The sequence below is a fragment of the Bidens hawaiensis genome, unplaced genomic scaffold (genome assembly GCF_021521415.1).
Source record: "Bidens hawaiensis isolate Kalapana, Puna unplaced genomic scaffold, B.hawaiensis_p1.1 tig00065914_1, whole genome shotgun sequence".
Classification (NCBI taxonomy): domain Eukaryota; kingdom Viridiplantae; phylum Streptophyta; class Magnoliopsida; order Asterales; family Asteraceae; genus Bidens; species Bidens hawaiensis.
This window is the reverse complement of record NW_027501730.1, coordinates 1-70210: the sequence shown is the minus strand read 5'-3', so window position 1 is coordinate 70210 and position 70210 is coordinate 1. Positions and strand designations below refer to the sequence as shown.

At 34.7% G+C, this 70210-nt stretch overlaps 5 protein-coding genes across 6 annotated transcripts; all 5 read right to left on the bottom strand.

Moving 5' to 3' along the window:
* Window positions 1-30277: 30277 nt before the first annotated feature.
* Window positions 30278-43838, bottom strand: LOC143604581 (putative LRR receptor-like serine/threonine-protein kinase At1g05700). 2 transcript variants are annotated; one of them, XM_077081011.1, is made up of 13 exons: window positions 43527-43838; window positions 42939-43461; window positions 42395-42870; window positions 42160-42301; window positions 42004-42075; window positions 41852-41923; window positions 32876-32956; window positions 32635-32792; window positions 32343-32548; window positions 31320-31446; window positions 31138-31200; window positions 30844-31036; window positions 30278-30745 (listed from the first exon to the last, which is right to left on the bottom strand). In XM_077081011.1, the coding sequence occupies exons 1-13, from the start codon at window positions 43594-43596 to the stop codon at window positions 30379-30381; spliced, it is 2550 nt and encodes an 849-aa protein (XP_076937126.1). In that variant the 5' UTR covers window positions 43597-43838; the 3' UTR covers window positions 30278-30378. The 2 variants fall into 2 exon arrangements, with proteins under 2 accessions (XP_076937126.1, XP_076937127.1); XM_077081012.1 differs by lacking the exons at window positions 41852-41923; window positions 42004-42075; window positions 42160-42301 and adding exons at window positions 33038-33109; window positions 33199-33270; window positions 33357-33498.
* LOC143604583 (putative leucine-rich repeat receptor-like protein kinase At2g19210) lies at window positions 34021-35019 on the bottom strand. Its single transcript, XM_077081014.1, has 2 exons — window positions 34820-35019; window positions 34021-34749 (listed from the first exon to the last, which is right to left on the bottom strand). Exons 1-2 carry the CDS (start codon window positions 34896-34898, stop codon window positions 34214-34216), a joined length of 615 nt encoding a protein of 204 aa, XP_076937129.1. The 5' UTR covers window positions 34899-35019; the 3' UTR covers window positions 34021-34213.
* Window positions 40312-41777, bottom strand: LOC143604582 (LRR receptor-like serine/threonine-protein kinase IOS1). Its single transcript, XM_077081013.1, has 5 exons — window positions 41763-41777; window positions 41536-41675; window positions 41112-41432; window positions 40824-41016; window positions 40312-40692 (listed from the first exon to the last, which is right to left on the bottom strand). The coding sequence occupies exons 2-5, from the start codon at window positions 41627-41629 to the stop codon at window positions 40395-40397; spliced, it is 906 nt and encodes a 301-aa protein (XP_076937128.1). The 5' UTR covers window positions 41630-41675; window positions 41763-41777; the 3' UTR covers window positions 40312-40394.
* A 3600-nt stretch (window positions 43839-47438) lies between the features above and the next one.
* On the bottom strand, window positions 47439-56446 carry LOC143604585 (putative LRR receptor-like serine/threonine-protein kinase At1g05700). The gene is made up of 7 exons (XM_077081016.1): window positions 55551-56446; window positions 49186-49324; window positions 49032-49103; window positions 48872-48943; window positions 47878-47958; window positions 47625-47794; window positions 47439-47524 (listed from the first exon to the last, which is right to left on the bottom strand). The coding sequence occupies exons 1-7, from the start codon at window positions 55897-55899 to the stop codon at window positions 47439-47441; spliced, it is 969 nt and encodes a 322-aa protein (XP_076937131.1). The 5' UTR covers window positions 55900-56446.
* A 6978-nt stretch (window positions 56447-63424) lies between these two features.
* LOC143604584 (putative LRR receptor-like serine/threonine-protein kinase At1g05700) lies at window positions 63425-68142 on the bottom strand. Its single transcript, XM_077081015.1, has 13 exons — window positions 67947-68142; window positions 67363-67876; window positions 66810-67279; window positions 66484-66625; window positions 66326-66397; window positions 66165-66236; window positions 66003-66083; window positions 65762-65919; window positions 65470-65675; window positions 64447-64573; window positions 64265-64327; window positions 63971-64163; window positions 63425-63872 (listed from the first exon to the last, which is right to left on the bottom strand). The coding sequence occupies exons 1-13, from the start codon at window positions 68023-68025 to the stop codon at window positions 63503-63505; spliced, it is 2547 nt and encodes an 848-aa protein (XP_076937130.1). The 5' UTR covers window positions 68026-68142; the 3' UTR covers window positions 63425-63502.
* Between the last annotated feature and the right edge of the window lie 2068 nt (window positions 68143-70210).

Here is a 70210-nt window from a genome sequence, read left to right as displayed (position 1 = left end):
TGGCCAACAATGAAGAAGGATGTTATGGAATATTCAAGGAAATCTGATGCTTGTCAAATACATGGCAACATTCTTCATCAACCAGCGGAACCTATGTATCCTATCTCTTCTTCATGGCCTTTCATGAAATAGGGGATGGATATTGTAGGCAATTTACCCAAGGCACAAGGCGGAAAAGTCTTCATGCTTGCCATGACGGATTACTTCTCAAAATGGATCGAAGCAGAAGCATTCGTTCATGTCCGTGAAAAGGAAGTTATATCCTTTATCAAAAGAAATATTATAACTGGATTTGGTATCCCATCTGATTATTTTTGATAATGGATCCCAGTTTATTTGGAAAATAACAACTAACTTTTGTGACAGTTGGGGCTAAAGATGATCACTTCTACACCAGTCCATCCACAAGCTAATGGTCAAGTAGAATAAAGCAAAATAACTTGAAGAAGAAGCTAGGATCCAAGAAAGGCAAATGGGCTAAGGAACTTCCTTACGTTCTTTGGGCTGATAGAACAACACCTAAGAATGAATTGCAACAGGTCAAACACTGTTCTCGTTGGTGTTTGGAGCAGAAGCTGTGATTCCTATGAAGATGGTAGTTCCTACTACCAGAACAAGCATCCGTGATCCTTAGGCAAATAGCGAAAGCCTTATTCAAGATCTAGACATTATTAAAGAGCTCAGAGATTTAGCAAAGATCAGGATGGCTGCATATCAAAATAGGATGGTTGGGGCATATAACAATAATATAAGGATCAGAAGGTTTCAAGAAGGAGATATGGTCATAAGGAAATCCTTTCAAAATACGATTAATCCGGTAGATGAAAAGCTAGCACTCAAGTGGGAAGACCCCTAGTTTTTTGGGGTTGACCATAGTTTTTTTTTGGGCTTGACCCCAGTTTGTTGGGCTTGACCCCAGTGTATATGATTATTTGACTTCAAATCCTAAGATATTTGCATCAGGTATCCTAAGTCTATCTACAAGCATCATGGAAGTATTTATGGTAACTTAGGTCTAATCAGACCTTAAGGTATGATCTTTACTTATCAAGCTATAATCATTCAAATTATATTTTTGAAAAACATTATCCTCAAGGATCTAAGATCCTTAACCTTTATTTGAAAAGATAATTTATCTTTAAAACCTTTCAAAAAAATAAAATGTAACAACTAATTTTTCACAATGATAAACAATCAACAAATAGTCAAAAGATTATATTTATTATTATACCACCTTGATTTACCAAAATTGTTAACCCGGATTTTCCCATCTAAACATGGTCCATACACCCGGGTTAAAACAGGTGTTACTAGTTGTTCATGATATGCAAGAAGAATAATAAGAGGCGTTGGATATATAGCCGGGATGGAGGTCCCCAAGATTCTCTATAGATATATGATAATTATCTATAGCTTGCCAAATTTCACCTATTTTGCAGGGGGTTTGAATTTAAAGGCAAAATGACAGCTATGATCTTATCACAACCACCGTTTTGGGGGAAATTGTTAGGGCACAGAAATTTGATACAGTGGATATGTTACCTGGCATATGTTCTGGATCAGTTATCCATATCGTGTATTCCAGACACTATCAGGATCAAGGATCCTCAGTACTTATTATTGATTACTAATGATTGTTCTCTTTATGATAATAGTAACGCATGTACAACGGCTAATGACCAAGTCTAGCCTATAATTTCGCAATTAATGTCATTAAACAATGTGGTCAATGCATGAGACGGCTACGTTGAAGGAGTCGCTTGATTAGAGGATAAAAAACTAGGGATATTTGTTATCGATATTTGTTGATATTTTCTATATAAATAGGCTATGGTAGTCGACTAGAATACACACTCTCCTGTAACACTCACACTTAGTTTTTTCTTGTAATCACTGCCATAGTTCTCACTTGGTACGTGATAACTTTGATTGCTAATAATATCAGTGATAGAGAATTGTCATCACCCGGGTTTTTATGTCGGCGATCCTACACTGATCAAGGGCTTTTTGTCGTAAGAAATCCTCGTGTTCATCCTTATTTCATTTACATAATCGCCATTGTTGTTCAAGCACCCTACCTCACAAACTGATTTGGTTACATTTTCCTTAAAACTGATTTTTGACCAAAACACCGGTGGCTGGATCAGCTTTTGTGGGATGTCGATAGGATTTGGGGTAATCTTTCTTCCATTCTTTGCTCAGAAACTGGTTAAACCATCCATTAAACTCCTTCTCTGTCGTGAGTGACCCACAATTCTTCAAAAGTAGTTCATATCTTGATCGGACAGAATATGCATATCCTTGAAATGCATGTAGGTTAGGTCTCCATTTACTCATCTAATGATCCAAGTTCGACTGCTGGGATACCATTTGCAGAAAATAATAAGAGAATCATCAAGGTAGGGATACAAACGGTCTTGAACGGTTCGATTGTTGATGGAGTAGTGTGACACTCCAACTTGAGGCGGAAATGTCGGGGCGCGAACTAATTGTTCATAGCTCTCAAGGTACTATCATGCAATATTTAAAAATGACAATATCTATAAAATTCAATTAAATAAATCAAATAATTCCAATGCAAAATCTAGAAATAATATCATCAATAAGAATACAAATTTAAAATTAAGTTAAGTCATAATTAATTCTTCTAGCATAAATCACCCCTAAGTTATTCACCAATCTTGAAATCAATTTAACCTAAAACCTGCATATGTGTATACAATAAAAGTAGATTTGCCAACACAAGGTTGAGTGAGTAAACACCAGTTAATTCAATATAATATAATATGATAAAATGAGCAAATTGTCCCTATTAGATATACAATCAAGCCATAACATGTAAATATTTCAAACAAATAATAATGTGTGGGTCGTTGCTATGCGAATCAGGCATTGGTTACCATGAGTGAGTAATTGAGTTATCGGTGAAACCATTGTCATGTGATTGGAAGCCGGCCACTACGACAGTCGTATGATCATACTCATATGTGAATATGATGGACCTCTCGAATGCGTTCAACTATTCAAATTAACAAGTAGCAAGTTAGACACATAATTGATAGCACACGAGGTTAACAGTTGCTAATGTGAATAATAATAGTATGTAAATATTGTAAGTACACATATGTCCCCAAGAGTTTGGAAAACAAGTAAAAAGAAGGGGTGTGATTACTCACCTTATCAATAAGTCAAAGGAATGATTGAGTGCGATAAGAGCAACAAAATAAACGTCACGCTTGCCGAGATAGATCAACGGAAAATCCAATGTAATAATAATAATTGGAGAATACTACGAATTAATAAATGGACAATATATATTAATAATTATTTGAGATTGATTGGGTATTTGAGAGTTTAAATTAATTTATTTTAAAAATTATTTTGTAAAGGTAATTTTATTAGTAATAATAGAATAGATCATTAAACTTAAAAATATTAAATTTTTAATAGTTAATATATAAATATCTGTATATAAAATATTTGCCCAATAATTACTTTTTTCATGTAGAATATTAAGATATTTTTATATATTTTAACTTATGTATTATAAACTACAAACCTTTTAAAATCTTATTTAAAACCTTTATCCATTTATAAATACTTATTATATACTCATACACACACACACATATATAGTTTTAACTAAGATTCGGAAAGAAAACGACTAGTTAATATGTCGTTTTATAAAAAAACACTTATTAAACATTATTTTTATATTGATCATATTACATTTTATGGATTTAAAAATGAATTAAACAAAATCCATAAATAACATCCTACAAAAACGGATTGGAGGGACTCGAACCCGCACCCCCCAGCCATCAAGCGTCTTAAACAGCTTGCACCAGCCAACTGTGTTGGTGACTAACTCGTTTATAGATCAGAAAAAGAAATTTAATTATAATTGGTTCAAAAATCCCCAAATCACATAATACCTAACCATATCAATTGATTAATCCGGTTATTTTTAATTCAATTAAACTTAGGGTTTATGTTTAGGGATAAACAAAGAACTAGAAACAATATTTAATTACATTTTGCGATGTTATTTGAATGGTTAATTATTAATAACAGTGTCGTCAAGAACGTGGATCAAAAACTGGTATATGGAGGCTGATGTAATATAATTGATTATGGGGGATATGTTTGCGCCGTGTCTACGATGGTGAGGACGAGTTTAATTGTATTATAACAATCTCTAAAGGTATAATGATAATATGACGATGACAGTTAGTTATAATAGCCAATACGTATCGTTTTGATCTACATTACCAAATTAAAGACGTTGGTGTGAACGATTTAGGCATGAGGAATCATAAGCACATATCAACTCCTAGTTTAGAGCGAAGATTAAGGTTCAAGCAATCAAAACGGGTCACGGGTTTGGGTATACGGTTTAATGGGTTAATACATAATAATATAAGAGATTTAGCAACTAGGTACCTACACTATTGATGAGGATACAAATCAAGGTTAAAGTATAGTTTAAGGTTAAAAATGTATATGAGTGAAAGTTATTTATAAATACTGAATAAATATAATAAACAAATAATAATAACTCGATAGACGCAATATTTTTTTGATAAAATTTCCAGAATATCGAAACGGGTCGGGTAATGGATAAAAAATATTAAATGGAAAAATCCGAGTTGTTACATGTAGAATTTGTTCTTTCGACATCTCAGAGCTTCAGACGATTCAACAATGGTATCGTCACGAATCGGAGTATCTGGGTTCTGAGAATAGTTAATATCTTCATCATAATCTTTATTTTCCTTGTCATTTTCCACGACTTCTTGAATTGGAGACTCGGTACCTGCAATATCGTCAAAATTAAAAATTGAGGAGATCTCAGCCTCTAATGCATCATCTGCGTCTCTTATTTTCCTAGCGGGATCTTCCTAGACTTCCCACTTGACAATGGAATGGTTGTTATGATTTGGGTGATAGCGGGTGGTGTGATTGAGAAAATAAGTTGCGGTTAGATTTGAGTAGTCATGGTTATGGTTTGGGTGGCTAAGGGTGAGGTTAAGGCTAAAGGTAGGCTAGTGGTGAGGCAGTGAATATGGTTGACCAGAATGTGGTTCCACTAAGTGGTGAAGTAAAGGATGAGCTAAATGGGGATGAGATTGGTGAGGTTGTCCTAGGTGGGGGGGGGGGGTGGTGAAGTTGTTGTATGAGTGAGGTATGTTTTGGTTCGGTGTTGGTTATTTATTGAAGGGGAAGGCCATGTAGAGGTTGACTTTTATGTGTGGGGGATTGTTCCGGAGAGGTGATGGGTGAGTCATGAAGTCTACTAGAGGTGGGTTTGGTTTTGGATTTGGTTTTAAGTCTAGGAACATGAATATATTTGCCTTTAAGGATTTCTAAGGTGAGGGATATGGTGGTTTGTGAGGCTTGGTGCGGGTCGGCTCGGGTGGTTGGAGGTGGTTATGCCAAAGTGGAAGCAGAGGGAAAGATTACCTTAACTGATGTCGGCATCTTTGAAGGACCAGACTTCTTGGATTCCTCGGTCTTCTTCAAACGTTTGAGAGGTCGCGCGGGTTCCTTTTCTTCTTCCCCAGCTTGTGTAGAAGAACCCTCCAGCAGAAGGCTTGCTTAGAGCCTTCCTTTTCTTGTCATGCATCCTCTTGGTTTAATGTTTACCCTCAACCTCGGTGTCACTGTCAGTAGCCTTAGTACCAGGCTCATCATCACCACTTTGACCATCATCATCACCACTTTGACCATCATCTCCACTGTCGCCATCATCATCATCTTCCTCAGTAGTCTCTTAACTATTAGGTTTGGTCTCATCAAACAAACCGAACTTTGTACTAGGTTCTTCTCCTCGATACTTGTACCCACTTCTTCCCACTTCTTCAAACAAGCTCCAACATAGCCTTGAACACAGTTTGTTTCACCATCTTGACATGATAAGGATCATATGGTGGTAACACATTTCCTTCATAATTAACTTCCTCGGGATAGATTGGTCTTGGAACATTCTTCAATAAGTCATCCAGAATTAGTTGAACAAAACAAGGATACATCATCCAAGTGTTATTTGAAAGTACATTAGATTGCATCCACTTAAAGAACCACCCACCTTGTTCGTCAAGAAGGCCATCACCCCAACCCATTCCATCTTCAACTTATCGAACCCATCTTTCTGCTCAGACAAGCAACAAGCTGTGATGCGAAACACAAAACTTCCAATACGTTGGCAAATGTCTTTTTTCACATGTGTACCAAATAACATCGTACGTGATGTTCTGTACCTAACCCTCCAAATCCTTCTTCTAGATATGCTCATAATAATGATGTGAGGCATCCTTGATGTTTAGAGCTTGAAGAACAACATCCTCCGTAAACTTTAGCTTCTTTCTGATGAAGAGTTGGGATTCTGTGAAGAGTTGTGATAGAATCCCAACTCTTCACCATTTTGTCATTCGTCCAAAATTCCTCGATCCAACAAGTATGTATCTTCGGGTTAGCAGAGATAGCATGCATCAATGGACGTTCACGTAGCCCCTTGATCATTGAAGTAAATACTTTGTGTCTTTTCTTACGAGGAATGTCAAGATGAAAAAACATGTTGTGTTGCTATAAGAAAACATAAGACAAGTCATTTTGTAAGTCCCGAAACCAGATCTATGAAATAGGATATCAACAAACCAACGTTATTGTGGAATATAACGTAGGGCGATTCAAGACAATTAATAAAAATACGTAAAGAACACGGGATCTTGCTTCAAAACACACGTATTAACGTCGGGTGCTTAAGGACTTGATTACACAAACTCGTTCACCACAATGACGATGTGAACCGCCAACCCCAAACCTTAAACACATCATCTATATATAAGGAAACCATAACAACCTAGCCCGACATAAAGCCCAAAGCCCACCGAGATCATTAAAGGATCTCGGTTTGCATACATAGCCCAGACACAAAACCCATTTATCATAATACTAAGTACAAACCAACCAAAAGTATACCCAACAATCTCCCCCCTTGGTTTGTAGCTTCGTTCTTAATTGTGTTCCATGAAACCAATATTCGCATCCTTTAAACCACCTGCCCAAAATCCAGTTCTGATAATGGAAGTAGCCATACTGGTGTATTCCTTTGCAGCCATTTCAAAAATTGGATTAGCAATTATTTGAAATGTGCTGAGGGTCTTGATATCTCTTTCTCCAAATTTAAGCAAATCTCTCATATCAACAAACCCGTACTGCCCTTTACCCTTCTGTAAACGTATGACAACGATAGCAGTTTCACTATCGAACATCCAGAACCTCATATTATCCACGGTACCATCCGGAATGGCGTTAGGCACCGAATATGAGTAGCCTTATTTGTTGCAGGCCACATAACATTCACCATAGTCTTTCATGTCCTTAGATCCCTAACCCCTTAGCCTTCTTCTGAAATGAATCAGCAGTCTTCATGTTTGGGAACTCATTATCGACTTGACATCGCAGAAAATTCCGTAAATCAGAAGCTCGCTTATCATGAGTTGGGCTGTGGAATAGAGCGTTGATAAGGTCGCAGAGATCTTCATTCGTCCAAGATCAGAATTCTTTCATCTTGTTATAGTACTCAGTATTCCCAGACCTTCGTTTAACCCACCACATGTTCTTTTCAACATCAAAACCCCATGACATGACTCCAGAACGATCACCATATTTATCTGAGAATCCCTTCTAAAAAGTGACAATAAACTTGTCTGGATGATCGGACGATTCAACATTCTGATTAGAATTCTTCATAATGAGGAGCTTTTTCTGAATGCGATCCGATTGTTCAGCAGTCTTGGGTGGAATTGAAAGATAGTGCTCCAGTGACTCGGCAGCGTCAGCATGTGAAGAAGTTTATGCACTGGATCTCCCACTCTGATCAGTAGTAGTTGTCTTCACAACAGGAACTTCACTGCCCTTGAATTCGTCTCCAAATGTTTGAATAAGTTTTTGTTGGAGGTCTAGGTACATAGCAGTTAAGCCTCCATTGTTATACTTGAGCTCTTTGATCTTAGATCTTTGTCAGAGTTTCTAGCTTCAAGTTCTTGAATACGTACGTCCTTTACAACCGAATCATGTTCGAGTTCAAAAACTCGACGTTGCAGAGCTTGTACTTCTACATGAGCATCTTCAAGTACAACCCCCTTTCCTTTATTTTGCAGATAAGTGTCTTGCATGGCGAGAATCTGAGCAATATTCTCGGAGGCACTAGAGCTTGACTGGCCCTGATTAATTGGATCAGATAATCCAGATGGTGCATCAGTACGTGGGATATCGTTCTCAAAATCAAACTCACGAGAAATGTCGTCAAAATTTTTTTCTTGAGTTTGAGGCTCAACAATGGATGGACTTGTGTCAACATGAGTCACAGGAACTTCCGACCCATGTTGTTGTTGTGGTTGTTGTTGGCTTGTTGTTGTTGTAGCTTCAGTAACTAGCACACCGGGTCTTGGATCTTTCTTCCTTTGTTTAAGTGGAACAAGATCGGCGGCTGGTTCCTCAGGGGTATCATCATCTTCATTTACAGTGACTACTTGAGGAGGCTTCAAGGCAGTCGACTGTAGCAGTTCTTTGAAGCTCTCAAAATCCCTTAATTGCTAAGCAGACGGAGCATTTTCTGTTTCACGGTGTTCAGTTTCTTCATCATCTGAAATAACCTCAAATGCAGCAACACGCCCCTGAACTGGCGCCACCTACTCTTCAACAACCTGAGCACTGTCTTGTATAGTCTCTGTTTCGGAAAATTTACCGAATTTGACCAGATCGTGAAGGCCCTGGTAAACAACTTTTTCCCCTTTCCTTGATTGTTTCATCAACCCAAAGGTGTTGGGTCCCATCGATTTCATATCCAACGTCTCGACAGACTTTATAAGATAAAGATAATGGGAATCAAAGGTCATCTGCCGAAACATGGGATACATAAGAAACATCTCCTTTTCCTTCCCCTTCAAGTCACTTATCATTTCATCGAACATGAACTTGGAGTAACTGTAGTTCCAGTCCATGATCAAAGCAACTACCGCAGACATTTGAGTGTGACTAATCTCATCAGACCCTTCTTTACGTCCCGACACGCAAGTGAAAAACATGTGGATAAACAATCTCCAGTACGGATGAAAGAGCTTCTTGATTGCAGGAGGATAGGATCCCTCGTAACCCATTATTGTTAACACCTCAATGATAGCATCGGTTGAGTATTCCGTTGGGTAATCAGGTTGATCCCCAAATAACAGAACCTCACGTATAATGGCCTCCGAGATGACGACCGGCTTCTTCTGAACCTAGGAGTCCATAGTAACAGTTCCACCTATTCCCCGCTGGTTGATTGAAGCATGATTCCAGAAATCCGTGATCATTTTCTTGCATATGACAGGAATTTTTTCATAAAGCCTGAGAAATCCTGCAAGTGTTGAGGCCGACGATCATGGACTTGAACTCCTTGTATGCCAAAGGAGGATCAAACAAGTGTCCAACAATATTTTAAGTGTCAACGAACTTTAGTGGTACCTGATCAGCCATTACTACAACAAGCGAGTCAAGCTAGCAGTAGTTTATACAACTTGAACAACAATCATAAGTTTAAGGATATGATTTTAATTCTTTAAACATTTAGGACCAATCTTGACATAAACAGGTTACAAGGACCATAAATGAAACATAGTAATTATTTAATAATAGATTTCGGTCCAACAAGCTATTTTCTTTCCACACAGGTGGATTTCGGTCACTAGAAGTGAGTTTTCGGTCATAGATATGATTTCTTTGTCCAGTCCCACCAAGAACCCGAGTTCTCGATCAATAATGAGAGATCTTGGTCAACAAGAGTCAACCGAGAACTCTTGGTTTGACCAAAGGTTTCCGGTCAAACCAACAGAAAAAACCCTTTGAATTCTGCCAAGGAACTCATGTCATCTTCTCCAAAAAACCGATAACGCCATAAATGTGACCTGCAAAAACTCCTAGAGTTCCAATAATGGCATTAACTAGAACAAATGTCCAACATAATAAGGATTCTTTGCATCAATCGTCTAACAAGGACCCAAACAATTTTCTAAGTCATAGTCAAACCAGCACACTATCAAATACGTCATATGTCGATCCTTTACCTGTTATCGAACACAAAGAAGCTAAAACACGATCAGACTTGATTAGGATACCAAGAGATTAGGGTTTTCGGCTAGAGATATGAAAAGTGAATGTGAATTGGAAATAATGAGAATAATGGATACCCAAAATCCTTTATATTCCAAAATGGATGGGCCGAGAACCCAGATAAGCCCAGCCAACAGAGCCCAGGTCACAAGATTAAGCCCAAAACCAAGTTAGCATACCAAAACTTGATAAACTCAAAACCCAAAAAGGTTTTAACCAAATAAAAAATAGCTCATTTTGAACATTTGTTTCAAGGAGAGTAGTTTCGAGATGAAAACTAAATTTAAGCAAAATAATAAAATAAAAAAAAATATGATAAAACAAAAATAATACGAAACACCGGTCTTCTTGTAATTTAGCGAAATTTTGGGATCAAATTTCAGTTATTGATAAAATCGCGGCCTTTATGAAAAGATCCGAACATGGAATCTTACTGATTGAGGTACTTTCACAAGGATTTTGTTCAACGTTATTATGACATAAAGAAACAGGTTGATAGCATGTATAACAAACTTAGAATGATTTTCATTGCGTCAGTGATATGGATTAGGTTCAGTTATGCATAAATCTCATATGGACATCACTTATGGACCTGTGATGCCTCCTATCTCTTCTCAAAGCTTATTTAGCTTTCTCCAGATCACCCCAATTTGACTACAACCCCCTAGGTGCTTGATCAAAACTTTTAGAAATAAATATTGTTAAGCTTTAAGGTTGAACGTTGGACTTACAAGCCGTCCTGACTTACATGCCTTTCATTCAGGGTGTTTAGGACTTACTTGAATGCCCCACCCCTGTAGTACTAGTTTGACCCTTTAAGCTTATGAAAACAAAGTTTGTAACTTATAACTATATCAATTTTTCTTTTTGTTATAAAAATTAAGCAAAACAACACAATATTTTTGGTGATCAAGACACTAAAGGGCTCGTGTATGACTGGGTAATTGCTTTTCTGCCTATCCTTCGGAGAGATGTATATGGAGACATGCACATTTCTTCAAAATGACTCTCCATAGTAAGTTTAGCATATTTAGTTTATATCACTTCAACTTTTACGCATCATGGAAAGCTACCATACAAATCAATGACTGTTCTAAATCCTTTTAAGCTTAATAACTTCACCCATTATGCACACAGAAACAATTTTTCTATCAAATTCCAAATGTTGGATCCATTTTTATTTGAAAAATGTTTTGAAGCTTCAAAAAGCTATTAACTGAATAACCATATCACTTCCTGGAGAGTTACAGAAGACACAATTTTAAAACTCAGTCACCCCAGTCACTCTTAGTTTTCAGGTAAATGGCTATCCCGTATGTCCACAAGTGGTTAACAAGACCAAACACATATGAGAATACATGTCTTTCCAACTTACAAATACCAACAAAATTATAAGTGAAAGAATTTAAAAAAAAAACAAAACTACATCACAATCGTCCCAGATGCTTTCAATCTTTAGGTGAATGACTATCCCGTGAATCTATGAATAGATGACAGGACTTAACATATACATGTATATGTCCTTCCAACTGAAGCAACCGACATAATTCTAAGCGAGATTAAATAGGCAACCTTTAAAAAAAACACACTCTTTTTGAAAAAAAATTCTCCCCCTAAATATGTGCAAATTTATAAAGTATGTACAAATTTATTCTCAAAAATACTCAATCCTCGAAACGTAGCATTTTAAGAAAACCCACAAGCACATTAAATCTGGCTGTTCCGACCGGTTTAGTAAATAAGTCCGCCACATTATTATCAGTGTGAACTTGCTCAAGATGAATTAATTTTCGGTCGTAACAGTCGCGAATAAAATGTATTTTAATATCAATGTGCTTAGTTTTTGAGTGTTGAACTGGATTTTTAACGATTGTCATGGCAGCATCATTATCACAAAAGATAGGGGTGTCAAGAAATTCCAAACCGTAATCCAACAATTGATGTTGCATCCAGATAACCTTTGAGCAGCAAGCTAACGCAACAACATATTCATCCTCGACAGTTGATGTAGATACCGTTTGTTGCTTCTTGCATTGCCATGAGATGAGATGGTCGCCCAAAAATGGCAGTCGACAGATTTGGATTTCCAATCGATGTAATCTCCATCATAATTGCTATCAGCAAAAGCATAAAGATCAAAATTTGAGTTTTTGGGATACCAAATACCTAACTTCGGTTGTCCCTTCAGACATCTAAAAATACGTTTAACAACAATTAAATGAGAAAGTTTAGGGTTAGCCTAGAAGCGAGCACATTGGTAGACAATGAACATGATACCAGGACGACTGGCGGTGAGATACATCAGGGACCCAATCATCGATCTATAGTACGTTTGATCTACGGGACTTCCTTCAGGATCAGAGGACATGAGAGGCCTTTCCGCCATAGGAGTGTTGGCACTCTTGGAATCTTGAAATTCAAATTTAGCTAGCATATCTTCAACATACTTTCCTTGATGCAGGAAAATTCCCGTCGAACTCTGACAAACCTGCAACCCCAAAAACGTTGTCATTTCTCCCAACGAGCTCATCTCAAACCCCTTCTTCATTACTTCTTCAAATTCAGAGTACAACTCAGCACTAGTAGACCCAAAAATAATGTCATCCACATAAATCTGAACCAAAATCAAATCTTTCCTGACAGTTTTAAGGAACATAGTTTGATCAATGGTCCCTCTTTTATAACCATGACCCAGAAGATGAGCCGTCAATATAGCATACCATGCCCGAGGAGAGGAGCCTGATGAAGCCCATACAGTGCTTTATCTAACTTGTAGACATGAGTGGGATTCTTAGAGTCTACAAACCCCGGTGGCTTATCCGCGTAAATCTCTTCTTTAACTTCGCCATACAGAAACACGATTTTAACATCCATCTTATACACCGTGAAACCCATGAATAACGCATAAGCCAGAAAAATCCGAATGGCCTCAAGTATAGCTACCGGAGCATAAACTTCAGCGTAATCTAAAGCTTCAACCTGACGAAAACCGCGAATGACTAACCGTGCCTTGTTTTTAACAGTAACTCCCGTGTCATCTTGCTTGTTTCGGAAAACCCATCTCGTATCTAGCGCTTTATTTCCTTCCGGAAACTCAACCAATCTCCATATTTTCAATTTATCAAATTGATTCAATTCTTCATTCATAGCATCCACTTACCTCGGTTCCTAAAGAGCCATTTCTATCGTTTTTGGCTCAATATGGGAGATAAAACAAGAGAACAAGCAACTGTTTATGTGTCCTATATGACTTCTGGTGGACACGCCTGTTTCAAGAGGACCTATGACATTCTCAATTGGATGATTTCGCTAGATCCTTGATGGTACTAACTCTTCGGGAACGGCACCGGTAGAAGGTAGGTTTGATAGGTTCTCATTAATATTAGTGGGGGATTCTTCCATCCAGAAGCCGTTGTACTATGTGAGTATGAACTGCTGGCAACATATTCATTCGGAATGACATCAGGAAACAAGGTGCTCCTAAAATTTGACGAACAAGACTCTCCCCCTCAACCGTTGGTGTATTTTCTGATGAAGTTGGTGAGGACACGGTTGCAGTAACTTCTTCTTGTTGATTGACGGACATGGACGGAGTGACATCAAGTGCATCTGCGAGATCATCATCCAGAATTGGAGATATATGAGACACAACACGTAGATCTTCTTTCTCAGCATCTACGGTAGCACCACCTGAAGTTTCTATGATGATAACCGGAAGCACGTTGAATGGTTTGAAGAGTTCATTGTAGTTGAACAGCCATTCCGGACCAACACGGGCATCGGTCTCAATTTCTTCCAACCAACGAACATCATATGATTCCAAAATCTGCTTGCTTGACTTATTGTAGACTCTATAGGCAGTACGACCAGCAAAACCAACGAAATAACAGTCATCGGTTTTAGCCCCAAATTTTGGAGTTGACTCAAGATTCAGTAGAGTACATGGGCAACCAAATGCTCTGAAATGTGCAACTATAGGCTTATGACCATAGATAATCTCATATGGAGTTTTAATTTGAGACTTGTTAATTATCACCCGATTCTGAACATAGCATGCCGTATTGATAGCTTCTGCCCAGAAGAATAATGGCAGTTTAGAATCACACAACATGGCCCTTGCCGCCTCGATAAGAGTCATGTTTCTCCTTTCAGCCACACCATTCTGCTGTGGTGTCCGAGCTGAATGGTACTGACGAAGCACCCCCCTTTCAATAGTAACAAAATCTTAACGGGTAAACCACGCATCAAATCATTTTTAGCAAGACGGTTCAAGTTTTTCATATTTGCATGACCAAGATGACGATGCCAAAGCATGGCATTATGTTCTGACACTTTTGAAATCAAGCAGGTTATTTCATCAGGAACATTTTTGTTCATGTCGATCACGTAAGCATTATCTTTTCTTTGTGATCGAACAAGTTTCCAGTCTTCTGGTATGATGATACCAGGTTTCAAAATCAAACACTCTTTCTTAGTAAATGAGTTGAAAATCCTTTATCACAGATTGTGACACGCTTAACAAACTGTGCTTCAACTCTGGAATAAAATTAACATTTTATAATTTCATCACACCGTTACTTAGAGTACCCTTCTGCTTAATCTTTTCCGTTTCTCCTCCCGTAAAGGACACATACCCATTATTAAAGATTTGAATGTCCTGTAGCTGGGAAACGTCTCCTGTCATGTGTCTGGAACAGCCACTATCAACATACCAAGGTCTACATACCAAGGTCTGATGATATTCCTCCATAGCTGTTCCTGCATGATGTGCAAGATTAGTTAGACTTTGCTACCCAGCCCATAGTTATTATAAACTGGGTGACCCTGACTCATCCAAGGTTGTCACAGGTTGCCATGACATGTCCTTTTGATAATCTAATATTGAATTCAAAGCCACTTTTACCGGAGATTTAGGCAACCATTTATGTCTACCATTGTAAGATTTCATTATATGTACGAATGGATGACTTGATCTCCGGTTTTTGAGTGTTAGAAACATATGAATTTGTCTTTTCCACTTGTTTCGGTTTAGAAGCTGTGTTCCTTTTTGAAACTGAAGCACCTTTTCTACCCCCTTTACGAAACATGTTAGGTGATGAGGACTAAACCTACCAGATTTGCTTCTCTTCCAATCATCGTCAGAGGGATTAGCCTGGTTATACTTGGAGTTTTGCTTGTAGGTATTATGTGTCATATAAGGCATATTCCTCTGATAAAATCCATAATAAGGAACATATGGACGATGTGGACAATTTCTGGCAATATGACCGGGAGTGCCACAGTTAAAACAAGTTTGACGTTTTACATAGAAATTATTTTGAGCAACTCCTTGTCTGGACCGATTGTGTGGACCAGTTTGCTTTACTTGATGCTTAACACTTGTCACATTATTTAACTTACCACCTTGTTTGTCATTAGAGCATCCCTCTTTAACAAACTTAGGCGATGAGTACTTGTTGGGATTTTTTGATCTTTTAAACTTGTTAGAAATCACATTATTAGAATTCAAAGTTTTAACGGAATCAACCACATAAGTGTCCTTGCTCTTAAAAACAAAGCCCACACAAACAGTCGAAATAATAGAATTCAAAACAGGTAAATTTAAAGGAAAATTAGAGTTAATGTCTTTATTATTTGAAACACACGGATCATCATCCTCATCAGTCCAATCCTCAATGATTACTTTATCTGTATATGAGGCAAACACATTAGAATCGTTCACTTTTGAAGTGGAGGAAATAATTTTTACTGTTTCGATCCTTTCATTATTAATAGGTTTACCATACTTCATATCTTTAGCCTTTTCTTCCTGCTCTTTGGTAAGAGGAAGACCAGTGTAGTTGTCATTATATGGTGGGGGTACCTGACTATATCCTATACCCTCACCCTCATTCTATTTCCACCATAACTGATTTTCAATCATGGAATTAACTACCTTACTGGAGCCATCAAACTTTCTGAAATCGAATTCAGCCCTTTTAATTTTTTCAGTTAGATTTGAGATTTCTAACTTAGAGGCTTCCAGTTCAATAGTTAACTCAACAATTTTCTGTTTGGCATCTAGATTGTGACAACATTTCAAACTAAAATCATATTTTAGTATGGAAAAGTCCTTTTTCTGTGCCTCAATCTTATCTAGATAAGCCTTTTCATTTTTCTTAAGTTTATGATTTTCAGATTTTACCATTTCCATTTCTCTAAGCAAGTTACTGTTGTGAGATTTGTAAAGATCTATTTTATCAACACAAGCTTGAGAAGATAATGGAGAACTTACCTCAGACGAGCTGGGAGAAGTGAATGCCATAAATGCAAGTTGAAGTTCTTTGACTTGTTCCTCGAAAATCATTTTCTTCTTTAGACTCTTCAACATGAGCAAAGTTGGCAATTTGATTATTTATGTTGAGAGCAGCCATCTGGTTAGACAATGAGAACTGTTGAGTAACCAAACCCCTTTCACTGTCACCTGAGCTACCCCCAACTTCTCCTCTAGCATTACCCACGGGAACCAGCGCCCTTTCCATATTTCCTTCCCTGGCTGGATTGGTGCATTCACGAGCAAAATGACCCAGCTCGTGACAGTTGTAACACCTCAGAGTGTCCTTATTGAAATTCTGATTATTTGGCACATTCCAATTATTCCTTTCAGTTCTCTTAGTGAATTTCTTGGCCTGAAACACTGCCATGGCGATTTGCCAAGAAATATCCATTTTTTCTACATCATCTGGATAAATTTGATCAAGCTCAGCAGCCACTACAGGTTGAACTAAATCTCCTTTAAGGAAGGCATTGTAGCTGTTCATAAATCCCGCCATTAAAGAAATGTTCTCTTGAGTTTCTTTTAAATAGAGAGAGTTTGACTGGAATTCTGACTAGGAGAAACGCCAGACGATTGAGGCTGAGCATTAACAGCAGGAGTTTAACCAGGTTTAGCGAAGAACACTGGTGCTGGTTTGGTGAGACAGGATAGAATTGATCCTGACCCTGAGTGGATTTAAACGTTGAGAAGTTGTCTTGAGGTTGAAATTTCTGTTGTCCCTGAGTAGTTTTGAACATTGAGAAGTTGTCTTGTGAGATGAGTGCATTATTGGAGGCAACATTGTAACCAGCTGCATTGTAGGAGTTTTCATAGTTTATAGCACGTTGTTTGTCATCCATGTCACATGCCTTGATGATAGACATGACCTCAGACAGTGTTAGCTTGTTGAGGTCTTTCCTTTTCTTAATAACTGCAACATTCATATCCCAACTTTGAGGCAATGAGTTCACCAACTTATTGTTTGTTTCAACAGCTCTTAAATTGATGCTTGCAAATCTCATCTCAGTCACAAGAGCTATGAACCTATGAAGCTGAGTTTCTAACGACTCTCCCAGAACATGATTAAACATATTAAATTTTTATCGTAGCAGATCTTGACGACTTCTCTTCACGTCTTCATTCCATTCATACACCTCAATCAATGCTTCCCACAGTTGCTTAGCAGATTTCAGTTCTCTAAAACCTAGGGCAATCTCAGGTGAGAGTGCCATAGTCAAAGTTGAAAGTGCCTTTTCATCCTCTTCTATTTTAGCAAGATCATCATCATCATAAATCGCAACAGGTTTCACGGCAATTTCCGTAGAATTCTCATGTTGGAAAGTGATGACTTGGGGACCCCTAACTATGCTTCCCCAAATTTTGGCATCTTTCATCATAAAATATTTCTCGAATCTAAATTTCCACTCACTAAACCCCTCATGAGACAGCAGACGGGGTACGCGAGTAGTGGTTCCCATTATGGAGTCCAGTTCTTGATGAAGAGAAGCATTGGATGATCCATTAGTACTAATTATTCGATCCATTTCAGCTTATTCAGTCCAAATGTTCTACAGTCCAGGAAACAAAGGCCAAATAAAGTTTGTCAAGCCCAAATTTAAGTTACAGTATGCGTTGACCGAGAACCATTCGTTGACCGAGAACCCAAGATTTTGACCGAGAACGATCAAAAGTGACAAAGAACAACTAGTTTTGGCCGAGAACACTAGTTGGAAGCCAAAAACGATCAATTCTGGCCGAAATCACTAGATCTTGGCCGAAAACCCTGATTTTTGGCAGAAAACTCTTGTTTAAGGGCCGAAAACTATTAAACACAGCCGAGAACACCCAGAACGCGTTTGACAAGCTTATTTTGGTAACAACTAAATCCCTAATTTTATGGGATTCAAATTGTTTCCAAGGATAATGCAATCTTTGACTAAACCAACCACTGTTCCTCTTCTCCGATCAACACTTTGCCGGAAAACAAATGAAAAACACCAAGAACACTAGATCTTAAATCCGTTGATATCAAACTGAGCCTTGAATGGTTCAAAAGGCTCTATACCAATTGTAAGTCCCGAAACCAGATCTATGCAATATGATATCAACAAACCAACGTTATTGCGGAATATAACGTAGGGTGATTCAAGACAGTTAATAACAATACGTAAAGAACACGGGATCTTGCTTGAAAACACACGTTGTATTAACGCCGGGTGCTTAAGCACTTGATTACACAAACTCGCTCACCACAATGACAATGTGAACCGCCAACCCCAAACCTTATACACATCATCTATATATAGGGAAACCATAACAACCTAGCCCAACATAAAGTCCAAAGCCCACCGAGATCATTAAAGGATCTCGGTTTACTTACGTAGCCCAGAGACAAAACCTATTTAACATAATACTAAGTACAAACCACCAAAAGTATACCCAACACATTTAGAATTGATCATTGAGTTAAATGAATAAAGAAACATATACAAACAGTTAACAAGAGTAGAAATTAAAAAAATAACAAAATAAAATAAATTACAAATGAAATTAAAGATAAAAGTAAAAATAACAACAAATCTGAAAACTATTTTGAAAGCTGCCAAAGATAAATTATCGAATCGAGTTTGTGTTAAAAGATTCGATTCATATATAGTTTGAATAAAACATTCAAAGTGTAAACGGATAGAATCGAATATTATACGAATCGAATAAAGTATAAGATGAATCGAATCGAGTTTAATGTGAATCAAATCGAGTCTGGAGATTCGGTTCGATTAAAATTGAGTTAGATTATATTGATATTTCGGAGACTCTATTTTATTTGAGTTTGAATCGAATCAAATAAAGCATAAAATCGAATTGAATCCTTTTAATCCTGAAGAAAATGTAAAATGTCCAATTGTGAATCGAGTTTGAAACGAATCGAAACGAGTTTCAAGCGAATAGAATCGGGTCTGGAACTCGATTCGATTAAAATGAAATTCTATTCGATTAGAATCAAATTCGATTCGAATGGATTGCTTATGAATGTGATTCGATTTTGTTTTCCTTTGTGATATTTTCAGTGATCATATTTTGATTGGAATCTAATCTGAACTCGATTATATTCAAATTAAATTCGAATCAAATATATCACTTGTACAGAATAACGATTTTCATTATATCTGGGTTCGTTTGACCCTGGTAAACGTTTCTGGGCAGTCCCTTTTCACAGACAAACACTTTACAATGGTCAGTTAGACCCAAAATGGTCCGATAAAGACCTAAAATCCAAAAACTAAACAAAATTGAATGAAAACTCAATCAAATGAAATCCAACATCCCTTATGGTAGCGACAACAACATTTTAGCATCATTATAAGAGAACAGCAACATTAAAAGTCCCTTCTGATTTTCCGGCGTCCCGTCAAAAACAAGAAAGAGACCAAGAATCAAAATACAAACTAATGGGTGATATACCGATGGTGAAGGATCCATAATTGATGATTTTCAAGTGTGATATAAGAGATTTCAAAGCAGATTTGCAGATTTAGGATTTGAAGGAGAAGGGCAGTGGATACGATAGAGAGAGAAAGAGTTGAGAAAGTTTTAGGATAAGTGTGAGTGAATAAATGAATGATATTTTGGTTGGCCCTTTATATAGGGTCAAACTATATCCCGATAGGGTCAAATCATTTCATGTTCTAAACGATTTTACACTCTCAACCTCCAAACTTTCAAAATATTTACATATTTAAACCCAAAAATATTTATACACCGAATCAAAACACTCAAATATATACAAGATATATTTTTGTCAGTCCACTCATTAACAACATATGCATGAAAGTCCTTATGATAAACTCATAACTAACATAAAAAATTAAAGAAAGAAATAAAAAATAACAAAATAAGAATAAGAATAAGAAACAAAAATAAAATAAAAATTAAAACATACTTATAGCAAACATCAAGTAAGAAAATATAAAATAAGACAAAAAGATTAAAACAAATATGAGTAAAGATGAAAATTAATATTATATATTATATACTAATTATAATCATTAAAAGTTTACATATTTTGGCGAGAAAGATCACGACATGGAATCACATTCTCTGTTAATGTCCTAGATCAAACTTCTATTTTAATATTATTATGCCAAGAACCCAAAGTCGATTGTAGATATAGTGTGTCCACTTTAAACTTAACAAGTATTTAGGGGTCAGTGTGATACGTAAATCATGACATGGTTGATGAGGGTGAATTTCATCTAATATCATTCTTAGTGATTTTATTCATGTGTTAGATGCCCTAAACATTACTTGGCTTAAGGAATAAGTATGGGTCCACCGTAAGTTATATTTTACTGACATTGGTGGAACTTATTTAAAACGGAATATTCAGACATAATTATTTTATCATTTAAAAAGCTATTTACTTGTATCTAATCTGACTTCTAGGGTCCATGGTTTTAAAGAGATCCATTCATATATACATAATACGATTTCTTCTAAATATGTCCCTAAGTTTATTGTGACATCTGGACATTAATGAAATCAAATCAAGTCTAACATATATATGAGAAATTCCTACATCACGTACGTAATTGAAGCTCCTTACGGAGTTTTTCAAGAGATATTAAAGATTAGTGGGAGCCTTAAGTCTCTCAATCATAACTTGCAAGATTTGCAAGAGGTGGGGGTGTGAAAACTTGATATTATCTCAATTGTACCTCTTGTACAAGACACAGCTCCATCACAACACTATTTTATCAAAACTTATCTCTTTAGAATTTACTACTACTACTCTTTCAAAAGTTTCATTGTTGCTTAAACGTGGGCATATTCAGATTTCTTAATAAACTAATCCTCACCAAGAGAAACTACAACTTATATTATTAACTTGTTTCTCTATTAGAATCTATTGGTCTTTAAATATTGACCATAAGCATGTAAATTTTCTAAGTGTTTTAAGGTCAGTGGGAGTAGTAAAAGTCTTTATAATGAATTGTTAGAAGTACGAGAGGCAGGGGGAAGAAAGTTGTTAAATTTTACTCCAAATTTAACTCCAATTACACCATACTACACCAACTCTTACACACTTCGAATCCTAAAAATGATAGCAACCTAACCAAGAGCTAATCCTTAAAACCGAGACTTTTAAAATTACCCAATAATCAACTCAGGAGACCATCTATGTTTTAAAACCTACTAAAATTGATGATAATGTAACCTCCCTAACTAAAGTTGAATTGGATGTTGGAAATTTTAATGATACTACCCCTTATAAGTAAACCATTAGCATTAATCATAATTGACTCCATAAGTCAGGCTAACGTTTAGAGATTTGGTTGAATCACCTAAGAGTGTTCATAACTAAAATGAATTCCAATACGAAACGTTAAGACATTAAGAAGCACGATTGATTGTTAAAGGTTATATTCAAGGATAAACCAATTATAAAATAATCTTCTTACCTATATTAGAAAAGATTTATTTAAGGATCATTATTGTTCTAGTAGCTTATAATAGTTAAGAGCTACATTAGATGAACATTAAAACAATTTTCCCTAACAATCGGCTTACATATTTATATGTTCATAAAACAACTTAAAAGTTTTAAACTGAAGGTCAAAGAAAATTTAGTCAACAAGTCAATAAAATCCATATATGGGTTAATGCAAACATCAAAATGTTATGAAATCTTTATACAATTATTTTCATCAAAAACCAAGTGGATTAATGTACCTACTTCAAGATGAGTGGGAGCAACTAAAAACAAACTTGTCCTTACATAGATGAGTATATGTTACATAAGTTAAAGCGTTGTTCACACACTTTGATATTATAGATCTCAGATATATACCTTACATATGTAACAAATAATGCTGCTCTACTTTAGAGGATAATAGGAACACATATATTATTTCCTTATGCTTCATTAAGTAGAAGCTTTATATAAGTTCAAGTCTATATTCATTTAGATATTACTCAAAATTGCAACACACTAGATATATGTCTAGATTAATGTGAAGCATCTAAAAGAGTACTAAGATAGAAACAAAAGACTTAATTTAAAAGAAGAAGTGAGAATTCAAACCGGTAGATTACTCTAAACTTTGTCATATTCAGAGATAAGAAAATGTAATTTTCGAGATATATTCTTATGTCAGTAAACAAATCTATCTCATGGAGGAGTCATAATGAACTGATAACAACTATCTAAGTCATAACGACATAATACGTTGATTAATTACAACGTTTTTGTCAATAAATGTTGTTGAACATTTATTAGTAGACTCATAAGTTTTATTAAACTCCATATAAATTATATATTGAAGACTTATTGTGATAAAGTCAGCTACCATGTTTTCTCAAACAGTAACAGTTTGAGAGGTGCTACATTAAATTTTGATATGAAATTAATTATTCATTTATGAACGAATTGAGGAATCTACATTTTCATATCGAATACATTCATGATATGCTTAAGAATCCTATAACTAAAGGTCTATTACTCATAAGTATTATGAAAGCGCTTATATTCATGAGGGGTTTATTGATGACTGCGTACAACTGCATATCGTATTATGAATGATTAACTATTAAATTTCCTCATCTGTTTTGATTTTGTACGTCTCTTAATATGTTTAGCATGCATAATGACATATAGACGAATTAATATACAAATCAAACGTTCTAAAGGGCTTACTTGAAAATTTTGATCATAACTACTTAGGTTTTAAATAAGGACTGCAGTATGATTAATGGGGGGTCTTGAACTGATGTTCAATTCAATGATTGTATTTCTCTGCTCCAGTTTAAGTTTAAAGCTAAAATGAGGGTTAACTCCTGATCAGACTTATCTAATACTCATAATAAATGATTACTCGGCCAAGTGAGAGAATATAAGATTAAATATATAATATATTTATATTTATATATGGCCATTATAATCATTTATATTATAATAGATCAAAATATTAATTATAACTTATTATATATTAGTTTGGTAATTGTTGATGGGCCATATTACCCTTACTAACTAATAAAGGGTTTCCTCTTGGGTGGATATATATAGAGATTAATATTAACATCATAACCTAATCACACACACATAACAATTTTGTGTGCATCCTCTCTCCTAAAACCGGGTTCCTCTTAAGAACCCTAACATCATCCTTAACTATACATCCTAAAGGGGAACTCGATCAAGATGACAAACATGTCGACTACATCATACACTGTTGCCATTACTACTATCTCTGCTGTAACAGGTTCATAGGTTTAATATTTATCATATTTTCTATTACTTACATAAAAACCTGATTAACACAAAGTTAAACATCATATGTGAGATAATATATGGTTTTAAAAGAGAATGAATTCGTATTATGTTGGATTACTACTAGATAACATTTTTGTTTTATAGTACAACTTTTACCATACACGTGTGTATCATGTGATACGATATATAAGAAGTTAGACAATTATAAAAAGTTGTGCTCTCGGATTTGTTGTATAACTTTGTATACTTCGTATTCGTCACACATGTACAGTAAAAATCTTCTTACTACTATACTATATTAAAGCAAACCTATTTGGACATGACATCATTTTAAGGCGTTTACACAAACAAACTTTCTTATATAAAACCTAATATTTCTATATTAAATAAAATCAAAACTCAATTACTTTATGGATTAAGTTAAAATTAATTAAACTTGAAAACCAATTTTAATCTATTCATTAACTAACTTTAGAACTCGTGTGATGCACATGATACTTAAAAGAAATACAATTAAACTATAGAAATTAAATGATTAAATTATAAAAAACTTATATTTTATCAAATTAAATAGAAGTTCAAATTATTTTTTTAATGGAATATTCATACGAATACATGGTGCATTCTCACACAATTTCATAATCACAAAAAAGATGCACCTAGTGATTTTATAAGTTCTAATTATATTTCTTTATGTAATAGCGAATTAAAACAAAAGATGATAAGATGTTTCATTATAAATTACATAAATAGAGAACATCATATATAAAATTAGCATGATTAAAATACGTTGTTGTATTTCATATTTGAAAGAGATGGATGAGAAATTCATGGATTCATGGAGGTTGCATGGACACGTGATAATAAAATTGCTATTTATTCATAATTTCTTATTTTTATCTTCCTAAACCTATAAATATCGTTCATTAATTTTTATCACATTCATCTCTTACACTAAAAAATGTTTATAAATTGATTTAATAAAAAAAGATAGAAATGAATTCATTAAAGATATAAATGTTTTCATTATACTGACATAAATACATGTATATTTTTAATCTCTATAATTTAAGTTATTGGTTATTTAATTAAATGATGGATTGATATATTTTAATTACATTGACATAAATAAGTTTTCATTAAAGATAAGAAAATAGTTTGGGCAACCGGGGGAGTTTGCTGATGAAAATAACCAGTTTACGGCCCCCTCTCCTTCTCAATTGCATCAAAGTTTGTCTTCGATTGCGTTGGGACATGCAAAATGAACAATATGTCGTCGAATACCATTCAGCTGGAAGTACTCTGGTCGGTTGACAAGGAAGAACGTGCTTCTTTCCGAAACCCCTTGCCCAGATCCTTTGGCTTACGGGATTGTTTTAATCAGCCGATGAGATGGGGCGGAGGTTGCGGTTGCCGTGGAAAGATGTCGACAGAGGTAGGGTAAATGATGAAGTAGGAAGATGAATAAGCCTTATATTATTATTATTATTACAAATTTAATTAACATGAATGAATTTGACATTAACTAAAAGGTCAATAAAAGTGAGTATATATGATATTTTCAAATTTAGTTGGGTATCTATAGTATATATAAACGAAACCATAAAAATCATACGTGTCGCGATATGATTGCACCCATTTTTTTGGAATCACCAGATTTGCTTAGTTTTTTAAATGGAGGACTCTCATGCATTTGACCCGAATTCACGGGTATAGGTCTTATCAAACCCAGATATATATTCCTTAAACGGGTTATAACATATCATTAAATTAAAAATTATTCTTACCATCCTATAAAATAGGATATACTAAAAATTATTATATGATTTTTTTCAAATATTATTTATAATTAAGAAACAATTTTATAGTAAAAAAAATAAGCGGGTTGTGGGTTTCATCAAACCCAGATAACTTTTAAACCAGGTTATAACATCTTAGTTATTTGTGAAACCCTTTTATCATCAAACTATAAGTATATTATAAATTTGCTAACAATAAATAAAATTAAACTCCAAAAAAGTATATATATTTTAAAAACGAATAATGTAAAACAGTTCCCATAATACGGGGGATAAAAACTATCTATCTATAATATATATAAACGAAACCATAAAAATCTTAGATGTCGCGATATGGTCGCTCCCTCTTTTTTTGGTGTCACTAGATTTGTTTGATTTTTAAATGAATGCTTCTCATGCATACTTATAAGGATAGATATGAAATTATTCCAAAAAAATCCAAACTTATTAATGTCTCCATATAAATTTAAACAAACCATATATACAAGAGTAGTTTCATAATTGCATAAGGTGTTTTCAGTAAAATTTAAATTCTACTTTAATTATGGTAGAGCGTTGGTCTTATGAGACGAAGGTCGCGGATTCGAGCCCCGCCGGGACTATAAATCTTTAAATTTAATTCAACACGTGTTTATCCCCTTTGCCTTTGACACTTTTGGTTTCTTAGCTCCGGATGTCGTGAACCTTTTGAATAAGGTTCAGAAAGTTGTGCATAGTAACGTATCAGCCCATAAGAATCGAAACTTTGTTTTTAAAAGGATTGTGTTTGCTATCCAAAAGGGGGTTGCGGGGCAGTTTGTTGCCCGCTTACCTGCCACTTCATTGTAAATCGTTTGGATGTTTCTATTATATTGGAATGTTAAATCATTATGGTACCAATGTTTTTACATTTTTTTAGAATCATGACTTTTTTTGTGTTTAGGTACCGCACTTTCTAAATTTAAGAGCCTCGTTGTCCGACTCTATCAAAATTATGTTGTCTTAACCGAGCCCATGATGGCTTCAGAGTAATTTGGCTTGGGCGTTCCCCGGAAAACCATACTACCGCTAGACAGTCGTTGGCAGCCACAAAAGCAAAATTTTCTGGCGTAACACACGGTGGCACGAAAACATGGGTATGTTTGGGATTCGAACTGACAACCTTACACAAGGCCTAGCTCAAATCTCTTACAAAATGCCTAGCTCAAACTTAATCCACCAAAAATGGCACAAAAGAGGATCAAACTTGAGCCTCCACTAAATAACCCAAGTCTTCTGCCACTAAGCTAGAAGTGATGGATACCAATGTTTTTATATATCTCCTTTTTTTCAAATAAAAGACCATATAATTCATGGACATATAATTATTCCGGTGTTCCACGGGTATGTTATTTAAAACAATACATATTATTCTAATATATAAACATCATAATATTTTCATTTATTATATCACATAACGTTAACTAGTAATTCAATCAAAGATAATATAAATTCATTTTCTTTTTATCATATATAATCTCACATTCATGTATTACGTCTATTTGCAGTTTTTCATTGTAATACGAAATACTTAATTTTAGCCATAAGCATGGTTGTAGATTTTGCAAGGCATTGCAAACTCAGTTGATTAGTGAGTTGCGAGTCGTGGATGACTCGCCAAGTACTCGAACTAGGCGAAGAAAACCGGGGATTACTCATTAAGTAATCAACGCATGGGTGCTATGATTACAACCGTTGTCAAGAAAAATTTTGAGATTTATATATTATATTGTTTTCATTATGCAAAACACACATAATACACGAGAGATATAATAAGGGGAAAATGGTGCATGGTCTTCAACCAAAAGGTTGGTTTAGTGACAAAGGTGCATGGTCTTTAACCAAAAGGTTGTGAGTTCTAGTCTTAATTGATACATGTTAGAAATATTAGTTGTTAAAAAAATGACATAAGTCACACATTCAAGAAAAAGAGCCTTTGCCTTTATGTAAATAGATGGTTGGAGGAAGAAGTGCCAGAACCTCAAAAAAAGAGCAAAGATGATAGAGTCTTACAGGAAACGTTAAGCTTCGGAATTCATTGGAATGATCCCTCTCCCTCAGTTGCCTTCACTGCCCGTGAATCCCTAGCTAAACATGGTAGAAATAGTAATCATTAAAAAAGATAATAAATAACAAATGTATTTAAATAATATTAAATATATAAAAGAAGATTAATAAAATAATTAGTTGCGAAATGTTATTGAATTTCTTAAATTTTGTTGAGCGAAAAAATTCAGCCCCACTAATTAATCATCTTATTATTTTTATTTTTCATCGTATTTAACACGAATAGGACTTTTATTCAAAAAGTTCCCTAAAAGAAATGTCACCACGACACCACTTGCAATAATTACATATAGACAAACACGTAGACTTGAATTGTCAAATGTCTTTGTGAACAACGTGTAAGTTGTATTTTGGGATTCCTCATTTAAATGTCTTTGTGAATTGTCAAAAACTGAATAATTCATAACTTGAACCGTAGCTTATACTGAAATAAAAGGAGAAATAAAGATGGAAACAAGATAAACAAAACTTAAAATAAACTTTTAAAATTTGAATTAGAAGATATCTCTGCATAAGCCCTTTAGGTGGAGGATTACTACTACAATACTTTTTGTATAAAATTCTTTTTATGAGGAGTTGCTACGTCTCTATAACGGCCGTATTTGAAGGGTTACCATTACAGATGGTCTTATTGCAAGACTGTGAGTGTTCTCTTGTGTAGATGGCAACGACATTAGAATTCCCTTTCAAAGAGACCGCTGGTCCTAATAATGACAATTTGACAGGAGCATTTAGTTGTTCCACTTGACTCATTCCTGTGCCTAATAACTGAACAAAAATAAATGATATGTTTGGAATGCTCTTATAATTACGGGCTCTTTCTAGTTGTTCCTCACCTTTCTGAGCCATCACATTGATTTAAACTGGTTTGGAACCGTTTACCTATTTATTTTATAATGGGTTATAAATCTGATTTATTTGTGAAACACCTTAATCATCAATAATTATTTATGAAAGGTCACGGGTCTTATCAAACCCTGATAACCCTTAAACAGATTATAACATCTTATTTATTTGTGAAATAGCCCCTTAATCATCAAACAATATTTTCGCAAGTCATGGGTCTCATAAACCCGGATAACCTTTAAACGGGTTACAACATCTAATCTACGTGTGAAACTCTTTCATCATCAAACCTTAATTTAATTTATCTCTTCTACATATTCTCCGTCACCAATCTATCATCTCCATCACCGGTTAACTTTCGATTACCACCTACTATCGTCAACCTCCAATCTCATGCATCAACCACCATCGTCACCTACATCAACGATCCCTTTTTCACAAGACATATATTTGTGTTCATGTTTATTCGTTTAAAAAAATTAACATTTTCGTATTCATTTATGTTTGTTCGTTAAAAATCTAAAAAACCTACACATATCAATTTTAAGAGCCCAAACATTAAAAAATAATGAACGTAACAGACTAATATATACACATTAAATTAAAACAAACTACATTAAAATAGAAAATAAATCATTACAAAATATAAAATAGCAAAATGATTGAAAATAAACTAACATAATCAAACATTAATGGATCATAATAGGTCCAATTATATTATAAATTTTTTTACAATAAATTAAATTAAAATCCAAAAATATATATTTAATGTATTAGAAACGATAAATTTTAAAAATCACCTTGATGTTGGGCACCAAAAGTTAGTTATATTATATTATAAAATAGTTTTTATCCCCCGTATTATGGGGGTTGTTTTATATTATTTCTTTCTAATATATATTTATTTTTTGAATTTTTTTTATTGTAAGGAAATTAATAATATACTTATGGTTTGATGATAAATTGTTTCACAAATAAATGAGATGTTATAACCCGGTTTAAAAGTTATTTGGGTTTGATGAGACCCAAGACCCGTTTATTTTTTACTATAAAATTGATTTTTTTAATTATAAATAATATATATCTTTTTTTAAATAAATCAGATATTAATTTTTAGTATATCCCTACTTTATAGGATTTTTATATCAAATATTTGGTGAGATTAGTTTTTAATTTAATGAGATGTTGTGACGGGTTTAAGATATATATGAGTTTAATGAGACACATACCCGTGAATTCGGGTCAAATGCATGAGAAGCCTCCATTTAAAAAATCAAGCAAATCTGGTGACTCCAAAAAAATGGGGAGTGACCATATCACGACACGTAAGATTTTTATGTTTGTTTATATATATATTATAGATAGGTATTATAATAACTTATTCATTTTAAGAATTTCATGTGTTTTGATTTATAAGGGTGTTCAGTATTTAAGTCGAACTCAAGGAACTAAAAATTCAATTCATTTTGTATTCGAATTTGAAGGTTCGAATTTGATTTTTAATCATTCGAATTAGATCTAGTGGTCAAATTTAAAAAAGTCGTGTTCGATTCAAAACTCGAATTTAAATTATACATTTATTTAATATATATATATATATAATTTTTTTAAATTATAATTACATGTCTTATTTTTATTATAAACTAGCCGGGGCAGGTCGGTAAAACCCGGGTGGTGTTAAAATTCAAGCGTTATCGGTCTCGAGCGTTGAGACGGTACGTCGACGCGAATTCGTTCGGTTTCTTTATGGTACTAGAACTAAAAACAAATTTGGAAGTCCATCGGTTTTTGTTACGTTCATTATGGTACTGGACCTTAACAAAATGCGGGTGCTGTAACTAAAACAAAAAAAACACAAAACTGGACACCCTAACGTATGTGCGTTACATGAGCATATGACATGACTTCAAAGTATCAGAAATTCATTATCATGGGATCAAATCGCCCATGGTTTCAAAGTTCAAGGACATGGATTCACTTTGACGTGTTCTTTCTGCTCGCAGACAGTGCTTCAGATCCATCACCACATCGTTCATGGTTGGCCTTTTTATGGATTTGGGAGAAACACAAGCAATTGCTGTTTCTACTACCTTCTCTGCAGTTTTGATGTCAAAACGACCATCTAATCTAGAATCAATTATAGTTTCAACATTTCCTACTTCATGTTGTGACTTAACCCATTGAACTATGTTAACGCCCTCTGATATTACTCGCCGGCTTGTAATCAGCTCTAGGAGTAGTACCCCAAAGCTATACACATCACTTTTCTCTGTCAACCTGGTGGTTGCGTGATACCTGCATTTTACATTTCAAGTAGAAGTGGTAAGATGCCATTGCCACATTTCGCTTTTAGTTAACTATAAAATTAAAAAATGTTGTCGACAAAAACTCACTCAGGGTCAAGGTACCCAAGAGTGCCAGCCACTTTTATTGATGTTATATGAGTGGCGTCTTCAGTAGCAAAAGCTCTAGACAATCCAAAATCAGCCAGTTTAGCGTGGAAGCCTTCATTCAACAATATGTTTGAAGGCTTCACATCTCTATGGACTATTGGTGGCCTACAACCATGATGCAGGTACGCTAGCCCTATAACATAGAGTAATGCATTCTAAATTTGTTATAGCATCAATTGATGCTTCAAAACCCAATAGTACAAGCTAGCCGTATTAAGTAGCCTAATTACTAACCTTCTGCTGCATCACATCCAATTTGTAACCTTCTTTCCCAGCTCAAGACAGTTGCACTTCCATCTGATCAGTCAAATGAAATGTAAAGCAATCTGCCCCATAGATACTACACTAGAATCTTGACAATATGACATGTAAATATGTACTTAATAAAGAAAGAAAGGTTAAGCAAATCTAATTACCAAATAGATGATCTCCTAAGTTTCCATTAGCCATGAATTCATATATGATTCCCTTGTGGTTGCGATCATCGCAGTACCCAACAAGTGAAGTAATGTTTGTATGATGAATTTTGATGAGAAGCTTGACCTGTTTTTGAAAATTTGTTAGCCATCAATGTTACGACTTAGGTTCATACTTTTCAATCTTAGAAAGTAAGTTTTTGTTTAAGCATCATTATTATTATTTTTATTAGTACATGTGTAAAGGTTTTTGTAGCATGTGGTCTCAGAAAGAGCTTATCAAGCTCTACCAATAGATTTTTTATGAGCGAGATTATACTGAGTTCTTTTGTGCAGGGTGCTCAAGGCCAGCTCAATGTTTCTGAGAGGCCTAAAATGAGATTTAAAATTGGGGCCATTTTCTAGTTAGGATGTCAAATATCAAGCAACCACGAATTGTTCTAATTCACATCAAATCAATCATATGTCACCTCTCAAACTCTCATGAAATCAATAGAGTTGCCTTTTTGATCATGAAAATTGTAATTAAACATAGCATGCGTGGTACTTCCAGATAAGAACCAACTAAAAATTAGCCACTGAATTTGAAGTAATCAGTGGTCCTTATTTGTCCTATGTATCCTTCAATTGCAAGCCATAAGAATTATATTTAAATAAAGGTTGTTAAAATATACTGTATATGACAATTGTAAGAAAATTCCAAGAAACCATAAAAATCCAAAAAGTAATAAACATTTTGAAATCGAACATACAAATCGACATGGTATCAAACTGAAATAAGGCCTAAAGTCTAGTTTATTATGAAAAAACGGGCCATAAAAATATGTAGTAGTAACTTCAGTTATAATAAGTAGGGGATAGTTAATTACATGTAGCGTAATTATGTGATTATATTGTAGTGTAATTACACTATGTTGTATATATAATTACACTATTTGATTCTCATTGTTAGAACGTTAATTTAGTTTGTATTTGATCTAAACCCGTAATAAGTAAAATAATTTATATCCTAAATATCTTTACCTCAGTTTGAAATTCTTTGTAACCTTGAGATGATGATTCAGAGAGCATCTTCACAGCAACTTGGTTATTCCCGACGGATCCACGGAACACACTTCCAAATCCTCCTCGTCCGATTTCATTCTGGAAGTTGTTAGTAATACTCACCACTTCGGAGTATGTAAACCTTTGTTTACTGGGTATGAAAAGCTCCTCCTTTTTGATCAAAGCTGCATTCATTAATTCAATTTAGCAAGTACTTTTCGATTTATAAATGTATAGGTGACATGATTACAAGGTTAAGAATACTGTAAACCTTTTCTTTTCATTTGTATAACTATCAATACGATGATGGACAATACCACGATGCCTCCAATAATTGGTGCTAAAATAACAACTATTTTATTATTGTTGTTTCTGCATGAACCCTTGAGACAAGAACTTTTTTCCTCATCAATGCCCTCTTCATCAGTACTGATTATGTAAAAAATGTTAGAACAATGAGGTTAATGTTGATTTGCTTTTGCTTAATTTCTTTTCTGAGGTAACTATCAAACCTCAACGATAACGATCCTTTCTTTGATTTTTCTAGAAGTTCTGCAGGAAGTGGTCGTGTGAAGTTGTTTCCCACTAAGTTACTACAAGGAAGACCATACAAGATTATTATGCATTATGTAAAATATTTTTACCCTAAAACAACAACAGGGCGGGTGGCTTACAGAATCCTCAAGTTATTTAGTTGAGCAAGAAAATTCGGCACATTTCCTGTCAACTTGTTGTAGGATAAGTCCCTGAAAAAGAAACAAAGAGAAATAAGCAGATTGTGCAAGTGAGCTTAATATATTAAAGATTATATATAACAATAAATGAAAGAAGTTACAATGATTCTATCATTGTGAGATTGGCCAAAGCAGTAGCTATCTCTCCAATCAATCCCCTAGAAGAGAGGTTCCTGCATTAAAGTTGGTTAATCAGTTAGAGTTATATTAAAATGAAACAATATATTATTCAGTGGTGGCTGTGAAGTGCAATACATACAGGGAAACGATTCTAGCTGCCCTCGAAGCATCATAGTTGCAGTTAAGACCAACCCAAACATTTTCCTGTGGAACACATGGATCTCCTTGCCAGTTCAATTTTGTTAACCCATAGGTTGACTTGGTACTCAAGATTGCAGCAGCTAATATTAACAATAAGGGAAATAGATGTGAGAAGACGATGAATCGATGATAATAGCATCAATTCGATCTCGTTATAATGTTTAAATGGATAGACCGTGAAAATAGCATCAATTGTCGTAAAATATATATTACAACAAAAAACATATTAGCTACTTCTACTTGTAGAGAATTATAGATATATACCATCTTGGTCATCTGTTTGGTTTTGCTGGAACTGCTTTAATTTATAAACCTCTACTGCGTTCAAGATAGGAGGGAGGGTTGAGTTTGAGGTTCTAACTAGACGTATAAGCTCAAAGAATGATGAATTTGAATATGTGTAAGCTTTTACGGTGGTTATGTTAGTTGATGGAGAAAATCTTCCAGTCCAGACATGGTTAATATAAATGTTGAATTCTCGCTTCTGATTGCTTTGTAGCGTTTCAACTTCAGCAAAGTGAAGGTAGACGATAAGGTCAAAGTAGTCCTTAACCGTCCCGGTATAGTTTAATTGAAGTATAGAGTTGTTATCTATAGGTAACATGGCAGTGCTCATGACCTTTAATGGTACTTGTTCTTCAGTGAAAGATTTTAAAGAAACTGTATCAGAAGTGTGTACTGATTTATTCACCTTATAATAATACCATATTCTGTCAAACTTGTCATCTTTGTACCTGTTTTAGAATATAAGAAACAAATAGTGATCAGAAAGGTTAGAGTTATATACTAATAACGTTAAGAAATTAAAAATGCTAACCTGATCATTTCATTTGTAGCTAAACTATACCGCGCCTGCAGGATTAATGATGGTGATTGATATTCTTCATACATGGTGATATTCAAAAGCCTTAATTCTAAGGCTGTAATGAAAGGAACTCCCTGATCTGTGTTAACAAGGCAAACATGTATGTAATCTGATGAAGCTAGGTGTATCAACTCATGGTACATTTGAGTAACCGTAGCCCAATAATCTGCTCCAATAAAAAGATCAAACTGTGGGGGTTCACCTCTAGATTCATCGTAATAGAAAATCGCCCTTATCAAATACCTATTATTCTTCCCGTTTTGGGGTCTGAGAGTGTAGCAGTTTCTTTTATAAACAGGAAAGCTTCTAATAGTGTTGAGCACACGTAGGTTATTGTTTTGAATGGCTTGTATGTCTTGAGTCACACCAGCATCTATGAAGCCATAGTCTGAAACATAGTTTATGCCTGTGCTGTTATCTGTATAATGTGACCCTTGCGGAATTCCACAATCTATGCTAATGAAGCCTGCTAAGAAAGGATTGAGAAATGAAAACATCATTAAAGACACATGATAAACAAGTGGTTCTTGTGGTACCTGATTGGTCGTCTTGAGCATAAATCATAGCAGCTACATGAAGAACTAGAATAGGAAAGAAAATTCTCAACACTTTCATTGCTAATGATAACTTAATTTGGAGCGTATGCGTAGTGTGTATAAGGAAGGTGTAATTGTGTAAATAGTATTTGATAATTGTAAATAATGTTTGTACAAGAGATTGGGTTATATACAAAACCCATATTTATATAATACGGGCTTGGTTCAAATACACAATCTTCTAAAACCAGAAAGTCGTAGGAAGGGTATCAAGCGAACTCCGAAACTCAAACTAGCGGCTTGGAACCATCTCGTCAAACTCTACGATATTAGATTTTAGGTTTTCGCTTTTCTAGCTTGTAGATTATAGATTTCTTTTCCCATATCATTGTGTCTTTTTATTTATCATTTTTTTATTATTTGTTTTTGCCATTTATATTTTTTTCTCCTTGACACTGTACTATTTTGTGTTCCATTTTGTTTTTATGCATTTCCTATATTTAGAGATTGTGTATCCTAACTTAACTCTATATAGTAGTATTTTTAATATTTGTTTAATTAGTTACATTGTGAGTATTTTATGGTGGTTTGTATTGACGTTTTTCTTCTGTGAGGATTTTGTGATTTAATATCTTTGGTTGACATAGTTGGATTATTGTATTTCACATAGTTTATGTGTGTTTCTTTTTCAATTTTAAATAATTTGAAAATAGAAAAAACCGTTTTAATCATTTTCAGACATAGGAATCAGGCAATTGAAATAACTGAAAAACTATGTCTCCTAAAAGGATTTGAACCTCCAATCACTTATGAGTTAGACCAAATACTTGATTTGTATAGGAAAATATGTAATATGAAAATACGAAAACAAAAATAAATATCAATTACTGCAAATTCACAAATATTTGGTTGGTAAAAGTATTCATGTTGGTTGCGTGTGTGTGGTCCTTTTAAATTAGATTTAAAATAGTATTAAGCCACACCGCAACGCGTTGCGGTGGGAGCGAAAACCATTAAAAAAACATTAAAACATTATCAAACCCGTGTGTTGATAGGCCGAGGGCGTTGGGCTCGTGCTTTGTGGTGGGATTGTTAGACCGAACGAAAGTAGACCTAAAAACTTCCGATCATGGCTATTTGTTGCGGCTTGTTAACACGTGAAAAATAGGCCGAAAAATTAAACACAAAAAATAATAACTAAGTCGTCTTATGACCGAAAAGTTGAATAGGGATGATAGATGTAAAAAGGTTGAACAACACATGCGTGTTGCAGCGTGTAAATTTGCAAATTTTAGACTAAAAGGTTCTATGAAAATTTTGTATAAGATGAAAAGTATTAGAGAACAAAGTTGAAAGTAGAAAATTGTTGAGATTAAAAATAAAACATACTTTATGACAAATTTGTAAAAAAAAATATGAAAGAAAAATAAAAGAGAAATTTGAAAAAAAACACCTAATGCACAATGTACAACTCATTTATGCACTAAAACCTTTACAATTGTTTATATATAATAATTCTAACTATGGACGGTTGTTAAATAACAATTCAGATTGCCTACTGACAGTCCCATTGTTTAATATATTTGTTCCTAATGAGCCGTGACTGATAGAAGTTTAACTCTATTAGTCATTGGTCGTGAGAAAACTCAACCTGAACACCACCACCACAACTTGAACACCACTACTGACCACCACCACCGGCGACCACCACCACCACGTGAACACCACCACCAACTTACTCACCACAACCAACCACCACCACCGTCGTCTTAAACCTTCATGTGTTAAGGATTTTCCTGATTCTCAACGATCAGACCAATGAACATTCTCCATCCCCGTCTTCAGAGCCCTAATTCGCCGTCTGACTAGTTGGGTGCTCGCCGGATTTGCGACCCTCTTCTTCTACCGTTGCTGACTCCGACAATGGTTCCAGAGTTCCAGCAATCTCAATAATTAAGGATTTTACTAGAAAAATGTTCGTAAATGTCTGATATAATAATGTTACAAATAGGTATGGGACGAAAATGTTGGGTTTATGGGAAAAAGGAATTTTACGGCCAAAACCATTTTTACGGCGACCGACGACTAACATCATTAGAATTATGTTAGTCGCGGGTCGTCGAGAGTAAATCTGCTAAAAGATTAGACCATCAGTAGCCAACTCGTTAATTGAGAGTGTTATTTGTCAAATAGTCAATAGTTGAGATTATTTAAATCTAATTTTTCTTTTGTTAAAAGACAAATTTCTTGTATTTTATAGAAGTTGAACTTGGGATCTTTGGTTGCTAAAGAGACTAACCAACCCCTGGGCAATATTTACACCGGTTAGTCTTGAGGTTTTGCTTCTTTTATAGTAATGGTTATAGATTAAGCGAGGGTTATGTGATTTGGTTTGTTTGGTAGATGTAGTTGGATGACTATGCCACATACTTTTTTGTGTTTTCTAATTTTTAAAATTTTAAAGGTAGAGAAAGATGGTTTGTTCAGTTTTAGGCACAGGGAAGAGGCATGTGGAACAACTAATTACTCTTGTCAATTTAAAATTTTGTCAAGTCCAGTGGCCCCTTTGAAAATGAAATCTAATGAAAAACTCACTATCTGACAATGGATTTAGAGCCAGAAGAATTGTATATACGAGACTAAATCAATACAGCATTTTTTTTCATAAATAAATACTTTATTAACGGACTTACAACTTTTAATCAATCAAACTAATAAACTGAAAAACTACGTCTACTAGACGGTCTGAACCAATAACCTGTACAAAAGGTCAAATGCTTGATGTTATATAAGAAATAGTCTGATATGTAGGCCTGGCTTTGAGAAATCAAAAAAAAAATTGAGTCGAAGACAAAAAAAATTTTGGGCCTTAAATAAAAAGAATTTTTTGTTAGGTTTAAACACGTTAATTTTTATATGAGTTTACTTTGTTATAATTGGGTTGTGTAAAAAACTTTGGTATAAAAATCTATCCTCTCTAACAACAGCCTATAAGTTTTGCCACTTGTTATTTCTACATTAAACCTCATTATTTTTAACAAATTTATTTATAATAGTAAAACAATAGTTACCATTCTTAAAATTTATGCTTCAAATTTTGTTACCTTAATATTTATTTCCCATTTTTTTCAAACATTTGATATTTATAATTATAGTTTACTTTTAAAGACTATTGTACAACGAATGTATTAATATTTAATAGTGTTTAACGGGTTTATTGTTTCTTGTATAATGATTATTTATTAAATATTGTATTTTCAATAACTACTCGTGTAATACACGGGCCTCAAACTAGTAGGATTATACATGGCTCAAATGAGAGTAGAACCCATAACATTTGGGTTAGGAGTAATACCCCTTAGCCACTAGACCAAAACTAGGAGTTATGTGTACAAACACTAAATATACATATATATTGTTTTAATAAAATTACATATAATTTAAAAAAAAATCAGGCTTAGCGGGGTGTCGGGCCTGTGGCCGTCGACTACCCGGCCACACCTTATTGGGCGGCCCTGCTGATACGTATGTATTACACGAAAACTGAAATAAATATCAATTACTGCAAATATGCAAATTGTTATACTTGATTATGTTTAGGCAATTTATACATGTAACCCCCACCAACACGTTATGATTAGACATATTCGGTAGCCTTTCAGCCCCTAGGGCTTGCCTGTGGGCTTTTCCAGCCTTCACAATGGTTTAAATAGGTGAAATTTGGTTTTTTCGTGTCTAGATGACGTGCATTAATCTTTGCCCATTAAGTGTGCCACAAACCATACACGATTCGTGAGGGATAGTTATAACTCCATGTTTGAATGTGTCTTGCCAAAACACCCAAAGTTCATATATTGTGGCTCCCGTATCTCATTTTCTATCGAGATAGGTCCGTTAGAAGTTATGACCCTTTCCTGTTGACTCGTCATGCTCATTTAATGGCTCTAGCCCTGGGTTTTCATTGGAACTCCTATTTTTATGATGACTTCACGCTTTCCACTTCTCAGGTGATGATAAACCCGCTCTGACACACTTCAGAACTCTCATTTAAGCTTCCATCACCTGTTGGTTCAGCCCCCAAATATAACACACACGTTTGTAATATATGGAAGATGAATTTATAGTGTGTGAAAGGAAATGCTTGTTGTGTATTTGATAATCAAAAGAAAGAGCCACCTGACTAATTCGCGAGATGGAAGATCTACCCTGTGTCATGCGGACATTCTTGTGTTTGGCTGGGCAGAGGGTAAGCATGTGTGTGTCGACTTCACCGGGGTGTCCCCATTGGTAGGGCTGAGATACAATGGTTTCGTTCCGGGACAGACGGTTTTGAGGTCGGAATCTAGGAAGGTTCTAAGCATGAGGCGGCGTGTTTGGAGAATCAACACTTGTTCATCCCATTTGCCTTCGACATATTGGGATCCCTAGCTCCCGAGATGGTTCGCGTTTTGGAGCGGGTGCAGAAGGTGGTCCACAATGACTCGTAGAACCCGAGGAACCAAGGATTGATATTTAGTAGGATAGGCTTTGCGATTCAAAAGGGGATAGCGGCGCAACTTGTTACTTTCTTACTCATTATCCAGATGTAACTTGGTTTGTGTTAATATTATTAAAACTTTTTTCATATTAAAAAAAAAAAGAAAGAAAGGCGTACAGAAGAAAACAAAATAACACAAATCCTAACTACACAACGAAAAATTAACACATTATATCCCATAAACTCTGTCAAACATGGGTATAATCCCTTTATTCAGCATGACTCGATCTCACACCTCTTGACCGTTAGCTGGACCCACTTGACCTGTGAACAACCCGATTAATCCACTCATCATGATAAACACAAACATTCACGCACTCATCAGCGGTACCTTACACAACTCAATCGGGATGTTGTGACATTATTAGCCGTAAGAATCTTGGGTACATCAAAAACTTTTCTTTAGTCCCGACAACGACATTCTTCTGAATTGTATTTTGTTCTAGTATTTAAACAATCACTGTGATTGTAATTTGTTTATCAGGTTTTAGTTAATTAGCAAACACTCGAGAGCCGGGCTCTCTTAAAATCCTTATATTATGCAAAATTTCTTCAGGTTATTAGTCATTCCCAAGAAAAAAAGGGTATGAGATGGCATGCCATCGTATATTGTTGAAAACGTCGTATCTGAAAGTTTTTACTCATATTTGAAGATTTTTTCTCAATTTTGGTGATTGCGCTATCTTTTTTAGCACCAAACACGATTAGCTTAATTTACGTGTTTATATGTTCTTAATTCTATTTATCTATTTGAAAGTTTGTACTTCTGAAAATTTATCAGGATATATCTTATCAAGTGTTGAATTTCCTATAAGATAACCGTTTTCATTTTTAAGTAATATATCAACTTAAAAGAAAATAATCAAGCCCTGACTAACTTGGTTGGTTTGAATAATACACAAGAAGATTATTTTTTACCAGAAAACTACACACCATAAGAAATGTACGTGTTTTACATGAACATTTGGAACAAAACAGCTTAAAGACGTCACTATCTTAGTTCAAGGACATGGATTCACTTCCACAAGTTTTTTCTGCTCACAAACAAAGTTTTAGATCCATCACCACGTCGTTCATGGTTGGTCTTTTGATGGATGTAGGGGAAATACAGTCAATTGCAATATCTACTACCTTTCGGGCTGTATTAATGTTAAAACACCCGCTTAATCTAGAATCAATTATATTTTCAACATTTCCTTCTTCAACTGCTGACTTGATCCAGTTAGTTATGTAAATGCCCTTTGATATTGCTTGACGGCTTGTAATTAACTCCAGGAGTACCACCCCAAAGCTATACACATCACTTTTCTCTATCAACCTACCAGTTGCATGATACCTGCATTTTACATTTCAACCAGTAGTTTTAAGCTCCAACTACCAAATTTCTCCGGAAGAATATTATCTATTGCAATGACTATATCTTTTTGTTAACTTTAAAAGTGAAAAACGTTAACAAGGAAAACTCACTCAGGGTCAAGGTACCCAAGAGTGCCAGCCAGTTTTGATGATGTTACATGAGTGGCATCTGCGGCAGGAAAAGCTCTGGACAACCCAAAATCCGCAAGATTTGCGTGGAAACCATCATTCAACAATATGTTTGAAGACTTCACATCTCTATGGACTATTGGTGGCATGCAACCATGATGCAGGTATGCTAGCCCTATAACATAGAGCCATGCATGCTAAATTTGTTAAAGCAATTGATGCTGAAAACCTAATCAATACAAGACAGTATTAAGTAGCCTAATTTTTAACCTTCTGCTTCATCACATCCAATTTGAAACCTTCTTTCCCAGCTCAAGACATTTGGGCTTTCTCTGTCAATTACCTCTGCTTGAAATTCCTTGTAACCTTGTGATGATGATTCGGAAAGCATCTTCACAGCAACATGGTTCTCTCCAACATATCCATGGAACACCCTTCCAAATCCTCCTCTTCCAATTTCATTCTGGAAGTTGTTGGTAATACCAACCACCTCAGAATATGTAAACTGTTGTTTTCTGGCCGGTGTAAAAACCTCATCTTTAAACTGTTGTTTTCTGGCTGGTGTAAAAACCTCTTCCGTTTTAATCAAAGCTGCATTCACTTATTAAAAGTTAATAATCACTTCTTCAATTACGACACCGAGACATATAAATCTATTAGATAATATGTTTACAAGCTTAAAAATACTGCAAACCTTTTCTTTTCCGTTGTTTAACTATGAATACAACGATGGACAATACCACGATGCATCCAATAACTGGTGCTAAAATAACAACTGTTATGTGCATCCAAGAGCTTTTATCGGCTCTACCTTCACTGCTGCTTTTTTCAATACTTTTTATTCAAGAAAAAAACGTTAGAACAAATTAGGTGAATTTTGATTTGATTTGCTTTATGCTCTAAATTAGTAAAAAATCAAACCTCAACCATATCGACCCTTTACCATATAAGATAGTTATGCAACATGTAAATAATATTTTTGATCCTATACCGACAACCGGGTGGCTTACAGAATTCTCAAGTTGTCTAGTCGAGCAAGAAAGTTTGGCACACTTCCTGTCAAATTATTGTAGGACAAGTCCCTGAAAAAGAAAAAAAAAGCATATTGTACACATGCGTGTAATACATTAAAGACTATAAGTATATAATTGAAAGAAGTTACAATGATTCTATCATTGTGAGATTAGCCAAGGCTGTAGCTATCCCTCCACTCAGTCCCCTAGAGGAGAGGTTCCTGCATTAAACACATTATTGTCATCAGTGCTTTTAGATTGAAACAATATATTATTCAGTGGTTGTTGTGAACTGGAATACATACAAGGAAATGATTCTAGCTGCCCTCGGAGAACTATAGTCACAGTTAAGACCAACCCAAACAAATTCCTTTGGAACACATGGATCTCCTTGCCAGTTTAATTTGTTTAACCCATAAGCTGACTTGGTACTCCAGATTGCAGTAGCTAAAACAATAAATTAAGACAAGAGATGTGAGAAGACCATGATAACAGCGTCAATTCTCGTAAAATACTACAACAAAAAACATATGCATTTACCATCTTGGTCATCTGTTTGGTTTTGCTGGAGCTGCCTTAAAGCATAAATCTCGAGTGCATTTAAGATTGGAGGGAGGGTTGAGTTTAAGGTTCTATTTAGTATGAGCTCATAGGTTGGCGAATTGGAAGATGCATAAATTTTTACGGTGGTTATGTTAGTTGAGGGAGAAACTGTTCCAATCCATCTGCCATTATTGTATATGTTGAATTCTCTCTTCTGATTTCTTTCTAGTATTTCAACTTCAGCAAGTTGTATGTAGACCATAAAGTCAACGCTGGTCCTGGCAGACCATTGATAGTTATAGTGTATATATGTAGAGTTTACTGGTGTAATGGCAGTGCTCATGACCTTTAATGGTACTTGTTCTTCGCTAAAAGGTTTTAAAGAAACTGTATCAGAAGTCTGTATTGCTCTATAGAGGTCCGGAGGCAGTGTAGCTGGATACCATATTCTATCATACTTGTCATCTTCATACCTGATTAAGAAAGAAAATTAATGAAGCAGGGCTGTATTATATACTAAGAAATTTAGTTAAATGCTCACCTGACAGTTTCACTTGTACTGAAATCAATGCGTTGCAAGAGAAATAATGACGATGGTAATCTATCATTATACATGGTGACATCCAAAAGCCTTAGCTCTAATGATGTAATGAAAGGATCTCCCCGATCTGTGTTAATGAGGCAAACATATATGTAATCTGATGAAGCGAGGTGTATCATCTCATGGTAGTAATAACTGGCTGGGCTTGGAATATAAATCATCGCCCAATAATCTGCTCCAATATAAAGATCAAATAGCGGGGGATGACCTCTAGATTCACCGTAATAGAACATCGCCCTTATCAAATACCTATTATTCTTCCCTTTCTGGGGTCTGAGAGTGTAGCAGTTTCTTTTATTTTCGGGAAAGCTTCTAATAGTGTTGTACACGCGTTCAGAACAGTTAAAAACGACTTGACTCACACCACCTGCTATGAAGCCATCATCTGAAACATAATTTATGCCTGTAGTGTTTTCTGTGTAGCTTGGCCCTTGCGGGCTTCCGCAATCTAAGCTAATGAAGCCTGCTAAGAAAAGGTAGAGACATGATAACAGCATTCAATACATGAATAAATGATTCTTATAGTACCTGATTGATCATCTTGAGCGTAAACGACCATAGCGGGTAGAATAGAGAAGAAAATTATCAACACTTTCATGTCTAGTGATAACTTAATTGTGAGCGTTTGCTTCTCCCTCACATCCCTTCCCTCCACTGCTAAATTTGCAAGGTCTGACCTGACTTGCTTTTAGTCAAATATTCAACATGTTCCTAGATAAATAAAATTTAATCTTGTGAACCAAAATTGATTATATTATAATATGATCACAGCAATTTTAAAAACCGGCAGGACATCAAACCGACCTGTTTTGATCTTGTGAACTCAAATTATATAGGATATTACAACGTACTGAATTATGCATTTATGCTCTTGGTGTACTTCATCCATTGAAATTGTCACATGGCAGGTTTTGGAGAGAACGTTGCTTTAATTGAATATACACAACTTTTACTTATAACAAAAACTGTCATCGCGTAATAAATCAAAATAAAACTTTAACACTTATACTTCAAAATCTGTTATAAACTCTACAAAGAAATGAAGTTTAAATCTAAAGACAAAAAGCCAAGAATTTCCTACATCGTTATAGCCTGATGGCTGTGTTGCTCTTTCTCTTTACATTACTACCGGAGTTCAGATATTCTATGCTAAAAGGAGTCACTGATCGAACCTAAGCTTTTACTTCACAATAATTCGTCATTATGGCAAACTTTTCTCAAATTCTAACATCAGTGAATATCAAGATCATCACTCCAAACAGTTGTGATTTAAGTTAAACAAGAACGTACTGAATATAAATAGATCAAACGAGACCAATTAAACGAGAAACATAACATATCAATGAGAACTATATAGCCTAGTGGCATCTTGGTGGTGGGATAAGGCTTAGGGACCATAAGGTCCTGGGTTCGAATCCCACAAGTGGGTTTTCCCAAGATTTATTGGGTTTCCTCCTGAATTGGTGGTTAGGCATTATTGCCTAGTGGAGATGGATATGATCGCGTGGTTCTGCTAGTGACACGATGACACTCCAGTGGTCTGTGAGTGATCCTAATTTGCCGTTCAAAATTATTATTTTTAATATTTTCCTTGAAATTCTTTAGGGGTATCTTTCGAGGTCACAAATACTTCTCACACTTTTTGTTTTTGTCTTCGTTTATAGATTAACAGTTTTCCTATACTAATAATAGTTTTCTTAATCTTTAATGTTTTACAAAAGTTTATTACGTTACTTGTTGAATTGGTTCGGTTGATACATGTATGCTGGGTTGTCAATGAGCCGAGCCGAGCCAAGCTCGACTCGAATTGGTTCGGGGTCTTAGACAAGGCGATCCGTTAGCCCCGTTTTTGTTTATTATCGCCATGGAAAGCTTATCTGCTATGATGTATTCAGCGGTCGAGAAGGGATTTATTCTGGCTAAAAATGTGGTTCATCTGGCCCGGTTCTTTCTCACTTTTTATAAGCGGATGATGTGGTTTTTCTGGGTGATTGGAGCAATCGGAATGCGCTGAACTTGGGTCGGATTCTAAGATGTTTTTACTTAGTGTATTGTCTAAAAGTTAATTTACATAAATGTAGTATTTATGGTATAAATGTGGTAGGGACTGATTTGGGGAGGATGGCTACTGTGCTTCGGTGTAAGGTGGGAGTGGTGCCTTTTATACATTTGGGTCTTCAAATAGGAGGTAATATGAATTTAATTGACTCGTGGGATCCGGTGGTAGAACTTTTTAGTAAGAGGCTCTCTCGATGGAAAGCAAAAAATTTGTCGTTCGGTGGACGCTTAATAGTTTTGAAATCAGTTCTTAACTCTCTCCCTACGTATTATTTTTCGTTATTTAAAGCACCGACTGGGGTGTTAGATAAGTTAGACCGTTTGAGAAGGGTGTTCTTTTGGGGTGGTTCAGAAGAGAAGGTAAAGATGAATTGGGTCGCTTGGGAAAAGGTGTCGGCTCCGGTTGATTATGGTGGACTTGGCTTGGGTTTTTTAAGGGATTTCAATGTTTCCTTGCTTACAAAGTGGTGGTGGCGGTTTAAGAATGAGAGAGGGAAACTTTGGTGAAAGGTTATATGGTCACTTCATCATTCTTCTAGATCGTGGTCGAGTGTTCCGGTTAGGCTCTCTTGTGCGGGTCCATGGAGGCAAATTGGTAAAACGGTACAGGAGATTGAGCCGGTCGGGATCGAGTTGGGTAAAATGTTCCGTAAGGTAGTAAATAATGGGAAAACTACTTGGTTTTGGTTGGATATTTGGATCGGAGATTGTCCGTTGTGCGACAAGTTTTCGCCTCTTTTTTCGATAGAAATGTCGAAGCGGTGTTCGGTAGCCGACCGTCTTTTTATGATGGATGGGATCGTTTGTGGAAGATGGGATTGGAGTAGAGAACCGATTGGGCCAATTTTGTTAGAGGAGTTTAGAGGCTTGTTAACTGTGTGCCAACATGTTCTTTTGGAGTCCGGATTCGACAAAACTATTTGGTGCGGAGACCCTTCAGGTGCGTTTTCGGTTCGGAATATTAAAAGAATTTTGGTAGATAAAATGTTGGTCAGGCCCGCTTCTATATTTGATTGGAATAATTGGATTCCTAAAAAAGTGGGGTTTGTCGCTTGGAGGGCGATGCTTAATCGTTTACCAACTCTTGATGCTTTGGCTAGAAGAAACATTTCGATAAACTCTTTGGTTTGCCCAGCTTGCGGTAGTGAAGAGGAGTCGGTTGATCATGTTTTTATTTCTTGTGAAACAGCTCAAAAGGTGTGGTGTTTGATTTCCCAATGGTGTAAGGTTCCCTCAATTTATGCCTTTAGTATTCGGGATTGGTGGAGTTACACTTATACTCGTTATTTCCTAAAGATAAAGCTAAGGCGCTCCATGCGGTTTGCTTGGTTACGATGTGGTGTCTTTGGAAGAAGCGAAACGAGTTAATTCATAACGGGGTTCCGATTCAGATTCTGAGCTTGATCGAAGAGATAAAGTCGATGCATTTCCTTTGGGTTAAAAATAGGTCCAAAAGGAATGGGTTGACGTGGGAAGATTGGAGAAGGTTTCGGTTGTAATCTTTTTAGTTTGTTTATTGTTTCTTGGGTGCCCGGTTGGGTTGTTGTCGCAATTGCGGTGGCTTGTTGGTGTTTTTGTTTTTGGTGGTTCTAGCTTCTTGCTAGTTTTTATATATAAATTTTTGTTGGCCGTTCAAATATATATATATATATATATATATATATATATATATATATATATATATATATATATATGTATATATATATATATATTTATTGGAAAATTACTTTTCCATGTCCTAAGACTTCCTGTCAAATTAGGTCTATATATCTGTGTATGTGTATATTATGTTGCTAGCTGTCTACCACTGTCTAAGTTGAGATATGTTGAATCTTGTTTAAGAGTGAAATGTTTTGACCTACATGCAAAGGCATATCATTACAGTGTACGTTGCATTGACATATGATTCTAAAGGGTCACACATTGAACAAATTTTATTGATTCACCGTATCAAGATAATGAGTATTGTTGTTTAGTAATACAACAAATATAATTTATTGAAACATGATTAAGTTTGTGTGTGCGTGTAAACATGTTTATGTATATAGTATATCAATTATATATGATGCATGATTGTCAGTAAAGTTCTTAGAGTACTCCAATTATTGTAAATCTTGACCGGTTAAGGATTAATCTAAATCATTTTAACCATATGGGTCAAGTTCACATTTCAACGTTGGTGAGACTAGACTCAATAAGTGTTCATATCCTCTCAATGTTATGATGTTTCTTGACATAACTAAGATGCTTAACTTAAACACATAACAGGTCATAGAAAGTTCATTTAATTTCAGTTATATACGTCCCAACAATTCAAATGAGAACATGGTGATCACATTATAGCATATAATTAAACTTTTCAACACGCATTATTCTTGAAACTTATATAAACCTTAAATCATGAAGTATGAACTCACCATCATTAGAATAACCTACGTGTTGGTCGTTGTTCACTCTTTGTTGGCCTCCTAAAAGTCAATTTAATCATTAATATATGCATACATGCATACATACATATATACATATATATATATTAATTATAACGTTCATAATAACAATGTTATGTACCTTTTGTTTTCCGTTGTTTAATTATCCATACGATGGCTAATGCAATTAATAGCATGATGACACCACCAATTGTTGTTGTTGTCACCGGAATAACAACGTTAGTACCCTTACTTTTTCCGCATGAACCCTCAAGACATGAGCTTTTATCTTCCTCACTGATGGATTCAATGCTGATAATGCAATTAATGTTAGAACAAAGGGTGATCTGTTTGATTTTTCTTACGGTTTAGTTTAGAAGTGAGGAGCAAATTACCTTAGAAACAATGATCCTTTCTTTGACTTTGCTAGAAGTTCTGCTGGAAGTGGTCTTGTGAAATTGTTTCCTTTTAAGTTTCTACAAGGAAGACCATGTAAAATCATTATGCATTGTGTGAAAGCTTCTGATCTAGTTAGCTGTATAACATCTAGAGTTTATGGTTTCTTCATGTATGGGGGTTCCTTTATCTAGTTTTATTATTTAGCATATATTCTATATAAAATGATGAGTGAAACTCATTTTGTACATATGTTGGCTGACTAATAGTGAAGAAAAAGAAACACATAGAAGAGTTATATTCTATTTAGAGAAGGATTAGGAAATGGTTATTTTGATTGGCGTGCCTGCATTATTTATCTGTTTAGTGTAGTTGATTGTTTACATTTTATGTAGTTGCTACGTTCCCTTCTCTAGCATGTCTCCCCAGTTGTGTGTTTATTAGCGGTATCACGAGGAAATAGTGGTTCTATACTGAAATCATACTCAGGCTGGAAACGTCATCTAACTCGTCTTTGTGGGAGACACATTTTTTTGTTGTAAATGGGTATGCATGGTGACCCTGATCCTAACATTTCAATAAATTTCTAATGACAGTTCTATAAAGTACACAAAGTTGTTCAACTGAGTGCGCCACGTGTTGTACCCAGTCATTGCCCCAGAACCCCACCAAGGGTGCGCAACCTCCTTAATTCTCCAGGCTCGTTTTTTCATGAATAAGAATAGCCATGAGCGAGTATGTAGCACATCCCTAACGCATGGCAAACTATACTCTTGTTTCCCGTTTGGTCTTTAAAGTAAATTTCAATTACCCAAATAGTTTGATGGCACTAAATACACCAACATTTAAAGTATAGAGTTTGTTCACGTAGTAGGGTCACTTTACTTTCTTTCCATAGTTAGCTCATCTTACTACATAAAACGAGGACTGAACCTCCAAATAATAGATAGAAATTATATCTCCAATATGTGATTTTAGATACAGTGGGCTTACAGAATCCTCAAGTGGTCTTGTTGAGCGAGAAACTCTGGCACATCACCTGTCAAGTTATTGTCGGACAAGTCTCTGAAGAAGAAACAAGGAGAAGTACGCACTTTGAGAAACACCTTAATTTGTTAAAAAAGACTAGAAATAAAAGACAAAAACAACTTACAATGATTCTATCATAGTGAGATTTGCTAAGGCAGTTGCTATTTCTCCACTTAACCGGCTAGAAGAAAGATTCCTGCATTAAATTTGCTCGAGTAATTGTGTGTGGTTGCAAAATGGAACTATTACAAAGTGTTCTCATTAAATGGAATACATACAAGGAAATAATTTTAGCTGCTTGTAAGTCATTAAAGTTGCAGCCAAGACCATCCCAAAGAGATTCACGTGGGATACATGGATCGCCTTGCCAGTTTCTCTTTAACCCATATGTTGACTTGATATTCCAGATTGCAGCAGCTAGTTTAACAAAGAGACAAGGGGGTAAGATATGTTTAAATGTAAATTAACGAATGCTACAAGTCATAGTTATCAAAGGTGCTAGGCGCACTTAAGGTGCATAGGCCTCACATGGGGCCTAGGCGCGACGCACAAAATAAGTGAGGGCCTAAGACAAAAATAGCACACTTAAATAAATATAATATAAATATATGATGTATTAGAAAACTAATACTATTCTTCATATATAATAAACAAAGGCCAGTGGCACCAAAAGCTCTAAAAGTGTCGAGATTCAAATGTAATTTCAAAACTTGAATAACAAATTGTTCAAAGTAAAGTACCAAAATGTTCAATACATAAAAACCAAAAGGTCAAAAGGTAATACTCCCTCCGTCCCAATTTAAATGTCCTAGTTTGACATTTTCGGTCTTTCTTGTTTAACTTTGACCGAAAATATTTTTGTTTGTGTTATATAATACTTGATGTAAAATATATGAATGGATTGAGTTTTAAATGTATTTTACATTGATATAATTTTCATCAAGTATTATATGACACGAACAAAAATATTTACGGTCAAAGTTGCAAAAAAAAGACTTGAAAAGTCAAACTAGGACATTTAAATTGGGACGGAGTGAGTAAATAGTAAACGTTCAAATGACTATTGTTCTTGATCCGTCATCAATGCCAGTAGAGGTGTTGTCACCTTCAAGAAGCGAGGGCCTAGGAACTAGAAGCGCAAATATTGGGTCTGGCCTGAAAAAATGGGCCTAGGCGCAAGAGGCGAGGGTTTTTAATAACTATGCTACTTGTAACATATATCGTATTTAATAAATAAGTTGTGTTCCCATACGTCGACTTCCAGTGAAGTCTAAAGTTTTGTTTCCCGATCTCTCCTATTAAATAACTGTTGAAACAAATGAAATATTGAAACAAATAAAATATTTATTAAAAGGATTCAAGGGATCAACAAGATGGGCTCTCATTTACATCATATCTCATGCTTATAGGGTTAAATATTTGGTTTCCATTGTTCCAAAAATTACAGTCATTGACAATTTCTTTACTTTAATTAACATCATTGTACGATAGTATAACTAGATGTTTCTTTTCTCTTGTAAATCATATTGTGCAATACAAATTTTCTTTTAATACAATTTTCTTTTCAATTATCTTTTGATAAAATGGTATCAAAGCATGGTTTTTATTGACCTGCTCATCATCTACCAAGTTCACAATCAGCCATAACCCACAACCTGTCACCATGTTTGAAGACGGTAACGGTGACCTATCCTTACAACTCGCCAATTTTCTCAAACATGGGATTAATTCCCATCCAAGAAGCCCCAAACTTTCTGATAGCCTACAGATTAATCTCAAACTCAACAGCCAAAATTATACACTATGGACCCGAATGATTCGGGTTGCCATAGGCGGAAAATGGAAAGCCTTGTTGAAACATTTAAACTCAAATCCGCCAAATCAGAACGATGAATCCTATGACAATTGGAACAAGACGACTTAGTCGTTTTTTCATGGCTAATCCAGAATATTGAACCGGTGCTCGCCGGCAACCTAACCGAATTTCCCACAGCAAAGTCATTGTGGGATGCTCTGGTGGTCACCTATAGCAGTGGTAGAGACAAGCTGCAGACATTCAACCTTCACATTAAAGCTAAAGACATCAAACAGAATGAAAATTCCCTTGAAGATTTTTGGATTACACTACAAGGGATATGGGTGAAACTGATCGAATCGATTCAAACCCCATGAAATGTCCAGAAGACATCCAAACATACTCCAAGATTAGGTCTATACAGAAACTTTTTCAATTCTAAATGCCATAGACCGAAAATATGACCCCGTTAAAAGGGAAATACTTCGGTTAGAACCCTTCCCAACTGCATAGGCGGCTTACGCGACTATCCATAAAGAGGTCTCTCACCAAGATACTTTGGGAACAACGTTTACTGATACAAGTGACTTAGCAGCCGAGTTAAGTGCCTCTAAACAAGATGAGTTGGGCTTGTATCAAAGAGTAATCGTTGATTCGACGGGAAAAAAATCTAACCATCAATTAAAGAAGACAGGTCTCGCCTTAGGTGTACTCACTGTGGAATGACAAAACATACCAAAGAACAATGCTTCAGGCTTGTCGGTTATCCTGAGTGGTGGTCGGTCACAAAAAGGGCATCAAGACTATCGGACAGGAGACGGGTAAAGCTTCCTTTGTCGTGAGTAGCAGTGAAGGCACCAACACCGGTAATAATGATCAGAACCCTACTGGATTTGGGGGAGTGGCTATGACGCAAGATGAAGAAGAACATGGGGAATTTTCCATGACCACATGTATTGGGTTTGAGAGAGACATCTCGAAACCTACTGTTATCTCCATGTTTATTGCAATTTATCATCTGATGAGTTAAAAATGCTAAAAGCCACTAGTTCTGATTACTTTATTAAAAAAAATTTCATGAATTCCAAAAATTATACATATTTTAGTGGTTTGACTTTTATGGCTCAAAATTATAATGGAAGAAAACAAGAACAACCATGAACACTTGATTGCGGGGCCACCGATACTATGAGTTACAATTTATCTGCGTTCCGTCATTGTCACATAAACTCCTATTAATAAGTCATCTAACAAAATAGTTAAATTATTCGGTCCTCATGCAACCCACATTTTGTATTTTACAGGATACCAGGACAGGAGCGATCATTAGGCATGCACTGAAAGACAAGGGTTGTACTACGTGGATGAGGTGACTCAAAGTGGCACCTTAATGCTTTCTCTTGGAACAATAGAACATGAAGCCTGGCTATGGCATGGAAGATTGTGGCATCCATCTATGGGTTATTTACATATTTTATCTCCTAATTTATTTCCTTCCAATTGTAAAACACATTGTGAGACTTGTGTGTTAGCAAAAAGTCATCGAAAAAACCTTTAGACCAAATAACACAAGGGTTGATTTACCTTTTTCATTAATCTACTCGGGCGTATGGGTCCCGCCCCAATCATTGAGGGACAAAACCTACGTTTTTTCATGATATTTGTGGATGATTATACATGAATGACGTGGGCGTACCTATTAAAGAATAAATCTGAAGTCTTTGAAAATTCAAGATTTTTTACACCATGATCCAAACTCAAATTCAGAAAAACATTCAAATTTATCGTTCAGATAATGGAGGGGAATTTGTTAACATCGATATTAATTTTTTTTTTCCAAACAAAAGGCATAATTCATCAAACCACTTGCACTCATACTCCAGAAAAAAATAGTGTCACAGAAAGAAAGAACCGCATACTGTTAGAAATAACCATGGCCCTTCTAATAGAATCACATGTTCCAAAGATTTTTTTGCCACAAGCCCTGGCTACGGCCACTTATCTTATTAACCGACTTCCCACTCAAATCCTAAAAACAATAACCCCGTTACTAGTTCTTTCGAAAACCATAAAACCTCACTCCATTCTTACACTTGAATCACAAATTTTTGGATGCACTGTTTTCGTCCACATACCCAATACGAACTCGATCCATACGCTGAAAAATGTGTCTTTGTTGGGTATGGAATAAATCAAAAGGGATATCGATGCTACAATCCAAAAACTCGGCACATGTTCACCAATATGAACTGCGATTTTCTTGAAATCGAGTATTATTATGCCTCCGAACACAATGGTTAGGGGGAGAGACAATGTCTTGACACATTAAGTTGGTTAAGATATGTGACATATGAAGAATGGAGAAGCCACCAAAATGAGTCACATCCCTCCAGACATACAGAAGACCTGAATATCAGTGTCACCCAAGAAACTGCTCCCAACCTGATACCCAAGATAAGTAATACTCCACCTGATCCTATTACTCTACCTAATCTTGTAAAAATCTCTGAAAAGATTACTAACAAACAATAGAACAAGATGATAGTATATATGACAGATTATTCTCCCATATAAGAAGACACAACAGGAAGATATGAGTTGCCACGTTGAACAACTCGGGGAGTCCCACCTAAAAGATTTCCTCCAGAAAAGGCGTCTCGGGGAAGTAGATACCATATAGCTAACATAGTCGATGAAAAATTATCCATTGAGGCCAAGGCTTTCTCCCCGTCTTTGTATGCTAAGGAAATCCCTACGAGAGCAAGCCTTGAAATCAAAGCATTGGAAAGAAGCAATGGAAGATGAGATGAGAGCTTTGATAAAAAAAACAACACATGGGAAAATGTGTCTTGCCATTAGGGAAGAAAGTAGTTGGGTGTCGTTGGGTCTATACAATTAAATACAAACTAGATGGTACAATTGAAAGATACAAAGCTAGGTTGGTAGCTAAAGGACACTCAACGTACGGGATTGATTACTCTGAAACTTTTTCTCCGGTTGCAAAGATTAATATGATCTGTGTTCTTTTTCCGTGGCTGCGAATAAAGAATGGCCATTTCACCAATTTGATGTAAAAAATGCTTTCTTACATGGAGAGCTAAAAGTAGAAGTTTAAATGGAAGCTCTACATGGATTCACAATTAACTTTGCAGAAAGAGAAGTATGTAGTTTAAAAAAATCTCTTTACGGTTTAAAACAGACCCCTAGAGCATGGTTTGGCAGGTTCACCTTAGCCATGAATAACTATGGATTCAAGCAAAGTAATACTAATCATACACAATTCTCAAACATAGAAACGACCTCATAACCTGTCTAATAATTTACGTCGATGATATGATTATTACAAGTAATGACCATGAAGAAATGGCTAGACTAAAGAAAAGATTGTTTATAGAGTTTGAAATGAAAGACCTAGGGAGGATTAAATACTTTCTTGGAATTGAAGTTCGAAGATCGAAACGGGGAATCTTCATGTGTCAAAAGATGTATGTTCTCGACTTACTAGCAGAAGTTGGTATGATCGATTGCAAACCAGCAGATAATCCTATGGTTGTGAATCAGAAGCTTTATATGGAAGAAAACGCAGAGCAAGAAAACAAAGGAAGATACTAACGAATGGTAGGAAAACTGATATATCTCTCACACACCCGACCCGATATAACATATGTTGTAGCCTGTAGGAGTGATAAGTCAATTTATGCATCAACCCCAAAGTGCTCATACAAAAGCAGTCTTAAGAATATTAAGATATCTCAAAGGGACGGTTGGCCGTGGAGTCTTGTTCAATCCTAATGGGCATCTAGAAACTCAGTTGTACACCGATGCAGATTAGACAGGAGATAAGGGAAATCGAAGGTAAACATCAGGATACTTTACCATATTCGTTGGAAATCTCGTTACTCGGAGAAGAAAAAACAAAAGGTGGTGGCTCTTTCAAGTGTTGAAGCTGAAAATTTAGATGTATAAACAAGGGTTACCTGAAATATTATGGGTATAAAGGCTCTTAACTGAGATCGGTATCCACCACAAGAAACTAGTGAGATTATATGTGATAATAAAGCAACCATCCAAATATCAGAAAACCCAGTACAACACGATCGAACGAAGCACAAAGAGGTGGATGGAAACTTCATTAAAGAAAAGTTGGAAGAAAAAATCATCTCACTACCATTTGTTCGGTAAGAAGACCAACTTGCTGATATTTTAACAAAAGGCGTTAGTAAATGAATCCTACATAAGTGTCTAGACAAATTTAATTTTTGAAATCCTACTATTCAACTTGAGGGGCGTGTTGAAACAAATAAAATATTTATTAAAATGATTCAAGGGATCAACAAGATTGGCTCTCATTTACATCATATTCCATGTTTATAGGGTCAAATATTTGGTTTCCATTGATCCAAGAATTGTTTACTTTAATTAACATCATTGTACAATAGTATATATATAACTAGAGGTTTCTTTTCTCTTGTAAATCATCTCATGCAATAAAATTTTCCTTTCAATACAATTTTTTTTTCAATTATCTTTTGATAAGAATAACTATCTCTCCTACAAAATATATATAGATGATTTTAATTAATTAGATACCTAAAATTTATTCTAATATTACCGAACTTATTAAATCATAAAAAATTCCAATTATATCTTATTATAAAATACAATTTTATAATTCTTAAATCTTCATTATTTATTATTTGTAATTCTTGAAGATTATTTTTTATTTAAGCAAAGGCTGATGACATTCAACGTACACATCTTTATGAAAACTGTTGGTTTATAACATTTTGGATTAATTTAACTCATGTAATAGATGTGTTTCTAAGCAAGTATATAATATATGCATACCATCCTGGTCTTCTGTTTGATGTCGTTGGAACTGCTTTACACGGTATATCTCCATTGCATTAACGAGAGGGGGGAGGGTTGAATTAAGTGTTTTATTTATTTTAAGCGTATAGCTCGAGAAACCAGTACGAGGAAGTTTGCTTTCAATGGTGATGCTGTTAGTTGATGGAGAAAGTGGTCCGTACCAAAAGTCCTCATCCAGATAAATATTGAATTCTCTAGTCTCGTTGCTTTTTAGGATTTCAACTTCAGCAAAGTGAAGATAGAAGAAATACTTTTCGTTGATAGTAGTATTAAACTTCAAGTATATATCATCTGTGGAGATAGTAGGTGTAACGGCAGTGCTCATGACTTTTGATGGTACTTTTGAATACCCTAGAGATATTGTGTCAAAAGTCTTTGCAACTCTAGTGCCAAGCACAGTCCACCGATACCAAGTTCGGTCATACTAATCATCTGCGTACCTTTGTCAGCAAAAAAATGAATATAACATAATTACAAAGTTAGTCGCCTAGCACGGAAAATTCATATAATAAGAAATTTAAAATTCTGACCTGACTTGTTCAGTTGAACCAAAATCGGCGCGGTTATGAGACAGTTGAAGTGATGCTGATGGAGGCTCATCCATGGTGATATCCATAAACCTCAGTTCTATTGCTGAAATGAAAGGATTTGATTCACCTGTCTTTACAAGGCAGATGTGTACGTATTCTGATGAGGCCAGGTGTATTATCTCACGGTAAAGTTCATCAGACGGATCTGTACTATAAACTCGTGACCAAAAATCAGCTCCAAGAAAGAGATCAAAATCTTGGGTTTGATTTTTAGAGTCATAGTTCCCGTACTTGAACCACGCCCTTATCAAATACCTATTATTCTTCCCTTGTTTGGGTTTGAGAGTGTAGCAGCTTCGGTTACTATAGACATATTCAGGCAATATTTCTTCATTTACTCCACCTTCAAAATATTAATTATAACTTATTATATATTAGTTTGGTAATTGTTAATGGGCCATATTACCCTTACTAACTAATAAAGGGTTTCCTCTTAGGTGGATATATATAGAGATTAATATTAACATCATAACCTAATCACACACACATAACAATTTTGTGTGCATCCTCTCTCCTAAAACCGGGTTCCTCTTAAGAACCCTAACATCATCCTTAACTATACATCCTAAAGGGGAACTCGATCAAGATGTCAAACATGTCGACTACATCATACACTGTTGCCATTACTACTATCTCTGCTGTAACAGGTTCATAGGTTTAATATTTATCATATTTTCTATAACTTACATAAAAACCTGATTAACACAAAGTTAAACATCATATGTGAGATAATATATGGTTTTAAAAGAGAATGAATTCGTATTATGTTGGATTACTACTAGATAACATTTTTGTTATATAGTACAACTTTTACCATACACGTGTGTATCATGTGATACGATATATAAGAAGTTAGACAATTATAAAAAGTTGTGCTCTCGGATTTGTTGTATAACTTTGTATACTTCGTATTCGTCACACATGTACAGTAAAAATCTTCTTACTACTATACTATATTAAAGCAAACCTATTTGGACATAGACATCATTTTAAGGCGTTTACACAGACAAACTTTCTTATATAAAACCTAATATTTCTATATTAAATAAAATCAAAACTCAATTACTTTATGGATTAAGTTAAAATTAATTAAACTTGAAAACCAATTTTAATCTATTCATTAACTAACTTTAGAACTCGTGTGATGCACATGATACTTAAAAGAAATACAATTAAACTATAGAAATTAAATGATTAAATTATAAAAAACTTATATTTTATCAAATTAAATAGAAGTTCAAATTATTTTTTTAATGGAATATTCATACGAATACATGGTGCATTCTCACACAATTTCATAATCACAAAAAAGATGCACCTAGTGATTTTATAAGTTCTAATTATATTTCTTTATGTAATAGCGAATTAAAACAAAAGATGATAAGATGTTTCATTATAAATTACATAAATAGAGAACATCATATATAAAATTAGCATGATTAAAATACGTTGTTGTATTTCATATTTGAAAGAGATGGATGAGAAATTCATGGATTCATGGAGGTTGCATGGACACGTGATAATAAAATTGCTATTTATTCATAATTTCTTATTTTTATCTTTCTAAACCTATAAATATCGTTCATTAATTTTTATCACATTCATCTCTTACACTAAAAAATGTTTATAAATTGATTTAATAAAAAAAGATAGAAATGAATTCATTAAAGATATAAATGTTTTCATTATACTGACATAAATACATGTATATTTTTAATCTCTATAATTTAAGTTATTGGTTATTTAATTAAATGATGGATTGATATATTTTAATTACATTGACATAAATAAGTTTTCATTAAAGATAAGAAAATAGTTTGGGCAACCGGGGGAGTTTGCCGATGAAAATAACCAGTTTACGCCCCCCTCTCCTTCTCAATTGCATCAAAGTTTGTCTTCGATTGCGTCGGGACATGCAAAATGAACAATATGTCGTCGAATACCATTCAGCTGGAAGTACTCTGGTCGGTTGACAAGGAAGAACGTGCTTCTTTCCGAAACCCCTTGCCCAGATCCTTTGGCTTACGGGATTGTTTTAATCAGCCGATGAGATGGGGCGGAGGTTGCGGTTGCCGTGGAAAGATGTCGACAGAGGTAGGGTAAATGATGAAGTAGGAAGATGAATAAGCCTTATATTATTATTATTATTACAAATTTAATTAACATGAATGAATTTGACATTAACTAAAAGGTCAATAAAAGTGAGTATATATGATATTTTCAAATTTAGTTGGGTATCTATAGTATCTATAAACGAAACCATAAAAATCATACGTGTCGCGATATGGTTGCACCCATTTTTTTGGAATCACCAGATTTGCTTAGTTTTTTAAATGGAGGACTCTCATGCATTTGACCTGAATTCACAGGTATAGGTCTTATCAAACCAAGATATATATTCCTTAAACGGGTTATAATATATCATTAAATTAAAAATTATTCTTACCATCCTATAAAATAGGATATACTAAAAATTATTATATGATTTTTTTCAAATATTATTTATAATTAAGAAACAATTTTATAGTAAAAAAAATAAGCGGGTTGTGGGTTTCATCAAACCCAGATAACTTTTAAACCAGGTTATAACATCTTAGTTATTTGTGAAACCCTTTTATCATCAAACTATAAGTATATTATAAATTTGCTAACAATAAATAAAATTAAACTCCAAAAAAGTATATATATTTTAAAAACGAATAATGTAAAACAGTTCCCATAATACGGGGGATAAAAACTATCTATCTATAATATATATAAACGAAACCATAAAAATCTTAGATGTCGCGATATGGTCTCTCCCTCTTTTTTTGGTGTCACTAGATTTGTTTGATTTTTAAATGAAGGCTTCTCATGCATACTTATAAGGATAGATATGAAATTATTCCAAAAAAAATCCAAACTTATTAATGTCTCCATATAAATTTAAACAAACCATATATACAAGAGTAGTTTCATAATTGCATAAGGTGTTTTCAGTAAAATTTAAATTCTACTTTAATTATGGTAGAGCGTTGGTCTTATGAGACAAAGGTCGCGGATTCGAGCCCCGCCGGGACTATAAATCTTTAAATTTAATTCAACACGTGTTTATCCCCTTTGCCTTTGACACTTTTGGTTTCTTAGCTCCGGATGTCGTGAACCTTTTGAATAAGGTTCAGAAAGTTGTGCATAGTAACGTATCAGCCCATAAGAATCGAAACTTTGTTTTTAAAAGGATTGTGTTTGCTATCCAAAAGGGGGTTGCGGGGCAGTTTGTTGTCCGCTTACCTGCCACTTCATTGTAAATCGTTTGGATGTTTCTATTATATTGGAATGTTAAATCATTATGGTACCAATGTTTTTACATTTTTTTTAGAATCATGACTTTTTTTGTGTTTAGGTACCGCACTTTCTAAATTTAAGAGCCTCGTTGTTCGACTCTATCAAAATTATGTTGTCTTAACCGAGCCCATGATGGCTTCAGAGTAATTTGGCTTGGGCGTTCCCCGGAAAACCATACTACCGCTAGACAGTCGTTGGCAGCCACAAAAGCAAAATTTTCTGGCGTAACACACGGTGGCATGAAAACATGGGTATGTTTGGGATTCGAACTGACAACCTTACACAAGGCCTAGCTCAAATCTCTTACAAAATGCCTAGCTCAAACTTAATCCACCAAAAGTGGCACAAAAGAGGATCAAACTTGAGTCTCCACTAAAGAACCCAAGTCTTCTGCCACTAAGCTAGAAGTGATGGATACCAATGTTTTTATATATCTCCTTTTTTTTCAAATAAAAGACCATATAATTCATGGACATATAATTATTCCGGTGTTCCACGGGTATGTTATTTAAAATATGTTATACATATTATTCTAATATATAAACATCATAATATTTTCATTTATTATATCACATAACGTTAACTAGTAATTCAATCAAAGATAATATAAATTCATTTTCTTTTTATCATATATAATCTCACATTCATGTATTACGTCTATTTGCAGTTTTTCATTGTAATACGAAATACGTAATTTTAGCCATAAGCATGGTTGTAGATTTTGCAAGGCATTGCAAACTCAATTGACTAGTGAGTTGCGAGTCGTGGATGACTCGCCAAGTACTCGAACTAGGCGAAGAAAACCGGGGATTACTCATTAAGTAATCAACGCATGGGTGCTATGATTACAACCGTTGTCAAGAAAAATTTTGAGATTTATATATTATATTGTTTTCATTATGCAAAACACACATAATACACGAGAGATATAATAAGGGGAAAATGGTGCATGGTCTTCAACCAAAAGGTTGGTTTAGTGACAAAGGTGCATGGTTTTTAACCAAAAGGTTGTGAGTTCTAGTCTTAATTGATACATGTTAGAAATATTAGTTGTTAAAAAAATGACATAAGTCACACATTCAAGAAAAAGAGCCTTTGCCTTTATGTAAATAGATGGTTGGAGGAAGAAGTGCCAGAACCTCAAAAAAAGAGCAAAGATGATAGAGTCTTACAGGAAACGTTAAGCTTCGGAATTCATTGGAATGATCCCTCTCCCTCAGTTGCCTTCACTGCCCGTGAATCCCTAGCTAAACATGGTAGAAATAGTAATCATTAAAAAAGATAATAAATAACAAATGTATTTAAATAATATTAAATATATAAAAGAAGATTAATAAAATAATTAGTTGCGAAATGTTATTGAATTTCTTAAATTTTGTTGAGCGAAAAAATTCAGCCCCACTAATTAATCATCTTATTATTTTTATTTTTCATCGTATTTAACACGAATAGGACTTTTATTCAAAAAGTTCCCTAAAAGAAATGTCACCACGACACCACTTGCAATAATTACATATAGACAAACACGTAGACTTGAATTGTCAAATGTCTTTGTGAACAACGTGTAAGTTGTATTTTGGGATTCCTCATTTAAATGTCTTTGTGAATTGTCAAAAACTGAATAATTCATAACTTGAACCGTAGCTTATACTGAAATAAAAGGAGAAATAAAGATGGAAACAAGATAAACAAAACTTAAAATAAACTTTTAAAATTTGAATTAGAAGATCTCTGCATAAGCCCTTTAGGTGGAGGATTACTACTACAATACTTTTTGTATAAAATTCTTTTTATGAGGAGTTGCTACGTCTCTATAACGGCCGTATTTGAAGGGTTACCATTACAGATGGTCTTATTGCAAGACTGTGAGTGTTCTCTTGTGAAGATGGCAACGACATTAGAATTCCCTTTCAAAGAGACCAGCAGAGACCGCTGGTCCTAATAATGAAAATTTGACAGGAGCATTTAGTTGTTCCACTTGACTCATTCCTGTGCCTAATAACTGAACAAAAATAAATGATATGTTTGGAATGCTCTTATAATTACGGGCTCTTTCTAGTTGTTCCTCACCTTTCTGAGCCATCACATTGATTTAAACTGGTTTGGAACCGTTTACCTATTTATTTTATAATGGGTTATAAATCTGATTTATTTGTGAAACACCTTAATCATCAATAATTATTTATGAAAGGTCATGGGTCTTATCAAACCCTGATAACCCTTAAACAGATTATAACATCTTATTTATTTGTGAAATAGCCCCTTAATCATCAAACAATATTTTCGCAAGTCATGGGTCTCATAAACCCGGATAACCTTTAAACGGGTTACAACATCTAATCTACGTGTGAAACTCTTTCATCATCAAACCTTAATTTAATTTATCTCATCTACATATTCTCCGTCGCCAATCTATCATCTCCATCACCGGTTAACTTTCGATTACCACCTACTATCGTCAACCTCCAATCTCATGCATCAACCACCATCGTCACCTACATCAACGATCCCTTTTTCACAAGACATATATTTGTGTTCATGTTTATTCGTTTAAAAAAATCAACATTTTCGTATTCATTTATGTTTGTTCGTTAAAAATCTAAAAATCCTACACATATCAATTTTAAGAGCCCAAACATTAAAAAATAATGAACGTAACAGACTAATATATACACATTAAATTAAAACAAACTACATTAAAATAGAAAATAAATCATTACAAAATATAAAATAGCAAAATGATTGAAAATAAACGAACATAATCAAACATTAATGGATCATAATAGGTCCAATTATATTATAAATTTTTTTACAATAAATTAAATTAAAATCCAAAAATATATATTTAATGTATTAGAAACGATAAATTTTAAAAATCACCTTGATGTTGGGCACCAAAAGTTAGTTATATTATATTATAAACTAGTTTTTATCCCCCGTATTATGGGGGTTGTTTTATATTATTTCTTTCTAATATATATTTATTTTTTGAATTTTTTTTATTGTAAGGAAATTAATAATATACTTATGGTTTGATGATAAATTGTTTCACAAATAAATGAGATGTTATAACCCGGTTTAAAAGTTATTTGGGTTTGATGAGACCCAAGACCCGTTTATTTTTTACTATAAAATTGATTTTTTTAATTATAAATAATATATATCTTTTTTTAAATAAATCAGATATTAATTTTTAGTATATCCCTACTTTATAGGATTTTTATATCAAATATTTGGTGAGATTAGTTTTTAATTTAATGAGATGTTATGACGGGTTTAAGATATATATGGGTTTAATGAGACACATACCCGTGAATTCGGGTCAAATGCATGAGAAGCCTCCATTTAAAAAATCAAGCAAATCTGATGACTCCAAAAAAATGGGGAGTGACCATATCACGACACGTAAGATTTTTATGTTTGTTTATATATATATATATTATAGATAGGTATTATAATAACTTATTCATTTTAAGAATTTCATATGTTTTGATTTATAAGGGTGTTCAGTATTTAAGTCGAACTCAAGGAACTAAAAATTCAATTCATTTTGTATTCGAATTTGAAGGTTCGAATTTGATTTTTAATCATTCGAATTAGATCTAGTGGTCAAATTTAAAAAAGTCGTGTTCGATTCAAAACTCGAATTTAAATTATACATTTATTTAATATATATATATATATATATAATTTTTTTAAATTATAATTACATGTCTTATTTTTATTATAAACTAGCCGGGGCAGGTCGGTAAAACCCGGGTGGTGGTAAAATTCAAGCGTTATCGGTCTCGAGCGTTGAGACGGTAGGTCGACGCGAATTCGTTCGGTTTCTTTATGGTACTAGAACTAAAAACAAATTTGGAAGTCCATCGGTTTTTGTTACGTTCATTATGGTACTGGACCTTAACAAAATGTGGGTGCTGTAACTAAAACAAAAAAAAACACAAAACTGGACACCCTAACGTATGTGCGTTACATGAGCATATGACATGACTTCAAAGTATCAGAAATTCATTATCGTGGGATCAAATCGCTCATGGTTTCAAAGTTCAAGGACATGGATTCACTTTGACGTGTTCTTTCTGCTCGCAGACAGTGCTTCAGATCCATCACCACATCGTTCATGGTTGGCCTTTTTATGGATTTGGGAGAAACACAAGCAATTGCTGTTTCTACTACCGTCTCTGCAGTTTTGATGTCAAAACGACCATCTAATCTAGAATCAATTATAGTTTCAACATTTCCTACTTCATGTTGTGACTTAACCCATTGAACTATGTTAACGCCCTCTGATATTACTCGCCGGCTTGTAATCAGCTCTAGGAGTAGTACCCCAAAGCTATACACATCACTTTTCTCTGTCAACCTGGTGGTTGCGTGATACCTGCATTTTACATTTCAAGTAGAAGTGGTAAGATGCCATTGCCACATTTCGCTTTTAGTTAACTATAAAATTAAAAAATGTTGTCGACAAAAACTCACTCAGGGTCAAGGTACCCAAGAGTGCCAGCCACTTTTATTGATGTTATATGAGTGGCGTCTTCAGTAGCAAAAGCTCTAGACAATCCAAAATCAGCCAGTTTAGCGTGGAAGCCTTCATTCAACAATATGTTTGAAGGCTTCACATCTCTATGGACTATTGGTGGCCTACAACCATGATGCAGGTACGCTAGCCCTATAACATAGAGTAATGCATTCTAAATTTGTTATAGCATCAATTGATGCTTCAAAACCCAATAGTACAAGCTAGCCGTATTAAGTAGCCTAATTACTAACCTTCTGCTGCATCACATCCAATTTGTAACCTTCTTTCCCAGCTCAAGACAGTTGCACTTCCATCTGATCAGTCAAATGAAATGTAAAGCAATCTGCCCCATAGATACTACACTAGAATCTTGACAATATGACATGTAAATATGTACTTAATAAAGAAAGAAAGGTTAAGCAAATCTAATTACCAAATAGATGATCTCCTAAGTTTCCATTAGCCATGAATTCATATATGATTCCCTTGTGGTTGCGATCATCGCAGTACCCAACAAGTGAAGTAATGTTTGTATGATGAATTTTGATGAGAAGCTTGACCTGTTTTTGAAAATTTGTTAGCCATCAATGTTACGACTTAGGTTCATACTTTTCAATCTTAGAAAGTAAGTTTTTGTTTAAGCATCATTATTATTATTTTTATTAGTACATGTGTAAAGGTTTTTGTAGCATGTGGTCTCAGAAAGAGCTTATCAAGCTCTACCAATAGATTTTTTATGAGCGAGATTATACTGAGTTCTTTTGTGCAGGGTGCTCAAGGCCAGCTCAATGTTTCTGAGAGGCCTAAAATGAGATTTAAAATTGGGGCCATTTTCTAGTTAGGATGTCAAATATCAAGCAACCACGAATTGTTCTAATTCACATCAAATCAATCATATGTCACCTCTCAAACTCTCATGAAATCAATAGAGTTGCCTTTTTGATCATGAAAATTGTAATTAAACATAGCATGCGTGGTACTTCCAGATAAGAACCAACTAAAAATTAGCCACTGAATTTGAAGTAATCAGTGGTCCTTATTTGTCCTATGTATCCTTCAATTGCAAGCCATAAGAATTATATTTAAATAAAGGTTGTTAAAATATACTGTATATGACAATTGTAAGAAAATTCCAAGAAACCATAAAAATCCAAAAAGTAATAAACATTTTGAAATCGAACATACAAATCGACATGGTATCAAACTGAAATAGGGCCTAAAGTCTAGTTTATTATGAAAAAACGGGCCATAAAAATATGTAGTAGTAACTTCAGTTATAATAAGTAGGGGATAGTTAATTACATGTAGCGTAATTATGTGATTATATTGTAGTGTAATTACACTATGTTGTATATATAATTACACTATTTGATTCTCATTGTTAGAACGTTAATTTAGTTTGTATTTGATCTAAACCCGTAATAAGTAAAATAATTTATATCCTAAATATCTTTACCTCAGTTTGAAATTCTTTGTAACCTTGAGATGATGATTCAGAGAGCATCTTCACAGCAACTTGGTTATTCCCGACGGATCCACGGAACACACTTCCAAATCCTCCTCGTCCGATTTCATTCTGGAAGTTGTTAGTAATACTCACCACTTCGGAGTATGTAAACCTTTGTTTACTGGGTATGAAAAGCTCCTCCTTTTTGATCAAAGCTGCATTCATTAATTCAATTTAGCAAGTACTTTTCGATTTATAAATGTATAGGTGACATGATTACAAGGTTAAGAATACTGTAAACCTTTTCTTTTCATTTGTATAACTATCAATACGATGATGGACAATACCACGATGCCTCCAATAATTGGTGCTAAAATAACAACTATTTTATTATTGTTGTTTCTGCATGAACCCTTGAGACAAGAACTTTTTTCCTCATCAATGCCCTCTTCATCAGTACTGATTATGTAAAAAATGTTAGAACAATGAGGTTAATGTTGATTTGCTTTTGCTTAATTTCTTTTCTGAGGTAACTATCAAACCTCAACGATAACGATCCTTTCTTTGATTTTTCTAGAAGTTCTGCAGGAAGTGGTCGTGTGAAGTTGTTTCCCACTAAGTTACTACAAGGAAGACCATACAAGATTATTATGCATTATGTAAAATATTTTTACCCTAAAACAACAACAGGGCGGGTGGCTTACAGAATCCTCAAGTTATTTAGTTGAGCAAGAAAATTCGGCACATTTCCTGTCAACTTGTTGTAGGATAAGTCCCTGAAAAAGAAACAAAGAGAAATAAGCAGATTGTGCAAGTGAGCTTAATATATTAAAGATTATATATAACAATAAATGAAAGAAGTTACAATGATTCTATCATTGTGAGATTGGCCAAAGCAGTAGCTATCTCTCCAATCAATCCCCTAGAAGAGAGGTTCCTGCATTAAAGTTGGTTAATCAGTTAGAGTTATATTAAAATGAAACAATATATTATTCAGTGGTGGCTGTGAAGTGCAATACATACAGGGAAACGATTCTAGCTGCCCTCGAAGCATCATAGTTGCAGTTAAGACCAACCCAAACATTTTCCTGTGGAACACATGGATCTCCTTGCCAGTTCAATTTTGTTAACCCATAGGTTGACTTGGTACTCAAGATTGCAGCAGCTAATATTAACAATAAGGGAAATAGATGTGAGAAGACGATGAATCGATGATAATAGCATCAATTCGATCTCGTTATAATGTTTAAATGGATAGACCGTGAAAATAGCATCAATTGTCGTAAAATATATATTACAACAAAAAACATATTAGCTACTTCTACTTGTAGAGAATTATAGATATATACCATCTTGGTCATCTGTTTGGTTTTGCTGGAACTGCTTTAATTTATAAACCTCTACTGCGTTCAAGATAGGAGGGAGGGTTGAGTTTGAGGTTCTAACTAGACGTATAAGCTCAAAGAATGATGAATTTGAATATGTGTAAGCTTTTACGGTGGTTATGTTAGTTGATGGAGAAAATCTTCCAGTCCAGACATGGTTAATATAAATGTTGAATTCTCGCTTCTGATTGCTTTGTAGCATTTCAACTTCAGCAAAGTGAAGGTAGACGATAAGGTCAAAGTAGTCCTTAACCGTCCCGGTATAGTTTAATTGAAGTATAGAGTTGTTATCTATAGGTAACATGGCAGTGCTCATGACCTTTAATGGTACTTGTTCTTCAGTGAAAGATTTTAAAGAAACTGTATCAGAAGTGTGTACTGATTTATTCACCTTATAATAATACCATATTCTGTCAAACTTGTCATCTTTGTACCTGTTTTAGAATATAAGAAACAAATAGTGATCAGAAAGGTTAGAGTTATATACTAATAACGTTAAGAAATTAAAAATGCTAACCTGATCATTTCATTTGTAGCTAAACTATACCGCGCCTGCAGGATTAATGATGGTGATTGATATTCTTCATACATGGTGATATTCAAAAGCCTTAATTCTAAGGCTGTAATGAAAGGAACTCCCTGATCTGTGTTAACAAGGCAAACATGTATGTAATCTGATGAAGCTAGGTGTATCAACTCATGGTACATTTGAGTAACCGTAGCCCAATAATCTGCTCCAATAAAAAGATCAAACTGTGGGGGTTCACCTCTAGATTCATCGTAATAGAAAATCGCCCTTATCAAATACCTATTATTCTTCCCGTTTTGGGGTCTGAGAGTGTAGCAGTTTCTTTTATTTTCAGGAAAGCTTCTAATAGTGTTGAGCACACGTAGGTTATTGTTTTGAATGGCTTGTATGTCTTGAGTCACACCAGCATCTATGAAGCCATAGTCTGAAACATAGTTTATGCCTGTGCTGTTATCTGTATAATGTGACCCTTGCGGAATTCCACAATCTATGCTAATGAAGCCTGCTAAGAAAGGATTGAGAAATGAAAACATCATTAAAGACACATGATAAACAAGTGGTTCTTGTGGTACCTGATTGGTCGTCTTGAGCATAAATCATAGCAGCTACATGAAGAACTAGAATAGGAAAGAAAATTCTCAACACTTTCATTGCTAATGATAACTTAATTTGGAGCGTATGCGTAGTGTGTATAAGGAAGGTGTAATTGTGTAAATAGTATTTGATAATTGTAAATAATGTTTGTACAAGAGATTGGGTTATATACAAAACCCATATTTATATAATACGGGCTTGGTTCAAATACACAATCTTCTAAAACCAGAAAGTCGTCAGGAAGGGTATCAAGCGAACTCCGAAACTCAAACTAGCGGCTTGGAACCATCTCGTCAAACTCTACGATATTAGATTTTAGGTTTTCGCCTTTTCTAGCTTGTAGATTATAGATTTCTTTTCCCATATCTTTGTGTCTTTTTATTTATCATTTTTTTATTATTTGTTTTTGCCATTTATATTTTTTCTCTCCTTGACACTGTACTATTTTGTGTTCCATTTTGTTTTTATGCATTTCCTATATTTAGAGATTGTGTATCCTACTTAACTCTATATAGTAGTATTTTTAATATTTGTTTAATTAGTTACATTGTGAGTATTTTATGGTGGTTTGTATTGACGTTTTTCTTCTGTGAGGATTTTGTGATTTAATATCTTTGGTTGACATAGTTGGATTATTGTATTTCACATAGTTTATGTGTGTTTCTTTTTCAATTTTAAATAATTTGAAAATAGAAAAAACCGTTTTATATCATTTTCAGACATAGGAATCAGGCAATTGAAATAACTGAAAAACTATGTCTCCTAAAAGGATTTGAACCTCCAATCACTTATGAGTTAGACCAAATACTTGATTTGTATAGGAAAATATGTAATATGAAAATACGAAAACAAAAATAAATATCAATTACTGCAAATTCACAAATATTTGGTTGGTAAAAGTATTTCATGTTGGTTGCGTGTGTGTGGTCCTTTTAAATTAGATTTAAAATAGTATTAAGCCACACCGCAACGCGTTGCGGTGGGGAGCGAAAACCATTAAAAAAAACATTAAAACATTATCAAACCCGTGTGTTGATAGGCCGAGGGCGTTGGGCTCGTGCTTTGTGGTGGGATTGTTAGGACCGAACGAAAGTAGAACCTAAAAACTTCCGATCATGGCTATTTGTTGCGGCTTGTTAACACGTGAAAAATAGGCCGAAAAATTAAACACAAAAAATAATAACTAAGTCGTCTTATGACCGAAAAAGTTGAATAGGGATGATAGATGTAAAAAGGTTGAACAACACATGCGTGTTGCAAGCGTGTAAATTTGCAAATTTTAGACTAAAAAGGTTCTATGAAAATTTTGTATAAGATGAAAAGTATTAGAGAACAAAGTTGAAAGTAGAAAATTGTTGAGATTAAAAATAAAACATACTTTATGACAAATTTGTAAAAAAAAATATGAAAGAAAAATAAAAGAGAAATTTGAAAAAAAACACCTAATGCACAATGTACAACTCATTTATGCACTAAAACCTTTACAATTGTTTATATATAATAATTCTAACTATGGACGGTTGTTAAATAACAATTCAGATTGCCTACTGACAGTCCCATTGTTTTAATATATTTGTTCCTAATGAGCCGTGACTGATAGAAGTTTAAACTCTATTAGTCATTGGTCGTGAGAAAACTCAACCTGAACACCACCACCACAACTTGAACACCACTACTGACCACCACACCCCGGCGCACCACCACCACCACGTGAACACCACCACCAACTTACTCACCACAACCAACCACCACCACCACGTCGTCTTAAACCTTCATGTGTTAAGGATTTTCCTGATTCTCAACGATCAGACCAATGAACATTTCTCCATCCCCGTCTTCAGAGCCCTAATTCGCCGTCTGACTAGTTGGGTGCTCGCCGGATTTGCGACCCTCTTCTTCTACCGTTGCTGACTCCGACAATGGTTCCACAGTTCCAGCAATCTCAATAATTAAGGATTTTACTAGAAAAATGTTCGTAAATGTCTGATATAATAATGTTACAAATAGGTATGGGACGAAAATGTTGGGTTTATGGAAAAAGGAATTTTACGGCCCAAAACCATTTTTACGGCGACCGACGACCCTAACATCATTAGAATTATGTTAGTCGCGGGTCGTCGAGAGTAAATCTGCTAAAAGATTAGACCATCAGTAGCCAACTCGTTAATTGAGAGTGTTATTTGTAAAATAGTCAATAGTTGAGATTATTTAAATCTAATTTTTAAATAATCTCAACTATTGA

What these genes read in the sequence shown, in the direction of transcription:
- LOC143604581 (XM_077081011.1), bottom strand. Translation starts at nt 43,596, where the DNA reads ATGAAAGTGTTGATAATTTTCTTCTCTATTCTACCCGCTATGGTCGTT. An exon ending in CCAAACAGATGACCAAGATG is followed by an intron (nt 42,302 to 42,394) that starts GTAAATGCATAT and finishes TTATTGTTTTAG; the next exon opens with CTACTGCAATCTGGAGTACC. An exon ending in ACAAAGAATTTCAAACTGAG is followed by an intron (nt 31,447 to 32,342) that starts GTAAAGATATTT and finishes TTTCAAAAACAG; the next exon opens with GTCAAGCTTCTCATCAAAAT.
- LOC143604585 (XM_077081016.1), bottom strand. Translation starts at nt 55,899, where the DNA reads ATGAGCACTGCCGTTACACCTACTATCTCCACAGATGATATATACTTG. An exon ending in GCAGCTAAAATTATTTCCTT is followed by an intron (nt 49,104 to 49,185) that starts GTATGTATTCCA and finishes AATTTAATGCAG; the next exon opens with GAATCTTTCTTCTAGCCGGT. An exon ending in AAAGGATCATTGTTTCTAAG is followed by an intron (nt 47,795 to 47,877) that starts GTAATTTGCTCC and finishes TTGCATTATCAG; the next exon opens with CATTGAATCCATCAGTGAGG.
- LOC143604582 (XM_077081013.1), bottom strand. Translation starts at nt 41,629, where the DNA reads ATGCACATAACAGTTGTTATTTTAGCACCAGTTATTGGATGCATCGTG. An exon ending in TAAACAACGGAAAAGAAAAG is followed by an intron (nt 41,433 to 41,535) that starts GTTTGCAGTATT and finishes AAGTGAATGCAG; the next exon opens with CTTTGATTAAAACGGAAGAG. An exon ending in TGGATGTGATGAAGCAGAAG is followed by an intron (nt 41,017 to 41,111) that starts GTTAAAAATTAG and finishes TCTATGTTATAG; the next exon opens with GGCTAGCATACCTGCATCAT.
- LOC143604584 (XM_077081015.1), bottom strand. Translation starts at nt 68,025, where the DNA reads ATGAAAGTGTTGAGAATTTTCTTTCCTATTCTAGTTCTTCATGTAGCT. An exon ending in GCTACAAATGAAATGATCAG is followed by an intron (nt 67,280 to 67,362) that starts GTTAGCATTTTT and finishes ATTCTAAAACAG; the next exon opens with GTACAAAGATGACAAGTTTG. An exon ending in CTTGGGTACCTTGACCCTGA is followed by an intron (nt 63,873 to 63,970) that starts GTGAGTTTTTGT and finishes TGTAAAATGCAG; the next exon opens with GTATCACGCAACCACCAGGT.
- LOC143604583 (XM_077081014.1), bottom strand. Translation starts at nt 34,898, where the DNA reads ATGAAAGTGTTGAGAATTTTCTTTCCTATTCTAGTTCTTCATGTAGCT. An exon ending in TGCTCAAGACGACCAATCAG is followed by an intron (nt 34,750 to 34,819) that starts GTACCACAAGAA and finishes CTTTCTTAGCAG; the next exon opens with GCTTCATTAGCATAGATTGT.